Here is a 71,804-nt window from a genome sequence, read left to right on the forward strand (position 1 = left end):
AAGGTCATTGTTCTTGTACCGGCTGGCCCTACACCAGGGACATTTATCCAATGACTTGAACGTTTCACCACGAAAAAGTATACAGTGGTTGGGACATGCATGTATTTTTTCAATCCCCCATTGTCAATGGACTTATGATCTTCTTCGCTTGGTATGTGTTGGCGGGAACTGAGTTTGGTTGTGGCAGCACCCATGATAGGAGATGCAATAGATCATTGAAACTACAGTCTGACCTAGCCGTACTTAGCCTTAGGATGAGCAGCTCAAGCACGAAACGTAGCAATGTCCAATGTGTCGGACAACCCTTTTCAACACCATACACAGTCTCCTTCGATGCTTTTGTCACTCTTTCCAAATTTTCTAGACCTTTCGGGCTATTTAGTAAAATCTCTGGTCCAAGGGTTCGAATCATGTCATCTAAATTATCTTCAACTCTGACACGTGCTCCACCATCATTATTGGCACCACCTTCATCGTTACCATCCTAACCACCGGCATCACCACCTTGTTCATTGCTAAACTCGAAATCCATTTGTGCATCAAGCTCGGCTGAATATTGGGACTAGGGATTCTATAGGTTTCATCGTCGTATTCCTTCCTCATCCTCGTCGTTAACAATAACCAGTTTCACCATGATGAATCCACACTGTGTAGTCCTCAACAAATACTCGTATAATCAAATGTGATCTGATGATAGTCACATCTGTCCATACCATACGGTTCTTGCAATCTTTACAGGGGCAAATAATTGTATCCTTATTCTCTTTCAATGTCGTTGCATGCTTCGTTGCGGCTTCAATAAATTTATCCACCTCTTCACGAAAACCTGCCTTGAACCTTAACGAACCATACATCCAAGAGTTCCTGTACTCCATCTTTTACAACAACAACAAAATAAACATTAAAGAACTACTTATTCAGATATATATAAAAAAATTAATCAAAGTAATAATTATTTGAGAATAATTGTATATACCTCAGATATATATGAATATAAATCTAATATAATTACATGAAGCATACAAACACACCATGGTAGAGGAAAATTAATTAATGGCCCATTTATCCATAAATAATTAAAATACATATTTATTGATTACAATAAATAATTTCAAAGATAACAATTAGCAATAATTATACTTTACACAATATCTTTCGTAAAACCCTAGTTCAATTTTATCAAACATAAATTTACAAAAACAAAATTAATAAAAAAACCAAACCCTAGATCTAGATCACATACACATGAAACATCCATAAAAGTAACTAATGGTTCACTAAAATCAAGAAACATGGACCAAATAAGGGTATGATCTTGTTCCCCTCCCTAATTTACCCTAGTACATTTAAAAGTTGGGTCTAATTTGCTCATAAATAGAGAGAAAAACAAAACTCTAATTATTCACTAATCAACCATTAAAATTTCAAAAAAAAGTGTGGAATAGCATTTTCTTACCTTCTACAATCTCTCCACCAAAGGATTTGAGACCAAAACCTTCCCCCCTTAGTAGAGCAATTTTTGGGAGGTGCCCAAGCCCTCCCCAACTTTCTTTCACGGGTTGGAGTGAATGACCCGAGGAGGAAGAAGGTGTTGCTTCAGTTTTATATGGGGGTCATTTGTAGGGGCGGCTGATGATTGAGCCGCCCCTATAAATAGAAGCTATAAATATGGGCTATTTTTAGGGGCGGCTCAATCACCAGCCGCCTCTACAAATACTATTTCTAGAGGCGGCTGGTGATTGAGCCGTCCCCTAAAAATCATACTCCATTTGTAGGGGCGGCTCGTATCACCAGCCGCCCCTGCTGTTCCATTTGTAGGGGCGGCTGGTGTCTGGGCACCCGAGCACGCCACTATAGGGGCGGCTCCATCATCAGCCGCTCCTACAAAAAAATTGAACCGTTGCTACAAATCGTTTTCTACGTAGTGATGGTCGCCGTCGTCGTCCCCGTGTCCGTGCTCCTAGCCTGCTTCCTCGCGTGCTTCCTGTGGATCCGAAAGCGGAGGAGGAGAGGTAATCAAGTTACTTGTGCTTATTATTACAAGTACTTGAGTTGTTATTAGCTAGCATAATCAAAACTCCAAACTACTGTCGTCACTAACGGCGCGCGTGCATTGCTTAATGTGTCAGTGATCAAAATGTCAGGGAGGGTGAGCGTTCCCACCATGTCCATGGAGATGAAGCAGGTGCTCAAGCTCTGGTGGGTCGAGGAGAGCGACTCTGAGTTCTCCTATTTTTTTTTAATTTTAACACTTTTTTAAACCAATTTTAAATTTAACATAGTCGTTTTTTTAACTAACACTTTTGGCCACGCCTATTGTACTGGCGCGGTCAAATACCTGTGCCGCGCTATGCATGGTGGCGCGGCAGCGGGCTGACGTGGCAGGGCAGTGCCGCGCCACCGATCTTGGCGTGGTACTGTCGTGCCCTGATCCGTGGCGCGGCAGAGCCGAATAAAACCCCCGCGGCCAGTCCCGCTGCCCGAGCAGCAAGGCCGCCTGGTCGCCGTGCCCGCGTCTGCCCTGCGCCAGCCCACCCCCCGCATGGCCCTCCATTGCCGTCCTCCCTCCCTTCCCTTTCCATTCCCCGGCCGCCTCCCTCCCTCCTCGTCTTCGTTTAAGGTAATGACGCATATTTTATTTTCGTTTGAATGGTGGATATGATATTATGAATGAGAGTTAAGGTTAGAAGGAAAATTATGTTTGGGAATTATGGTCTACGGTTTAAAGGAAGATATTAGTTTGATTTTGTCAATGTTAAGGTTAATTATTTAGTTAGAAGTATGTTTACCATGTTTTTTTGTTGCTATAATTGTCGGTTATATTATTTTAGTTGCATTGCAAATGATTATATTTTACATTAATTTGCGTTGTTTTGATTGATGTTTAATTTAAACCGTTTTATTAGATGGAAGACATGTTTCGGGAGCAGTTATGGCGAAAACGAGGTCGTCCTAGAGAATTGTACCCCGACGAGTCTAGCAAAGATGCCCCTGTCCCTCCTGAACTTCCTGTCCCTAACTGTGACTGTGGTCGTCCGGCCGACGTGTTTCAATCGAGACATCCAAATACAACGGCTCGTTGCTTCTACACATGCAGCCATTTTAATGTAAGTAATTATTTCCTGTATATTTTTTTCTTCATTTGTATTACTAGGTTACTAATATTTTGTTGGAATTTTATTGTGTAGGCCCATGAGAGGTGCTTTTTTCAGTGGATCGACGGTGCAGATAAGTTTGACCCTAGGTACCTCCTTTTCAACGTTTGGTGGAGAGGACGACATCCACGAGAGCACTTTGAGCGGTGGGTTCTACCTCCCCCTAACCCCCTCCAATGACGGCTAAGGAGAAGCACTTAGCCACAGTTAGACGACTCGAGGAACCTCCTCTATGCCATTGTGGAGATCGAGCCGTGATAAACCCTGACAATATGTTGAAGTTTGTGTGTCCAAACAAGCATGAAGTAAGTGCAAAGTGTATGTGTTGAAATGTTGAGCTATGTGTCATGTACTAATATGACATTATTTAGGTGTATTCAATGGAGAAGTGTCATTTCAAGGAGTGGTTGTATGGTCCTAAGAACAAATAGCCCGAAGAACCTCCAAAAACAAAGCAAAAGAAGATAAAAGGTTAATTTACAAAGCACCGTCAGTCAAGTGCGAATATGGTGTTAAATCCAACTACGGTCTAGTCCATTCAGGAGCTTGGAATAGGCCATTATTGTGGCCATATGATTGTCTATGATGAGGTTAGGTTATTTTTGTGGTAACCTTGAAATCGTATTTTATTTCTTTTGCTAAGACATATATGATATAATTTATCGTTTGAACAGAGCATTAGGAAATGCAGGTGGAAATGTTATGATGGTCAAGATAAGTTCTTGGCTTGAAGGGGAAGCAAGTAATTGCATGAAAGAGGGGATATGGACCTGACTACGTCACCCTTTTCGTTAAACATCACAAAGACAAGATACGTGAGTTTGCTAGACAGCGCGGTATTTATAACCCGATCGACAGTTGGGCTTGTCAAATGGGGATCGGAGACACGAATGACATTAGAGGAGGAGAGGGCAGGGAAGGAGGTAAGGGAGGAGACAAGAGTACAGATGCAGGTCTTGAACGAGCATGTTGTTTCATTATATGCCAGTGAGTGCTTGTAAACCTTTTTTCATTGCCTGATTTTAAATATAATATAGTCGTGTTGCTAACTGATTGTATTTTATACATGAATGGATTGGATACAGCGAGGACCATGTTGCAGAGGTGGCTCATGTAGGGTACGAGGAAAAGAAGTTAGATGAGCACAGAAAGCGAGCTGGTCACACTGTTGAATCACCGATTGTGTTGTCTGATGAGGGGGACGAGGATGGGGACAACACTGCTAGACTCAGCGAGCTCATCGCTCTAGTAGAGGCAGGCTTGCAGGCGGAGGAGGCTGAGGACGACACTAGTAGACTGATCAAGCTCATCACTCTAGCAGAGGTGGGCTTGTAGGTAGAGGAGGATGATGACGCGTTCTTCACTCAGGCCGCAAAGGCCACAGATGAAGCGGAGGCCGCTTACTACAGGCGAAAAGGAAGATCAGGGCAATGCAGGTGAGCCTAGCCATAGCAACAGAGTTGTGGTTGAGGATTGGTACTCGAACGACGAGTTGCTTACTCAATATGTTTCTGACTGAGGGTTTTTGATTGCGCCGTCTGTTAGTTCCATGCTTTATTAATGATCAAAGTAGCTATGTAGTAGAAATTCCATTGCGTTGTCTTATATTCCATTTGAACTACTGATGTATTGTATCCATGTATCATGTACTCGGATTACCTATGATCGATCTTAAGTGATCACATCTGTCTATATCATGCGTTCAAAATTTCTAAAACGAATGTAATCGGGTGAAATTATCTCGAATACAACGCCTTAGCCCACTGGTTCTACCGCGCCATAGCCCAGGTTCTATCCGCGCTAGAGTCCACGGTGCTGTTAGTGACGCGCCACGGCCAGGCAACATCCAGCTTCAATTGAGTTATTGTCGGTGTTGTACAAGTGCTGCCACGATCGTGCGCAAGTTGAAACTGAACATGAAGCAAATAAATAGACGATAAGTTGCCACATAACATTTTCATTGGTTTATGAGTCTGTAAGTTTTCGATAACAATATTCGTTCGACATAAGTTCGACATAATGAACTAAGTCCCAGGAATGTAAGGATCCCTCGAACGCCTCTTGGAAACCTCGTCGTCCGGTGGAAGAAGGGGGTCGTCGTACTCCACCTCAAGAAGGGGGTACAGCTGGTGCGGCATGGGAGAGGCCATCCTGTTACAAATTGATAAACAAAGGGTTTGAGTATTCAAATTAATAATATTAGATTAACATTATGTAGCATTGCAAAATTTGAACTACTTGTTATGCAATACGAACACAATATGAAATCACCTGTTGCCCTCGTCTTCTATGTCGGCTAGCCTTGTGACTAGATTGTTTGCAAACGGAGCAAAGATTCCTGCCACGGGTCTCATTGAAGTCTCCCCTATTGTACATGTCTTTGCCGTACCCTCTCATAGCGTCCATGTCCCCCTTGAGTCGCTTCTTTTTCCTCCTACCCTTCCCTACCTTTATTAAATCTAGATGCGGCACGTAGTCATAACCATTATAAGGTGGCCACTGTGTCAGGTCAAGATATGGCTCGAAGCTCATCTCCCAAATACTAACGGTGTTCGAACGGAGATACAAGGGTGACATATATGGTAGATCCTCATAGTTGTACCCGCGAACCCTGCAGGTCGTGATCATATAAGAGCAAGGGGCATGCATGATCTGAGGGATGTTGCAACTGCACTCTACCTTTTCAAGATCAACTCGGTAGTTTCGTCCACCATAACGTTCGCTGCCCAAGCTTGTGCCACCCTTGCCCCGTACACTAAAGATATGGCGGTGGGGTCCATATGGCTCGATGGTGTGCTGCTTGGCCAATTCCTTGACCTCTTTCAAATGTTCAGCTCCGGCCTTTCCAAAACGCCCCTGCTCAGCTATATTCCTCTACGCAAGTTTCCACCTCTTCACAAAATATTCGTTGCACTTATGAATACACGGTTGAAGGACTCTGAGGAGTTAGTGGTCATGATGCCATACCTAAAACCCCCCTCGTTATATGCTAACGCCCACTGAGCCTTCTGTTCCATCTGTGCCTCTAACCAGACCTTTCCCGCTGCATTTACTATCTTGTCTAGCTCTCTCTTTGTCTCATTGAACTAGTGCTCTATATATACACAACATAGAGCCTTTACCTTGTCACATACCTCCTGCTTCCGCTGACGCTGCCAAAAATTAACGGCAAAGTGTCTCATACACCATCTATGTACTAGAGGCGGGAACCCATCTATATGCTCAGCTACAGTATTAAGAAGCCCTGCGTGACGGTCCGAGATCAAACATATAGTGCGAGTTGGGCCAAGCACTTGCACACGTAGAAGCCGCATGAACCATGACCATGATTCATTGTTCTCTCCCTCTGCCAAAGCAAAAGCCATGGGTACTATCTGGTCCTCGGGATCAATAGCAACAACCATCATTGAGGTGCCCCTGTACTTTCCTGTTAGGAAAGTTCCATCAACAAGTACGACTGGCCGACAAAACTGGAATGCATGTTCCATTTACGCGAACGACCATAACATACGATAGAGGACATGCCTCAATGGGTCCCAAAAAAACATCCCTTCGGTGTCCACAAACCATTTCAAGCCAGGGTTGTAGTAATGCATTGCACATAAGATGTGGGGTACCCTGTTGTATGCTTCCTCCCAAGTACCCCATCGAATCGCCTGAGCAATAGGCTTAGCATGCCAAGCCTTTTCGTACATCACATCGTACTTAATGAATCCTAGATATGGACTGTTGTAAAGAAGACACCGAGATGTCGTTATTGTCATCAACGAGCCCAAATATACGACGGGCAAGGTAACGTGCAGTGAGTTGCTAATGATTTTCCTTTCCCCTATTGTCTAGGCAAGTGTGGCGTTCGACAACTTTAGTTATCCTCCACTTGCCATCACTCTATCTCTTTCGTGCATTTAACCTCCATATACAACCGTTTTTGCATATCACTGTGGTACCTCAACTCCTGGTCCGAATGAGTGATGGTGTATGGCCTATGGTGGTACACAAGCATAGTCCTGAAGGAAGAGTTTTATCTCTGACATTATGTTGAATATCATCCCCTTCCTAAGGGTTTCTTTCTCATGGTTGTACAATAAATTCCTACACATCTGGAGACCGGTGTCACAAACTGTCATATCCATCATGCTGACATCCCTATAGTTCGGAACGCCCCTGAAAGGTACGTTCTTAGACCTTAGTTGCTCAAGCTCAGTCGTTGTGTAAGGTGGTGGTGGAACATACTTCTGCGCTTCGCTAATTCTGGCCCATGAATCATAGGGGGTATCATCTACAGCCAAGTCTGTGACTAGTCTACCCTGAGCCTGGACACCATGCAAAACCTCAGTTGGTACTGGTAATGGCATAGTATGAACCGGTACTGGCATGGCATCAGCTGGTGTTGGCATATCATCTGTACCTCCTTGGTCATCATTAGAATCGTCTAAATCACTGCTAACTACATCACCGATTCTGTCCTCCTCCTCCTGCTCCTCCTCTTCCCATTCGAAATCATTCACATCGAAGTCATTTCTTATACAACCTACTACGGTTGAATGAAACTGCTCCTGCATCAACTGACCGTCCAAATTCATGTTATCCTGAGTTGCTTCCCCTTCGACCCCTAATTCTTGGTCATTGCCTCCAAAACCATCAATGGACGGGCCGTCCTAAACACCCTATATACTATACCCATTCTTCACCACCACCTCAGCCATGGGCACATTGAAATCTTGAAGAACCCTAGTGTAGCGGGACTAGTGAGCAGGGTCGCGTAAGGGCATGAGGACATATGTGCCATAGTTTTCCCAGTATCAAATCTCCCATTCAGTGTGAAATCACCGTCAAACTTTGCATTCAAACGGACACAAAGGTCATTGAAGCTAGGAGGTTCATCAAACCATTCCAATTCTTCTTCCATATCCTCAAACATACCATCTTCTCTCCTAACACTTTCTCCATACAAAACTCTAACACAACAATCCATCTGCAAAAGTAATGTCCATAGTAATATTAATACATATTCTAACTATATCTATACTAACTAATCTAATATTAACATCTATACAAGGCAAACTACAACGACTAATTAGACTAAATCCAATGTATAACTAGACTCAATAACTGTACTAACTAAACTACCTAACTTTACTACCTATACTAACTTACTATATTACCTATACTAACTAAACTAACTATCTTTACTAACTATACTAACTATACTTTCATAATTTTACTAACTTTATTAACTATACTAACTATATCAGGGGAGTACCTCGCTGCAGCGCGCTAGATCGGGCCAGGAGGCGCGGGCGCAGGCCTCGGCAGGCAGCCACTGTGCATGGCCGGAGGGGGTGGCGCACCGGCGTGCGGGCACGGTGGCCGTGCCGTGCTCGACGGCGGGCTGGCTGGCGCGGGCGGACGCGGGTGTGGTGGCCAGGCGGCCTTGCTGCGCTGCTCGGGCAACGGCGGCTGCTCGACCACTAGCGAACACGGGACGCGGCAGGGATTTTATTCGGCTCTGCCGCGCCACAGATCAGGGCGTGGCAGTGCCACGTCAAGATCGGTGGCACGACAGACCCCTTGCCACGTCACCGGTCAGCAATTTCGGTCGCAGCCACACCGGCTCGCTGCCGCGGCATAGGCATTTGGCCATGCCAGGGCAATAGGTGCGGCTAAAAGTGTTAGTTTTAAAAAAATGACCGTATTAGAATTAAAATTAGTTTCGAAAAGTGTTAAAATTAAAAAAAAATCTTCTCCATTTTCGACTTCGACCAGATCGCCGACGCCACCGACAACTTCTCCGACGACCACAAGCTAGGCCAGGGTGGCTTCGAACCCATGTACAAGGTACTTGGAGTACTGTCAGAAATGTCTAGTTTATCATCTCATCATGCAGAATGACAATCAATCAATTGGCATACTCATGCATCTTTTGTGCGACGTATACATGCATTGTGTCCGTATGCATCATCATCATTATATCATCCAGGGTGAGCTGCCCGGCGACCTAGAGATCGCGATCAAGCGGCTATTGTCGAAGTCGGTGCAGGGTCTGATGGAGTTCAAGACGGAGATCCAGCTGATCGCCAAGCTGCAGCACACCAACCTGGTGCGCCTGCTGGGGTGCTGCATGCACGCCGATGAGAAGATGCTCGTCTACGAGTATATGCACAACAAGAGCCTCGACTTCTTCATCTTCGGTAAGGCAACTCATCTCCTCGATAATTAACGCTCTACTTACTGCTCGATCCATTCCGTTCGTTTCTGTCAGTATTTATTAGCTAGTTTGCTGATCGATGTACGTAATGCTACCACCGGCTTATGCGTGCAGACAGCGAGAAAGGGAAGGCCTTGACCTGGGAGCGGCGGTTCTGGATCATCGACGGCGTCGCGTAGGGCTTGCTCTACTTGCACAAGCACTCACGGCTGCGGGTCATCCACCGGGACCTCAAGGCCAGCAACGTCCTCCTGGACCGCGACATGAACCCCAAGATCTCCGACTTCGGCATGGCCAGGATCTTCTGCTCCAACGTCACCGAGGCCAACACCACCAGGGTCGTCGGCACGCAGTGAGTTCTCTACTGACCATTTGCAGTAGCAGCAGCAGGCTGCTGAATAATCACTACTGGCCACTGATCAAATTTAGGAATGGTCTTTAATTAATTTGTTCGTCCTGCTCATTTAGTGGCTACATCGCTCCGGAATACGCTTCCGAGGGTCTCTTCTCCATCAAATCCGACGTTTTCAGCTTCGGGGTTCTCCATCTTCGACTTCGACCAGATCGCCGACGCCACCGACAACTTCTCCGACGACCACAAGCTCGGCCAGGGCGGCTTCGGACCCGTCTACAAGGTACTGGGAGTACTATATAGTACTATACTGTCAGAAATCCCCTGTTTGCCTGTTTCTCATCTCATCATGCAGACCATCCAGCAATCGATTGGCACGCATACTCATCTTTTGTGCCACGTACTTACATTGTCATTGTCTGTGCATCATCATCCAGGGTGAGCTGCCGGGCGGCCTGGAGATCGCCATCAAGCGGCTGTCGTCGGTGTCGGTGCAGGGTCTGATGGAGTTCAAGACGGAGATCCAGCTGATCGCCAAGCTGCAGCACACCAACCTGGTGCGCCTGCAGGGGTGCTGCGTGCAGGCCGACGAGAAGATGCTCGTCTACGAGTACATGCACAACAAGAGCCTCGACTTCTTCATCTTCGACGGCGACAAAGGGAAGGCCCTGACCTGGGAGCAGCGGTTCCGGATCATCGACGGCGTCGCGCAGGGCTTGCTCTACCTGCACAAGCACTCGCGGCTGCGGGTCATCCACCGGGACCTCAAGGCCAGCAACATCCTCCTGGACCGCGACATGAACCCCAAGATCTCCGACTTCGGCATGGCCAGGATCTTCTGCTCCAACGTCACCGAGGCAAGCACCACAAGGGTCATTGGCACGCAGTGAGTTCTAACTGTTAGTATCGAGGTGTACCTTTCTGTGTAACCGTGGATCCGGGTAAGGCTCCTCGCCTTAGCGTAGTTGGGCCGCAGCAACATAGACGCCAAGTTCGCCCTAGATGCCGCCTTGTGGACGCCGGTGCTTGGCACGGTGGTAAGGAGGAGAGGTGGCGATCCAGTGGACCGGTGGAGACCCTGCAGAGGCGACGGCGGTGTGGTGGGGCATCCCGTTGCTGGCAGCACACTGTAGATCGGATTAGGGTTTCTATCGGTGGGATCATTGCGGCTCAAACCAACCTCGTGACTCGAGCCGTGATCCCCAACTATCTTTATATGTGTTGTGCGACAGGGGGCCACAAACCTATTAGGGTTGGGCGCCCTCGAGGGTTGGGCGCCCCCGATCAGGGCACAGAGGCAAGGGCCCAATAGGCTGTTGGGCCTATTGGTGAAGATCAACTAACATTCTCCCCCTTGGTCTCATTCTATCTTTCAATTTCATATCATTTACTTTTGTTCATTCCATTACAGATTAGCGCATAGAGCATGTCTCATCGTCACGGTCCATTGCCGATAGATTTAACAGCTACAACACACTACTCTATTCTGAAATAGATACTTATCTTTGGGCCTTCTTTTGTCTAGGAATTTTAGCCTTTTCCTTAAACCCATGCTAGCTACATGTTCTTTGAACACCATGTTCTCTGAACACGTTGGATGGTAAGCCTTTTGTAAGCGGATCTGCGAGCATCTTTTCTGTACTTATATGCTCAAGACTTATGACTTGATACCGGACTTTATCTATCACAACATAATACTCTATGTCAATGTGTTTGGCAGCACCACTTGACTTATGTTGTGAGCATACTGTACTGCCAGATTATAATCGCAGTATAACTTAAGTGGTCTATAGATATCGTCAACCACCTTTAAACCGGGTATAAACTTCTTTAGTCAGTTCACCTACCCCGTTGCCTCATATTACGCTACAAACTGTCATACATTGTGGACGATGTAGTGATGGTTTGCATTTGAGCTTTTTCATAAAATAGCTTCCCTTTTCGAGAGTGAATACTATCCCGTCGTGGATTTTCTATCATCTCTCGTATAATCAGAATCTGAATTTCCTACTATGTGGAGTGAATCAGATCTTCTATACGTCACCATGAGGCCTTTCATTCCTTGCAAACAATTCAAGACTTTCTTTACTAATTTTATTGTTCTATTCCAAAATTACTCTAGAATCTGCCAAGTAACCCAGTAACAAATGCTAAGTCAGGGTGCGTACATACTTAAGCATATTGTAAGCTTCCGATAGCTGAAGCATATGGAACCACTTTCATTTGATTGAGCTCATATTGGTTCCTAGGGCATTGAAAATCCCCATATTTGTTACCCTTGACTATAGGAGCAGGTGAGGGACTATATTTGTGCATACTGAATTTCTTTAAGATTCTTTCTATGTATGTCTTTTGTGATAGTCCTAATACCTCTTTTTTTCTATCTCGGTGAATCTCGATCCCTAGAACGAACGAGACTTCACCAAAATCTTTCATATCAAGTTTTGAGGACAAAACTTCTTTGTCTCCTGTAGTAGACTGACATCACTACTAGCAAGTAAGATATCATCCACATACAGGACAAGGAAGATAAACTTCCCATTCTTAAACTTTGCATAGACACAATTGTCCTCTACATTCTCTTTAAAACCCAAAATCCTTTATTGTCTGATCAAACTTCAAGTACCACTGTCTTGAAGCTTGTTTTAATCCATAAATGAATTTCTTTAGGCGGCATGCCATTCGTCCTTTTCCTTCCATGACAAAATCTTTCGGTTGTGCCACGTAAACATTTTCCTCTAAGTTTCCATTGAGAAATATCGTCTTTACATTCATCTGATGTAATTCTAAATCGTAATGTGCCATTAATGCCATTATGATTCTGAAGGAAACTTTATATGAGACTGGAGAAAAGGTCTTATTATAATCAATTCCTTCTCTTTGCATAAAGCCTTTTGCCACAAGTCGTGCTTTATATCTCTCTATATTCCCTTGAGAGTCAAGTTTTTGTTCTGTCGACCCATTTACAACCTACTATTTTGGCTCCTTTAGAAATTATTTCAAAGTCCCAAACTTTATTGGCATTCATTGATTTCATTTCATCTTCCATGGCCTCAAGCCACTTTGATGAATGATCACTTCTCATGGCTTCTTCAAATGAGGTGGGATCATCCTCCATTTGAAATTTCTCAGTGTTGTACACTTCATAATCAGTAGGAATAGCTGATTTTCTAACTCTTTGAGACCTTCTAGGGGCCTTTACATTTGGCACATCTTCTGTTTGAGGCTTGTTGTTTCTCCCCTCATGTGTGGCAATAGGTTCTATAGTATCTTGAAGAACATGTTCCTCATTGTCATTCATTGTTGCCACAGGTGGGATAACAACAAGGTGCGGGCACCATAGTATCTTGCACTGTCGGTGCAGCGACAGCAGGTAGTGAGAAAATTAGGCCCATGAATCATTGAAGTGGGCGCATGCACCCGCTTCTCTTTAATGTCAATTTCTCGAGCTACCATGCTCCCCCTCATCAATTCATCCTCTAGGAAGACAGTGTGTCTCGTTTCCATAAACTTTGTATGTCTCTTTAGACAGTAGAAACGAAAAACTTTTGACTTTTCTGGGTAGCCAATGAAATGACAACTTACTGTTTTAGGGATCTAGCTTCCCAATGTTTAGGTTAAATCCTTTAGCCTCAGCAGGGCTCCCCCGCACACATAAGTCTTTAGTGAGGGTACACTTCCTATCCACAACTCATATGGCATTTTCGGCATCGACTTTCTTGATACTCTATTGAGAATATGAATGGCGGTTTTAAATGCCTCCATCCACAGGCTCAACTGTAAGGTGGAGTAACTTATTATACTGCCCATCATATCCATCAGGGTACGATTGATTCTTTTAGCTACTCTATTCTGCTGAGATTCTCCTGGTGTAGAATACTAGGCTACTATGTCATTCTTTTAGGGTATGTCGACCGTAGTACTCCCCCACGGTCAGATCTGACTATCTTAATCTTTAATATCTTAAATTTATCCAATGCTTCTGTTCTTTCTTTGATTGGATAAATGTAGCCATAATGGGAGTAATCATTTGTGAATGTTATGAACGAATCATAACCATCCACACTCTTTACAGAAAAATGACCACGGATGTCTGTGTGAATAATCTATAAAATTCATGCTGCTTCATTTGTCTTCTTTCTTTACATACTTTCCTTTTATGCATTCTGAGAGCTCTAATGGAGGAAGAATATTATTCTTAACTAGTCTTTCTATTCTCCTCCTCGAAATATGGCCTAAACAACAGTGCCATAATTTCGATGACTGCATCGTGAGCTCTCTTATGCCATCATTATCAGAGTAACACTCTGCCACCAGCTGTTTTATCAGCTAGGTAGCATATGTCTTTGAAGAGCCAGTGAACTGACTCTTTATTCTATCGAGGTACTCGGTGACCGTATCACACTCTGTGATTGAGCCCACAATTATAGACTCAATCCTATTCTTTATCACAGCTAAATATTTTTTGTTGGCAGTGACACACTTCCTATGCTCAAGGGTATATTATATCTTTCAGGATTCAAAATTCCCTCTCTTTAGTTGTCCAAACGGCATCAATCTCGTTTGTCTCCCTCACCGGTGCCACAGACTCAGTGGAACATGGTGAGATGACTACCCAGTTCACCTTAGACAATATGAAAACCAGGATAAACCTTTTCTTAACATAAAAATAATACCATTTGCATGCCTTGATTCCAACGTTGGTCAAAATCGAAACATACAACTGTTCGTATACACTAATTCTACATCACCGTTGGGCAGAAATATAATTAATGCATAAATCATTAACTTTTATAACTATTCTTATACACTAATTCTACATCACCATTAGGCAGAAGTAAAATTAATGCATAAATCTTTAAAATTATGATATTGTTATTAACAACGTTGATCAGAAAATAACAACATCATAATCATGTCAAATCTCTTTTTCTTCAATTAAATACCATATTAGTTCAAAATAACTGGAGAATAAATAATTTCTTTAGCAGCGGAAAATAATTCAATTCAATGAATTTTTCCCACAGGACAAATCTCTTTTCTATTTTCTTTAAGCCATTAATCAATTTTTAGGAAATAAACATTTACTAGAAAAAGGAAAAGCATGGAAAAATTCATTATCTATTTTTCAGAAGCTTTTCTGGTTCATATCTACTTTCTGGAAAAATAACACGTTGGTGTAATCCCACCAGAAATTTTAAACCATTGAAATTCATCAAAATTCATTCAAATCAGCTTCTGAAATTAAATAAAACCTTTCTATACTCTTCTATTCATTTTGGCCCGGTCTGTAGGAACAGTAATCGGCCGATCAACAATAGTGTATGGCCTAGCCTGCTACAGCAGCCCACGCTCGCACGCTGCCCGCACCCTAGGCCGCAACCTGGGCCTGGGCCAGCAAAGCGGCCTCCCGCTCGCACCCGCCTAGGGCTGAAAGCCAGCCCGACGAAATCTCGATGTCGGATCGAATCGGACGGCCGAGCGGCCGTTTGGGCCGGTCAAAAACAGCGTCGCGGCCGGTGCCCAGGAAAACCCTAGTTCATTCGCCCCTTTGCTCTCTCTCTTCGCCGCTCTCTCTTCGCGTCTCTTGTCTTCCTTTCTCTCTCAACCGCAACCAGCAGCAACCAAGAGCGAGCGAAGGCAGTGGAGCGAGGCAGCTATGGCGCCGTCGCCGGCCCCCTCGCCGGCGCACGTGCTCCCCAACGGGTGAGCACGCCGTCGTCGAGCTGCCTAGGTCGCGGCGCCCCCTTGTCCAAGCCCGGCGAGCAGCTGCCCCCCGGCTCGGCCATTCTTCTCCCGCGCCGGCGAAGGGCCATCCCGACGCACGGCGAGGTAGGTTCGTTCCCCCTTTCCCCTTCTCCGATCTGGATCTGCTTTTCTCTTATCCGAACCAGTGTTGGGGATTAGGGTTTAGCTCTAGGGTTAGGGTTTCATTTCTGATTCGATTCGACCGATTCGGTTTTCTCTTCTTTTGATTTCTTTTCTTTTCGGAGTTCATCCGAATCGGGATCTAGGGTTAGGGTTCGGTTGAACCCTATTCGTGTTTTCTTTTGGTTTGATTCGAGATCACCGATTCGGGTTTTCTTTTGGTTTGATTCGAGATCTACGAGATTATCCCCTTCCCCTCTTCCCCTTCTTTTCTTTTGAATCTGCTTCTTTCTACGGATTCAACCGATTGGGGTACTAGGGTTAGGGTTTCGGGATTTGCACTTTTCTTTTGATTTCTTTTGTTTTTGGAGTTCATCCGAATCGCTTCCCTTCCCCTTCTTCATGCGAGTTAGGGTTAGGGTTCGGTTGAACCTTTTCTTTTGATTTCTTTTCACGGTTTTGATTCCGATTGGGATGAGGATAGGCTAGTTCATCCGAATCGGGTTCACTGTTGTTCTTTCCCTTCACCCAGTTAGGGTTAGGGTTGGGGAACCACTGTTCTTCTTTCCTTCTACTCCTTTTCTCAGATCCGAACTGGATCTGTTCTGTTCTTGCCATGCACCGGTAAGAACGGCGGTGCGGCATCTTTTTCCCACGTGGTGGCGGTGGTGACCGGGGTTCCAGAGACGTCCGCCACCCCCGGTCCCTTTTCTCTTTGCTTTTACCCGGTTAGGGTCAGGGTTACACACTGGCAAACTTGCTCTGGTACCATTGTTAGTATCGAGGTGTATCTTTCTGTGTAACCGTGGATCCGGGTAAGGCTCCTCGCCTTAGCGTAATTGGGCCGCAGCAACGTAGACGCCAAGTTCTCCCTAGATGCCGCCTCGCGGACGCCGGTGCTCGGCACGGTGGTGAGGAGGCGAGGTGGTGATCCAGTGGACCGGTGGAGACCCTGCAGAGGCAACGGCGGTGTGGTGGGGCATCCCGTCGCTGGCAGCACACTGTAGATCGGATTAGGGTTTCTATCGGTGGGATCATTGTGGCTCAGACCAACCTCGTGACTCAAGCCGTGATCCCCACCTATTTTTATATGTGTTGTGTGACAGGGGCCCACCAACCTATTAGGGTTGGGCGCCCCCGATCAGAGCGCAGAGGCAAGGGCTCAATAGACCGTTGGACCTATTGGTGGAGATCAACTAACACGGACTACTACTGAGTACGTGCTAGCAAGGTCTTTGTTTCAAGTCTCGCTAGCTCATATATAGCTTGTTTGTTCCTTGTGATCGATCAGTGGCTACATCGCTCCCGAATACGCTTCCGAGGGTCTCTTCTCCATCAAATCCGACGTTTTCAGCTTCCGGGTCTTGCTCCTCGAGATCATAAGCGGGAAGAGGACCGCCGGCTTCTACCAGTACGGCAAATTCTTCAATCTCACAGGATATGTAAGTACGGTTCAGCAGCTTACGATCGACCTTCAATGCATGAGAATTCAGAGTTGACCGATTAGACTGACAGAGCACTTGAATGAACATACAATACAGGCGTACCAGCTGTGGCAGGACGGGAAATGGCACGAGCTGGTGGACCCGGCGCTGGGCGACGACCTGCCGTTGAGCGAGGTGACGAGGTGCGTGCAGGTGGCGCTGCTGTGCGTGCAGGACAGCGCCGACGACCGGCCCAACATGTCGGAGGTGGTGGCCATGCTGGGGAGCGAGGGGGTCACCATGCCGGAGCCCCGCCAGCCGGCATACTACAACGTCCGGATCACCAGCCTCGCCGTGTTGTCCGACTCGTTCGGCGAGTCCTCCTGCAGGATCACCAGCATCACCCTCACGGATCACGAGGAAGGCAGGTAGCTAGCTAGTGGCGGACTGGCGGCTACTGTAGGTCGGTAACTGTACAGGACAGGATGGTCGTCATATGATCAGAATACAGAGACACGGAAAGAGACAGAAAGGATCAGGATAGGTTAACATGGTGCAAGATATGCCCATGCCCATGAACGAACGCTTTTAGTTTCTTCTTGATTAGCTCCAGCAATTTTTGGTCCATATAGTTGACTTCACTGGTCTGCTGATCTGTAAACTTCTGGTATATTTGTATGTGAGCACTTTAGTATGCGAGCGACTGTAGTTGTACACATATGTATGTGCTTACGGTGTTATATATTTTAGTATGGAACTACTAGTAATATTCTGAACAAGGCGACCTGCTCTAGTCAGGCACCACTTGCTTTACAGTTACAGGTCGCTGTGGAGTTCTGGTCGTATCACTCCGGCCGCACACTGATCAGGTTGGGGAGAGCGAACAGCGGGAGCTTATCGATCTCGGCATCTCGCTTGCCGCCGTCACCCTGCAGGACTCCAGGATACGGAGCGCAGGTCCTGCAGTGGTTTCAGGTGGTGGAGGCCCGAGTTGGACACCCGGGAGTTGGACACTTTCAACGACACCAGCGTGGTCAGGCCTGTCAACAGATGCAACTATTGAAACGAGAATAATGTCCTGATAAATGCACATGGAGAGAACAACGAAATTGTACCCGAGATCAGCTCTAGGGTTTTGTCCGTGAGGTTTCCATTTTGAGATAGGTTGAGTAACGTCAGGGCTTTCAAAGTCCCTGATGTTCTTCACACCGGCATCTGTAATCAACCCACCGCAGACCTCCAGGGACTGAAGATTCTTGAAAACTGAAACAGCGGTGCAATGTTTAAAATGCAGTGAGATTCCTTGTTTACAAATGGAAAGAAATCCACTGACATAAATAAGGCAATGCTCCTACATCAAGGTAGTATGCACCAAGAGAAGCTGCTGCATTTTTTTTAGAGCTAACATGGTAGTCTTCTTGGATAGGATAGTCTTTTGAGTATGCATACTTACATCTGAAGCAGTTCATGCCAGAATCAACTATGAGAGCTCCAAATAGGTCAAGGTGTGTCAATCCAGTGAGTTAAGTACTACAGTTAATAAGTATAGCTTTGGCACTTAATAAACTACCGGCCCCGGCCGATGCCTATTAGTATAGACAAGGTGCACCTAGTTTTTGTGCCACTCTCACACGACACCAGCAGCGCGATCCCCCAGCGTGTCCTCTCTCGGCACCTAGCTAGCTACCATGCTTGTCCTCTTGCTCCTCCTCCTCCTCGCCGTGGCCTCTTCTCCGGCGACGGCGTCGGGCGACGGCGGCGCTGCCGTTCCAGTGGGGACTACCGTCTTGTCCTCCTTCTGCAGCCCCACCAACTCGAGCGTCCTGCAGACGTACCAGCCCAACAGCACGTTCGCGGCCAACCTACAGAAGCTCGTCGCCGAGCTCCCGAGGAACGCCTCGGCGTCGGGCTTCTCGGCGGGGAGGTTCGGCGCCGCGGGCCCTGGCGCGGCGTACGGGATCGTGCTCTGCCGCGGCGACTACCTCGGCCAGCAGTGCGTGGACTGCCTCGCCGAGGGGTTCGTGCAGGCGGCCAGCAGGTGCCCCAGCAGCGTGGACGCGACCATGTACTACGACCAGTGCCAGCTCCGGTTCTCCGACCAGGACTTCCTCGCCGGAGCCGGAGCGGGCGCCGCCAACATGCCGGAGAGCGCCGCCTCGAACATGAACAAGGTGTCCGCCGGGAACACCGCCGCGTTCGACGCCCTGGTCACGCGGCTCGTGGACGCGGTGTCCGACGCCGCCAGCAACAGGAGCGCCCGCTACGCCACGGGCCAGGCCGGGTTCCCGCCGGAGAACATGAACGTGTACGCGCTCGTGCAGTGCACGCAGGATCTGACGACGGGGCAGTGCCGGGAGTGTCTGACCGGCCTCAGAGACCAGATGGCCAGTTTGTTCGCCGGGAAAGTGGGTGGGAGGATTCTCGGCGTGCGCTGCCACATCAGGTACGAGAAGGATGTCTTCTTCGCGCAGACCCAAGATATGCTGACGCTCACGCCGCTGCTAGGTTCGACCAAAGGTTAGTCCCAGTTCATGATTTTTTTTGTCCTCTCATTAATTTTGTAGAAAACTAGAATCCCGTTTTACAAATTCGATGCAAAATTCACACTGAGGAATTCATTCATAGTTCTCACTCTCTCTCACCTTAATCAGTAGAATTATATTAGTGTGTTTTGTTTTCCCCTAAATAGTTAGTCTTGGGAGTGCCCATAGGGACGACGACGTGATGATAAATAATTTTATTACTGGGTCGTCACAACTGTTTGATTGCTAAAATGCATGCCATATATCACCTTTCCATACCCATTCTTGTTAACTAGATGTAGTAGCTGATTTTATTGAATAACTTCAGCCTTTCCCCTGGCATTCCATGGTTTATTTGCATCCCATATTTTATTATTTCTACTCAACCATTCCAGAAAAATTTGATGTTCTAGGATTCAGAAACTATGTTAGAAAACTTGGCGTTTTATATAGTTCTTGGACAATAGATTGAGCCCATATCCGTTTGAGATTGCGGTCTACATACCTCCAAGCATTCATTTTAATGAGGGGCATAATCCTTAATTAGCATGATTCACTTTCAATAAATAGAGGTACATGAGTAATTTCGAGCACAATCTATCTATCCTCAAATTTCTAGAACACCAACTTTTGGTGTTTGGTGTTTGGGACGACTGAAGTATATATACATATTTTTATATGTTTGAAGACTTATTTTTCGAACTTGCTATATATGTGATTCGAAAGTTTCAGACTACCAATTTATCCCTGGGATTTACTAACTAATCTGCACATTGGGAATGGGACTATGTAAAAGTACCCGTCTTTTTTTGTTCCTAAACCAAATCATGTCCCAATTCTATTTTTGCATGTTTTGGTTCCGAATAAGCTACCTCAAATGTTGATAAATCTTCACAAGTCACCGGATGAAAATTTCATTTGAATAATCGACAACTAGGATAATGGAGTTTGGCATAGGTTTTTTTCTGATACATTTAAAATAAAATAAAATTTTAGTTGGGTGATCTAGTCCTCTACTAGTCTATATTAACAACAATAACAACAACAACAACAACAATAACTTGATAAAAGACACACAGAGCAAAAATAGATACTCATTCAGAAGGTATAATCGATATTTTTACAATGCTGCAGTGGTTTTTTAAAGCTAGAAGTTACGAGATACATGGTTAGTTAAGGAAACTTCCAAGCAGGCTGTGAGATATAGTAACTAGAGAAGTGGCAACAAAACAAGTCTAGTTTTTCAATGCATGGTCTAGCTACATATTCAGATAATGTTAGTCAAAACCCAAGATCCCAACAAGGAAAAATATGCTGTACAAAACTTGCTTACGAATGCTACAACTTTTGTAGCTGTGGGCTGTAGCTTACACATATGTGCATCTATGTAAATGAAAAATACACACTCCACAGCTTTGGGCCCCTGTAGAACCGAGAGAGCACGTCAGCCTGCTAGCTAAGGAAAATGCTCGGGCAGCGAATGATATGATTCGCCGTGCGCCAGGAACAGGACCGGAGCGTGACTTTTATCGATCGGTCCGGCCGGCTTGGCTTGGTGTGTGCCGAGCGAGGTCTTTTGTTGATGTTTTTTGCGTTTCGAATCCGCGACCAAGTCAGCTGATCCACACACATTTCCCCCAATCCAAACTCCTTTATTACTCGTGTTTCGGGATTACGAAAAAGGATACTACATAGGTAAGGGCCCTCCGATCGCTGTGGACAAATGTTAATAATCTGCTGCCAAGCTCACCATGTGAAGGAATCAACCAACAGAGATAGTGGTAGAAAAATTGGTGATCTCATCCGTCCCCATCTGGACCATCATGTGTGACGGTGACTTTGGTTTTGACTGGATAGGCGGCCGCTGGCACGAGTAGCACGAGTAGCACGCAGCACTAACTAGCTTGCTAGCTGCCGATAGGCCCCTGCTAGTAGACTCTCCCCACCCACGGCGACCTGCTACTCTCCGGGCCTCGGTTTCCCTTCCGGTCTCTCCGGTCATCCTTGGTGGCTCTGGGGGTCTGGCCGGTAGCGAGAGATGCACACGGGCCTGCCTGACCTCCAGAGTCCAGACAGCAGGCTTGAGGACTGACGTTCCGTTCCGTTCCATCGTGCGATCGAATTTGGTAGATCCCTCAAACCTCATGCTATGGCAACCCCGTGGGCCATGGTGTTGGCATATGCCTCATCACGTACTCACCAGAATCCGTCGCTGCCCATCAGCATGTTCGCGAATCTGTCTTATTATAAGTCAGGGTTTATCAGTCAATGAACAATATTTTTTTCTCACACCAAATTAGTCAACAGTACTTTCAATCATGGCTTATAAGCCAAACCAGCCCAAACGAACAGGGCCCATACCATTCTTCTTCCCTTCTCACTGCGGTGCAGTGCAGACTATGCGCACGGCGTGCGTGACTAAACTTTCCTCATCAGCACATCAAATGTTTGATACTAATTAGGAGCAGTAAATATACACTAATTTCATAAGTCATGACTAATTCTAGAGACGAATCTATTAATTCTAATTAGTTCATGATTAGTGAATGTGGTGCTACAGTAAACATATGCTAATCATGGCTTGATTAGGCTTAATAAATTCGTCACGGCTAGCTTATGCAATTAGTTTTAAATTTATCTCATGTTTAGTCCTCCTAACCGACACAAAACATTAGATGTGACAGAGACTAAACTTTAGCCCCTATCTTAGGGCCACTTTGGTAGAGCAATACATGAGCCTACCTTAGGTTCACTTAGGTTGAGCTTTACTTCCTGATTCCCCCCAAAAAATGATTCTCATGGGAGAACAAGGTGGTGAGAATCAATTCTGAAGGGAAGCAATAGGATTCCGTGAAAAAGCATGGTTTTTTCTGCTACACGTCTCCTATAATAAAAAAAACGAGAATCGCTCCTTTGGATTCCTATGTGAAGCTCGGTGATTTTGCCCGTTTGGTAGGGCTCCACGCTGAAGTAGAGCGTGAAGGTGGAGCTGGGAGCGGTGCCAAAGGGCCCTGATGCCAAATAGCTTCGGAACAGTAACAGATCGTGCAGATATTCACATCTGCCTAGTGCTAGCTCCATAGTCGACCTTGACTTGGGAGATCGGGGCCGTTGCAAAGGCATGGCCTGCTGGTGCTGCCCAACCATGCATGCCAAATTGCCAATTCCACTTCCATGCTGTTGCTTTCAAGAGAGATTGAGACACTATACAACGTGTTCAATGTTAACATAGAACAGATCGATGCTTCAGATGTTAACACCACTGTAGCGCGCCTAACTACTTCTACTGCAGTGCCTAATTTTCTTGCACCACCTTATATCAATCATGCTGATGCTGCCTGCTGCTTACTGCGCTAATTAACCCCCCGCGCCATGTGTTCATCATCGTCAGGTAGCAGCACGACGCTATGGATGGTCGCCGTCGTCGTCCCCGTGTCCGTGCTCCTGGCCTGCTTCCTCGCATGCTTCCTGTGGATCCGAAAGCGGAGGAGGAGAGGTAATCAAGTTACTTGTGCTTATTATTACAAGTACTTGAGTTGTTATTAGCTAGCGTAATCAAAACTCCAAACTACTGTCGTCACTAACGGCGCGCGTGCATTGCTTAATGTGTCAGTGATCGAAATGTCAGGGAGGGTGAGCGTGCCCACCATGTCCATGGAGATGGAGCAGGTCGCCGACTCCGAGTTCTCCATCTTCGACTTCGACCAGATCGCCGACGCCACCGGCAACTTCTCCGACGACCACAAGCTAGGCCAGGGCGGCTTCGGACCCGTGTACAAGGTACTAGGAGTACTGTCAGAAATGTCCTGTTTCTTATTTCATCATGCAGAATGACCATCAATCAATTGGCATACTCATGCATCTTTTGTGCCACGTATACATGCATTGTGTCCGTATTCATCATCATCATTATATCATCCAGGGTGAGCTGCCCGGCGGCCTGGAGATCGCGATCAAGCGGCTGTCGTCGGTGTCGGTGCAGGGTCTGATGGAGTTCAAGACGGAGATCCAGCTGATCGCCAAGCTGCAGCACACCAACCTGGTGCGCCTGCTGGGGTGCTGCGTGCAGGCCGACGAGAAGATGCTCGTCTACGAGTATATGCACAACAAGAGCCTCGACTTCTTCATCTTCGGTAGGCAACTCGTCTCCTCGATAATTAACGCTCTACTTACTGCTCGATCCATTCCGTTCGTTTCTGTCAGTATTTATTAGCTTGTTTGCTGATCGATGTACGTAATGCTACCACCGGCTTGTGCGTGCAGACAGCGAGAAAGGGAAGGCCCTGACCTGGGAGCGGCGGTTCCGGATCATCGACGGCGTCGCGCAGGGCTTGCTCTACCTGCACAAGCACTCGCGGCTGCGGGTCATCCACCGGGACCTCAAGGCCAGCAACATCCTCCTGGACCGCGACATGAACCCCAAGATCTCCGACTTCGGCATGGCCAGGATCTTCTGCTCCAACGTCACCGAGGCCAACACCACCAGGGTCGTCGGCACGCAGTGAGTTCTCTACTGACCATTTGCAGTAGCAGCAGCAGGCTGCTGAATAATCACTACTGGCCACTGATCAAATTTAGGAATGGTCTTTAATTAATTTGTTCGTCCTGCTCATTTAGTGGCTACATCGCTCCGGAATACGCTTCCGAGGGTCTCTTCTCCATCAAATCCGACGTTTTCAGCTTCGGGGTCTTGCTCCTCGAGATGATAAGCGGGAAGAGGACCGCCGGCTTCTACCAGTACGGCAAGTTCTTCAATCTCACAGGATATGTAAGTACGGCTATCCAGATTACCTGCAATGCGTGAAATTCAGAGTTGCGCGATTAGCCTGACAGAGCACTTACAATACAGGCGTACCAGCTGTGGCAGGACGGGAAATGGCACGAGCTGGTGGACCCGGCGCTGGGCGACGACCTGCCGTTGAGCGAGGTGACGAGGTGCGTGCAGGTGGCGCTGCTGTGCGTGCAGGACAGCGCCGACGACCGGCCCAACATGTCGGAGGTGGTGGCCATGCTGGGGAGCGAGGGGGTCACCATGCCGGAGCCCCGCCAGCCGGCATACTACAACGTCCGGATCACCAGCCTCGCCGTGTCGTCCGACTCGTTCGGCGAGTCCTCCTGCAGGATCACCAGCATCACCCTCACGGATCACGAGGAAGGCAGGTAGCTAGCTAGTGGCGGCTACTGTAGGTCGGTAACCGTACAGGACAGGATGGTCGTCATATGATCAGAATACAGAGACACGGAAAGAGAGACAGAAAGGATCAGGACAGGTTAACATGGTGCAAGATATGCCCATGCCCATGAACGAACGCTTTTAGTTTCTTCTAGATTAGCTCCAGCAATTTTTGGTCCATATAGTTGACTTCACTGGCCGTCTGCTGATCTGTAAACTTCTGTATATTTGTATGTGCGCACTTTAATATGCGAGCGACTGTAGTTGTACACATGTATGTGCTTACGGTTTTATATATTTTAGTATGGAACTACTAGTAATATTCTGAACAAGGCGACCTGCTCTAGTCAGGCACCACTTGCTTTACAGTTACAGGTCGCTGTGGAGTTCTGGTCGTATCACTCCGGCCGCACACTGATCAGGTTGGGGAGAGCGAACAGCGGGAGCTTATCGATCTCGGCATCTCGCTTGCCGCCGTCACCCTGCAGGACTTCAGGATACGGAGCGCAGGTCCTGCAGTGGTTTCAGGTGGTGGAGGCCCGAGTTGGACACCCGGGAGTTGGACACTTTCAACGACACCAGCGTGGTCAGGCCTGTCAACAGATGCAACTATTGAAACGAGAACAATGTCCTGATAAATGCACATGGAGAGAACAACGAAATTGTACCCGAGTCCCAAGATCAGCTCTAGGGTTTTGTCCGTGAGGTTTCCATTTTGAGATGGGTTGAGTAACGTCAGGGCTTTCAAAGTCCTTGATGTTCTTCACACCGGCATCTGTAATCAACCCACCGCAGACCTCCAGGCCTAGTTATTAGGATCGGACCGGACCAGCGGTTCAATCGCTAAAAGACCGAACCAGAGCCTAGATCGGTCCGATTCACTTAAAAGACTGTTTGTGCAATCGAACCATTAAAAACCAATTGAACCGGCCGATTTTTTACAGAACCGGTGAACCGTCCATTTCCATACGAACCGGCGAGTTTTTGAGTTTTTTCAAAATTACCCCTCTGTGCACACCGGACGACCTTATCTAGTTAGGGGTATTATTGGAAATTGGCTCCAAATGCCTCTTTAGGGTTGTTTTGCCCTGGGAGTGGCCGAGTGGGAGGGAAAAATTGCTTTTTCGTGTTCTAGGCGGCAGCGCGGCGCTTTCTACTCCGTGCAGCGTCTAACAGGCGGCAGCAAGAGCATCAGCAAGCAGCTACGGGCGAGTCGGCGTGCGGCTGGCGGCAGGAAACGGGTGGTCGCAGTGGCCGCGGCGGGCAACGGGCCGGCCGCGGCGGGTCGAGCTCACGTCGTCCGCAACCGGCAGCGGCGTGCGGCTGCAGCCTTGCTGTCTGCTACTCTGCTCTAGGCTACACCGCTCCAGGTCTCCAGGCGCTTCCCTGCTGTTTTCCAGTTCCAGACGACCATGCCTGAACTTCGCGACATGGCTAATGGTGAGCCTGGGTTAAGATTAAATTAGGCATCTATGATTTGTCAATGTGAAGATTCATAAATATATGAAGCTCGTGTTCGTGTTAGAGTATATTAGTTATTAGTAGGGATGAAAGTAGTAACAGATGAGCTGCATTTCTTATCAGTTATCATGCACTTTTGTTTTGAATCTAAAAACTTGTGCAATTAAATTTGTGTTGTTTATTTATCATCTGTCAATTATTATATATATATATATATATATATATATATATATATATATATATATATATATATATATATATATATATATATATATATATATATATAGGGAGAGGCTATTCAGCAGCCGGCTACAAAATAAGTTATTCTGTAGCCACCTCTATTTACCATAATTTTATATACTAATTTACCATAATGTCAATACATATTTACGATAGTTGGGTTACTATAACACATGGGAATATTTACCATAACGTTATAGTAAACTACTTAGTAAGGAGTTACTGTAAATCTCGTAAATTAACATAGTAATTATCGTAACTCAAAGTGGCTACAGAATAAGTTATTCTGCAGCCAGCTATAGGATAGTAGTTATATATATATATATATATATATATATATATATATATATATATATATATATATATATAGGGAGAGGCTATTCAGTAGCCGGCTACAAAATAAGTTATTCTGTAGCCACCTCCATTTACTATAATTTTATATACTAATTTATCATAATGTCAATACATATTTACGATAGTTGGGTTACTATAATACATGAGGATATTTACCATAACGTTATATTAAACCACTTAGTAAGGAGTTACTATAATCTCGTAAATTAACATAGTAATTATCATAACTCAAAGTGGCTATAGAATAAGTTATTCTGTAGCCAGCTACATGATAGTAGTTCTATATATATATATATATATATATATATATATATATATATATATATATATATATATATATATATATATATATATATATATATATATATATACACCGGTTCAAAGTAACTGTGGCCGGTTCAATTTGTTCGATCCAAAACAATTGAACCGGCGGTTCAACCGGTTCTAAACGGTTGGACCAGTGAACCGATGGCCTCGCCGGTTCAATCTCCGGTCTGGAACTAATAACTTTGCCTCCAGGGACTGAAGATTCTTGAAAACTGAAACAGCGGTGCAATGTTTAAAATGCAGTGAGATTCCTTATTTACAAATGGAAAGAAATCCACGGACATAAATAAGGCAATGCTCCTACATCAAGGTAGTATGCACCAAGAGAAGCTGCTGCATTTTTTTAGAGCTAACATGGTAGTCTTCTTGGATAGGATAGTCTTTTGAGTAATGCATACTTACATCTGAAGCAGTTCATGCCAGAATCAACTATGAGAGCTCCAAATAGGTCAAGGTGTGTCAATCCAGTGAGACCTGCACTGACCAAATGATCTAAATTAATGCCATGATATAACTTACTGTGCAAAATATTGCCTATTGACACCGGAAAACCCTGCTACAATACAATTTTAAGTGATAATATGCTTGTGTTTAAACAAAAACAGTCATAAGTGATACCATTTAAGTGAAACAAAACACCAGAAGTGACAATAAGCTAACCAGAGAAATGACGCAAACATTACAGTATATAAGTGATAATATGCTTGTGTTTAAACAAAAACAGTCACAATATATCCAACTAATATGAAAAGCATACTGTGGGGGTATTAACCCCTATACCCTTACGGCTAGGTTTGGGCCGGCCCGGACCAGGGGGTCCGGCCCACCAGAAGACGACGCGCGGCCCAACCGATCTGCTCGGAGTCCCGCGCATGGAATCAAGGCAGACTTGGAGATCAAGCAAGATTCTGGTCGGTTAGAATAGGAATCCTTATCCGGCCACCTATGGCAATTGTAACTGGTTGGGATTAGTTTCAAGATCCGTAACCCTGCCCCCCAGACTATATAAGACGGACAGGGGACCCCTCTCAAAAATCATCTCATTTACATACAGCAATAAAATCAGACGCATGACGTAGGTATTACGCCCTCACGGCGGCCGAACCTAGATAAAACCTCGTGTCTGTCTTGCGTCACCATCTCGTTCGTAGCTTGCGCACTTGTCTGCCGATAATCTACTACCTTGGGCATACCCCTAGGTAGACTGCCGATCATATTTTGTCGACAGTGGCGCGCCAGGTAGGGGGTGTGCGTACTGCTCCCCAGACGAACAAGATGGTCATCATCCCTGGTTCCATGGCTACGCCGAACGACCTCACGTTCACCATCGGCCAGATCACCTGGACCACTGGCTCCGACAACTTCATCGCCATGACCACGGAGGAGGCGCAGATCCAATCTACGTCGACCACTGCTTCACCAGCATCAGCTACGGCTCCGACCACGTTAGATCTGGCTCCGGCCACACCAGCATCGTCTTCAGCCACGTCGACAACCCGTCGTTCGCTTCCTCGCTACAAAGGGAGGCAGATCGACAACACCGACCTGCTGGACTCCATCGATCAGGTCGGCACCAAGCTTGCTGAAACCCTAGCTCTGATAGATTCGATTCAAAATCAACCTACCGAGCAGGTAACCACTACCCACAACAGATCTACCCGACCAGCTCGGGCCAGTCGTCCTGCACGACTCGGTACGGATCTCGTGGTCACGTCTATTCCTGAAGGGCGCTCCGTTCGTCGCCGACCAGCCCCCGCAATGGGTCTCCGGCTCTCCGAGTGCGAAGCCTTGATGGAGAATTACCAGGCTCAGCCCTACGGCCTGCCAAACACTGCTTCCAACTACGCGTACAATATACAACGCTGCTCGGATCTATGTTTTATACATCGACCTCGGCCAAAGCCACGCAACTTCATCAACATGGTTCGAATTGAGGAGTATCAAGAAGGATCGGTCCACACAGTTCAAGAGGGCGGCTCAAGCTCCCCGTCCAGCATCGCATCTAATGGCTCCGTCCACACTGGGCTTCAGCATCGTGACAATGAAGAAGTTGAATACGATCTGGATATCCCAGACCACTCCCCGGGGTTCCCACGATTCCCATCCTTCCCAGGCGAGGAGACTTGATCAATGTCGTCAGTAATGACGAACCACCGGCAGTTGGCGAAACAGAACAAGGAAGGCTAGCACGCGAAACACGCAATATTGACCGGTTTAATCGCAGACAAGCCGAAGCCGAGGCAGAAGAGGAGGCACGACGCATAAGGTTCCAGCCACACAATCTCAACAATGCCTTTGATAGGGTAGGGGAAAAGCAGGTCTTCAGGACTCCAAGCGCCAACGTAGCCGTTGCTATGGCGACAATGCAACGACTATCCAATATCCCGAAAATCCAGGCAATTCGTGATGATGTACAAGCCTACCTGACGGCTGCTATAGCCCAGACCGCAGAGATTGCAAACCAAGCCCGAGCTCCGTCCGTCTCAGTCGAATCAAGCCGCAGTCGCCAGCACTCAAGTCGCCCACAGCCACCCAACCAACGTGGCTCACGCAACAACGACCCATCAGACAACCTTCAAGGCGGAAACAGTGGTCATGACAGTGGTCGGCACGACAACCGCCGCAAGAACCATGATAACCGCGGTTGCGGGGTCAACCAGGGTGGCAATCGGGATCGCCGTGACGGCAATAACGATCTCCGCCATTCCCTCGAAGAACGCGATCTGCGTGATCGCATTAACCAAAGAGCCAACGATCGTGCATCCCACGAAAGCTATCGCCGTATGGAATATGATACTATCCACGGCCCATAAATGCACATGGAGAGAACAACGAAATTGTACCCGAGATCAGCTCTAGGGTTTTGTCCGTGAGGTTTCCATTTTGAGATAGGTTGAGTAACGTCAGGGCTTTCAAAGTCCCTGATGTTCTTCACACCGGCATCTGTAATCAACCCACCGCAGACCTCCAGGGACTGAAGATTCTTGAAAACTGAAACAGCGGTGCAATGTTTAAAATGCAGTGAGATTCCTTGTTTACAAATGGAAAGAAATCCACTGACATAAATAAGGCAATGCTCCTACATCAAGGTAGTATGCACCAAGAGAAGCTGCTGCATTTTTTTTAGAGCTAACATGGTAGTCTTCTTGGATAGGATAGTCTTTTGAGTATGCATACTTACATCTGAAGCAGTTCATGCCAGAATCAACTATGAGAGCTCCAAATAGGTCAAGGTGTGTCAATCCAGTGAGTTAAGTACTACAGTTAATAAGTATAGCTTTGGCACTTAATAAACTACCGGCCCCGGCCGATGCCTATTAGTATAGACAAGGTGCACCTAGTTTTTGTGCCACTCTCACACGACACCAGCAGCGCGATCCCCCAGCGTGTCCTCTCTCGGCACCTAGCTAGCTACCATGCTTGTCCTCTTGCTCCTCCTCCTCCTCGCCGTGGCCTCTTCTCCGGCGACGGCGTCGGGCGACGGCGGCGCTGCCGTTCCAGTGGGGACTACCGTCTTGTCCTCCTTCTGCAGCCCCACCAACTCGAGCGTCCTGCAGACGTACCAGCCCAACAGCACGTTCGCGGCCAACCTACAGAAGCTCGTCGCCGAGCTCCCGAGGAACGCCTCGGCGTCGGGCTTCTCGGCGGGGAGGTTCGGCGCCGCGGGCCCTGGCGCGGCGTACGGGATCGTGCTCTGCCGCGGCGACTACCTCGGCCAGCAGTGCGTGGACTGCCTCGCCGAGGGGTTCGTGCAGGCGGCCAGCAGGTGCCCCAGCAGCGTGGACGCGACCATGTACTACGACCAGTGCCAGCTCCGGTTCTCCGACCAGGACTTCCTCGCCGGAGCCGGAGCGGGCGCCGCCAACATGCCGGAGAGCGCCGCCTCGAACATGAACAAGGTGTCCGCCGGGAACACCGCCGCGTTCGACGCCCTGGTCACGCGGCTCGTGGACGCGGTGTCCGACGCCGCCAGCAACAGGAGCGCCCGCTACGCCACGGGCCAGGCCGGGTTCCCGCCGGAGAACATGAACGTGTACGCGCTCGTGCAGTGCACGCAGGATCTGACGACGGGGCAGTGCCGGGAGTGTCTGACCGGCCTCAGAGACCAGATGGCCAGTTTGTTCGCCGGGAAAGTGGGTGGGAGGATTCTCGGCGTGCGCTGCCACATCAGGTACGAGAAGGATGTCTTCTTCGCGCAGACCCAAGATATGCTGACGCTCACGCCGCTGCTAGGTTCGACCAAAGGTTAGTCCCAGTTCATGATTTTTTTTGTCCTCTCATTAATTTTGTAGAAAACTAGAATCCCGTTTTACAAATTCGATGCAAAATTCACACTGAGGAATTCATTCATAGTTCTCACTCTCTCTCACCTTAATCAGTAGAATTATATTAGTGTGTTTTGTTTTCCCCTAAATAGTTAGTCTTGGGAGTGCCCATAGGGACGACGACGTGATGATAAATAATTTTATTACTGGGTCGTCACAACTGTTTGATTGCTAAAATGCATGCCATATATCACCTTTCCATACCCATTCTTGTTAACTAGATGTAGTAGCTGATTTTATTGAATAACTTCAGCCTTTCCCCTGGCATTCCATGGTTTATTTGCATCCCATATTTTATTATTTCTACTCAACCATTCCAGAAAAATTTGATGTTCTAGGATTCAGAAACTATGTTAGAAAACTTGGCGTTTTATATAGTTCTTGGACAATAGATTGAGCCCATATCCGTTTGAGATTGCGGTCTACATACCTCCAAGCATTCATTTTAATGAGGGGCATAATCCTTAATTAGCATGATTCACTTTCAATAAATAGAGGTACATGAGTAATTTCGAGCACAATCTATCTATCCTCAAATTTCTAGAACACCAACTTTTGGTGTTTGGTGTTTGGGACGACTGAAGTATATATACATATTTTTATATGTTTGAAGACTTATTTTTCGAACTTGCTATATATGTGATTCGAAAGTTTCAGACTACCAATTTATCCCTGGGATTTACTAACTAATCTGCACATTGGGAATGGGACTATGTAAAAGTACCCGTCTTTTTTTGTTCCTAAACCAAATCATGTCCCAATTCTATTTTTGCATGTTTTGGTTCCGAATAAGCTACCTCAAATGTTGATAAATCTTCACAAGTCACCGGATGAAAATTTCATTTGAATAATCGACAACTAGGATAATGGAGTTTGGCATAGGTTTTTTTCTGATACATTTAAAATAAAATAAAATTTTAGTTGGGTGATCTAGTCCTCTACTAGTCTATATTAACAACAATAACAACAACAACAACAACAATAACTTGATAAAAGACACACAGAGCAAAAATAGATACTCATTCAGAAGGTATAATCGATATTTTTACAATGCTGCAGTGGTTTTTTAAAGCTAGAAGTTACGAGATACATGGTTAGTTAAGGAAACTTCCAAGCAGGCTGTGAGATATAGTAACTAGAGAAGTGGCAACAAAACAAGTCTAGTTTTTCAATGCATGGTCTAGCTACATATTCAGATAATGTTAGTCAAAACCCAAGATCCCAACAAGGAAAAATATGCTGTACAAAACTTGCTTACGAATGCTACAACTTTTGTAGCTGTGGGCTGTAGCTTACACATATGTGCATCTATGTAAATGAAAAATACACACTCCACAGCTTTGGGCCCCTGTAGAACCGAGAGAGCACGTCAGCCTGCTAGCTAAGGAAAATGCTCGGGCAGCGAATGATATGATTCGCCGTGCGCCAGGAACAGGACCGGAGCGTGACTTTTATCGATCGGTCCGGCCGGCTTGGCTTGGTGTGTGCCGAGCGAGGTCTTTTGTTGATGTTTTTTGCGTTTCGAATCCGCGACCAAGTCAGCTGATCCACACACATTTCCCCCAATCCAAACTCCTTTATTACTCGTGTTTCGGGATTACGAAAAAGGATACTACATAGGTAAGGGCCCTCCGATCGCTGTGGACAAATGTTAATAATCTGCTGCCAAGCTCACCATGTGAAGGAATCAACCAACAGAGATAGTGGTAGAAAAATTGGTGATCTCATCCGTCCCCATCTGGACCATCATGTGTGACGGTGACTTTGGTTTTGACTGGATAGGCGGCCGCTGGCACGAGTAGCACGAGTAGCACGCAGCACTAACTAGCTTGCTAGCTGCCGATAGGCCCCTGCTAGTAGACTCTCCCCACCCACGGCGACCTGCTACTCTCCGGGCCTCGGTTTCCCTTCCGGTCTCTCCGGTCATCCTTGGTGGCTCTGGGGGTCTGGCCGGTAGCGAGAGATGCACACGGGCCTGCCTGACCTCCAGAGTCCAGACAGCAGGCTTGAGGACTGACGTTCCGTTCCGTTCCATCGTGCGATCGAATTTGGTAGATCCCTCAAACCTCATGCTATGGCAACCCCGTGGGCCATGGTGTTGGCATATGCCTCATCACGTACTCACCAGAATCCGTCGCTGCCCATCAGCATGTTCGCGAATCTGTCTTATTATAAGTCAGGGTTTATCAGTCAATGAACAATATTTTTTTCTCACACCAAATTAGTCAACAGTACTTTCAATCATGGCTTATAAGCCAAACCAGCCCAAACGAACAGGGCCCATACCATTCTTCTTCCCTTCTCACTGCGGTGCAGTGCAGACTATGCGCACGGCGTGCGTGACTAAACTTTCCTCATCAGCACATCAAATGTTTGATACTAATTAGGAGCAGTAAATATACACTAATTTCATAAGTCATGACTAATTCTAGAGACGAATCTATTAATTCTAATTAGTTCATGATTAGTGAATGTGGTGCTACAGTAAACATATGCTAATCATGGCTTGATTAGGCTTAATAAATTCGTCACGGCTAGCTTATGCAATTAGTTTTAAATTTATCTCATGTTTAGTCCTCCTAACCGACACAAAACATTAGATGTGACAGAGACTAAACTTTAGCCCCTATCTTAGGGCCACTTTGGTAGAGCAATACATGAGCCTACCTTAGGTTCACTTAGGTTGAGCTTTACTTCCTGATTCCCCCCAAAAAATGATTCTCATGGGAGAACAAGGTGGTGAGAATCAATTCTGAAGGGAAGCAATAGGATTCCGTGAAAAAGCATGGTTTTTTCTGCTACACGTCTCCTATAATAAAAAAAACGAGAATCGCTCCTTTGGATTCCTATGTGAAGCTCGGTGATTTTGCCCGTTTGGTAGGGCTCCACGCTGAAGTAGAGCGTGAAGGTGGAGCTGGGAGCGGTGCCAAAGGGCCCTGATGCCAAATAGCTTCGGAACAGTAACAGATCGTGCAGATATTCACATCTGCCTAGTGCTAGCTCCATAGTCGACCTTGACTTGGGAGATCGGGGCCGTTGCAAAGGCATGGCCTGCTGGTGCTGCCCAACCATGCATGCCAAATTGCCAATTCCACTTCCATGCTGTTGCTTTCAAGAGAGATTGAGACACTATACAACGTGTTCAATGTTAACATAGAACAGATCGATGCTTCAGATGTTAACACCACTGTAGCGCGCCTAACTACTTCTACTGCAGTGCCTAATTTTCTTGCACCACCTTATATCAATCATGCTGATGCTGCCTGCTGCTTACTGCGCTAATTAACCCCCCGCGCCATGTGTTCATCATCGTCAGGTAGCAGCACGACGCTATGGATGGTCGCCGTCGTCGTCCCCGTGTCCGTGCTCCTGGCCTGCTTCCTCGCATGCTTCCTGTGGATCCGAAAGCGGAGGAGGAGAGGTAATCAAGTTACTTGTGCTTATTATTACAAGTACTTGAGTTGTTATTAGCTAGCGTAATCAAAACTCCAAACTACTGTCGTCACTAACGGCGCGCGTGCATTGCTTAATGTGTCAGTGATCGAAATGTCAGGGAGGGTGAGCGTGCCCACCATGTCCATGGAGATGGAGCAGGTCGCCGACTCCGAGTTCTCCATCTTCGACTTCGACCAGATCGCCGACGCCACCGGCAACTTCTCCGACGACCACAAGCTAGGCCAGGGCGGCTTCGGACCCGTGTACAAGGTACTAGGAGTACTGTCAGAAATGTCCTGTTTCTTATTTCATCATGCAGAATGACCATCAATCAATTGGCATACTCATGCATCTTTTGTGCCACGTATACATGCATTGTGTCCGTATTCATCATCATCATTATATCATCCAGGGTGAGCTGCCCGGCGGCCTGGAGATCGCGATCAAGCGGCTGTCGTCGGTGTCGGTGCAGGGTCTGATGGAGTTCAAGACGGAGATCCAGCTGATCGCCAAGCTGCAGCACACCAACCTGGTGCGCCTGCTGGGGTGCTGCGTGCAGGCCGACGAGAAGATGCTCGTCTACGAGTATATGCACAACAAGAGCCTCGACTTCTTCATCTTCGGTAGGCAACTCGTCTCCTCGATAATTAACGCTCTACTTACTGCTCGATCCATTCCGTTCGTTTCTGTCAGTATTTATTAGCTTGTTTGCTGATCGATGTACGTAATGCTACCACCGGCTTGTGCGTGCAGACAGCGAGAAAGGGAAGGCCCTGACCTGGGAGCGGCGGTTCCGGATCATCGACGGCGTCGCGCAGGGCTTGCTCTACCTGCACAAGCACTCGCGGCTGCGGGTCATCCACCGGGACCTCAAGGCCAGCAACATCCTCCTGGACCGCGACATGAACCCCAAGATCTCCGACTTCGGCATGGCCAGGATCTTCTGCTCCAACGTCACCGAGGCCAACACCACCAGGGTCGTCGGCACGCAGTGAGTTCTCTACTGACCATTTGCAGTAGCAGCAGCAGGCTGCTGAATAATCACTACTGGCCACTGATCAAATTTAGGAATGGTCTTTAATTAATTTGTTCGTCCTGCTCATTTAGTGGCTACATCGCTCCGGAATACGCTTCCGAGGGTCTCTTCTCCATCAAATCCGACGTTTTCAGCTTCGGGGTCTTGCTCCTCGAGATGATAAGCGGGAAGAGGACCGCCGGCTTCTACCAGTACGGCAAGTTCTTCAATCTCACAGGATATGTAAGTACGGCTATCCAGATTACCTGCAATGCGTGAAATTCAGAGTTGCGCGATTAGCCTGACAGAGCACTTACAATACAGGCGTACCAGCTGTGGCAGGACGGGAAATGGCACGAGCTGGTGGACCCGGCGCTGGGCGACGACCTGCCGTTGAGCGAGGTGACGAGGTGCGTGCAGGTGGCGCTGCTGTGCGTGCAGGACAGCGCCGACGACCGGCCCAACATGTCGGAGGTGGTGGCCATGCTGGGGAGCGAGGGGGTCACCATGCCGGAGCCCCGCCAGCCGGCATACTACAACGTCCGGATCACCAGCCTCGCCGTGTCGTCCGACTCGTTCGGCGAGTCCTCCTGCAGGATCACCAGCATCACCCTCACGGATCACGAGGAAGGCAGGTAGCTAGCTAGTGGCGGCTACTGTAGGTCGGTAACCGTACAGGACAGGATGGTCGTCATATGATCAGAATACAGAGACACGGAAAGAGAGACAGAAAGGATCAGGACAGGTTAACATGGTGCAAGATATGCCCATGCCCATGAACGAACGCTTTTAGTTTCTTCTAGATTAGCTCCAGCAATTTTTGGTCCATATAGTTGACTTCACTGGCCGTCTGCTGATCTGTAAACTTCTGTATATTTGTATGTGCGCACTTTAATATGCGAGCGACTGTAGTTGTACACATGTATGTGCTTACGGTTTTATATATTTTAGTATGGAACTACTAGTAATATTCTGAACAAGGCGACCTGCTCTAGTCAGGCACCACTTGCTTTACAGTTACAGGTCGCTGTGGAGTTCTGGTCGTATCACTCCGGCCGCACACTGATCAGGTTGGGGAGAGCGAACAGCGGGAGCTTATCGATCTCGGCATCTCGCTTGCCGCCGTCACCCTGCAGGACTTCAGGATACGGAGCGCAGGTCCTGCAGTGGTTTCAGGTGGTGGAGGCCCGAGTTGGACACCCGGGAGTTGGACACTTTCAACGACACCAGCGTGGTCAGGCCTGTCAACAGATGCAACTATTGAAACGAGAACAATGTCCTGATAAATGCACATGGAGAGAACAACGAAATTGTACCCGAGTCCCAAGATCAGCTCTAGGGTTTTGTCCGTGAGGTTTCCATTTTGAGATGGGTTGAGTAACGTCAGGGCTTTCAAAGTCCTTGATGTTCTTCACACCGGCATCTGTAATCAACCCACCGCAGACCTCCAGGCCTAGTTATTAGGATCGGACCGGACCAGCGGTTCAATCGCTAAAAGACCGAACCAGAGCCTAGATCGGTCCGATTCACTTAAAAGACTGTTTGTGCAATCGAACCATTAAAAACCAATTGAACCGGCCGATTTTTTACAGAACCGGTGAACCGTCCATTTCCATACGAACCGGCGAGTTTTTGAGTTTTTTCAAAATTACCCCTCTGTGCACACCGGACGACCTTATCTAGTTAGGGGTATTATTGGAAATTGGCTCCAAATGCCTCTTTAGGGTTGTTTTGCCCTGGGAGTGGCCGAGTGGGAGGGAAAAATTGCTTTTTCGTGTTCTAGGCGGCAGCGCGGCGCTTTCTACTCCGTGCAGCGTCTAACAGGCGGCAGCAAGAGCATCAGCAAGCAGCTACGGGCGAGTCGGCGTGCGGCTGGCGGCAGGAAACGGGTGGTCGCAGTGGCCGCGGCGGGCAACGGGCCGGCCGCGGCGGGTCGAGCTCACGTCGTCCGCAACCGGCAGCGGCGTGCGGCTGCAGCCTTGCTGTCTGCTACTCTGCTCTAGGCTACACCGCTCCAGGTCTCCAGGCGCTTCCCTGCTGTTTTCCAGTTCCAGACGACCATGCCTGAACTTCGCGACATGGCTAATGGTGAGCCTGGGTTAAGATTAAATTAGGCATCTATGATTTGTCAATGTGAAGATTCATAAATATATGAAGCTCGTGTTCGTGTTAGAGTATATTAGTTATTAGTAGGGATGAAAGTAGTAACAGATGAGCTGCATTTCTTATCAGTTATCATGCACTTTTGTTTTGAATCTAAAAACTTGTGCAATTAAATTTGTGTTGTTTATTTATCATCTGTCAATTATTATATATATATATATATATATATATATATATATATATATATATATATATATATATATATATATATATATATATATATATATATATAGGGAGAGGCTATTCAGCAGCCGGCTACAAAATAAGTTATTCTGTAGCCACCTCTATTTACCATAATTTTATATACTAATTTACCATAATGTCAATACATATTTACGATAGTTGGGTTACTATAACACATGGGAATATTTACCATAACGTTATAGTAAACTACTTAGTAAGGAGTTACTGTAAATCTCGTAAATTAACATAGTAATTATCGTAACTCAAAGTGGCTACAGAATAAGTTATTCTGCAGCCAGCTATAGGATAGTAGTTATATATATATATATATATATATATATATATATATATATATATATATATATATATATAGGGAGAGGCTATTCAGTAGCCGGCTACAAAATAAGTTATTCTGTAGCCACCTCCATTTACTATAATTTTATATACTAATTTATCATAATGTCAATACATATTTACGATAGTTGGGTTACTATAATACATGAGGATATTTACCATAACGTTATATTAAACCACTTAGTAAGGAGTTACTATAATCTCGTAAATTAACATAGTAATTATCATAACTCAAAGTGGCTATAGAATAAGTTATTCTGTAGCCAGCTACATGATAGTAGTTCTATATATATATATATATATATATATATATATATATATATATATATATATATATATATATATATATATATATATATATATATATATATATACACCGGTTCAAAGTAACTGTGGCCGGTTCAATTTGTTCGATCCAAAACAATTGAACCGGCGGTTCAACCGGTTCTAAACGGTTGGACCAGTGAACCGATGGCCTCGCCGGTTCAATCTCCGGTCTGGAACTAATAACTTTGCCTCCAGGGACTGAAGATTCTTGAAAACTGAAACAGCGGTGCAATGTTTAAAATGCAGTGAGATTCCTTATTTACAAATGGAAAGAAATCCACGGACATAAATAAGGCAATGCTCCTACATCAAGGTAGTATGCACCAAGAGAAGCTGCTGCATTTTTTTAGAGCTAACATGGTAGTCTTCTTGGATAGGATAGTCTTTTGAGTAATGCATACTTACATCTGAAGCAGTTCATGCCAGAATCAACTATGAGAGCTCCAAATAGGTCAAGGTGTGTCAATCCAGTGAGACCTGCACTGACCAAATGATCTAAATTAATGCCATGATATAACTTACTGTGCAAAATATTGCCTATTGACACCGGAAAACCCTGCTACAATACAATTTTAAGTGATAATATGCTTGTGTTTAAACAAAAACAGTCATAAGTGATACCATTTAAGTGAAACAAAACACCAGAAGTGACAATAAGCTAACCAGAGAAATGACGCAAACATTACAGTATATAAGTGATAATATGCTTGTGTTTAAACAAAAACAGTCACAATATATCCAACTAATATGAAAAGCATACTGTGGGGGTATTAACCCCTATACCCTTACGGCTAGGTTTGGGCCGGCCCGGACCAGGGGGTCCGGCCCACCAGAAGACGACGCGCGGCCCAACCGATCTGCTCGGAGTCCCGCGCATGGAATCAAGGCAGACTTGGAGATCAAGCAAGATTCTGGTCGGTTAGAATAGGAATCCTTATCCGGCCACCTATGGCAATTGTAACTGGTTGGGATTAGTTTCAAGATCCGTAACCCTGCCCCCCAGACTATATAAGACGGACAGGGGACCCCTCTCAAAAATCATCTCATTTACATACAGCAATAAAATCAGACGCATGACGTAGGTATTACGCCCTCACGGCGGCCGAACCTAGATAAAACCTCGTGTCTGTCTTGCGTCACCATCTCGTTCGTAGCTTGCGCACTTGTCTGCCGATAATCTACTACCTTGGGCATACCCCTAGGTAGACTGCCGATCATATTTTGTCGACAGTGGCGCGCCAGGTAGGGGGTGTGCGTACTGCTCCCCAGACGAACAAGATGGTCATCATCCCTGGTTCCATGGCTACGCCGAACGACCTCACGTTCACCATCGGCCAGATCACCTGGACCACTGGCTCCGACAACTTCATCGCCATGACCACGGAGGAGGCGCAGATCCAATCTACGTCGACCACTGCTTCACCAGCATCAGCTACGGCTCCGACCACGTTAGATCTGGCTCCGGCCACACCAGCATCGTCTTCAGCCACGTCGACAACCCGTCGTTCGCTTCCTCGCTACAAAGGGAGGCAGATCGACAACACCGACCTGCTGGACTCCATCGATCAGGTCGGCACCAAGCTTGCTGAAACCCTAGCTCTGATAGATTCGATTCAAAATCAACCTACCGAGCAGGTAACCACTACCCACAACAGATCTACCCGACCAGCTCGGGCCAGTCGTCCTGCACGACTCGGTACGGATCTCGTGGTCACGTCTATTCCTGAAGGGCGCTCCGTTCGTCGCCGACCAGCCCCCGCAATGGGTCTCCGGCTCTCCGAGTGCGAAGCCTTGATGGAGAATTACCAGGCTCAGCCCTACGGCCTGCCAAACACTGCTTCCAACTACGCGTACAATATACAACGCTGCTCGGATCTATGTTTTATACATCGACCTCGGCCAAAGCCACGCAACTTCATCAACATGGTTCGAATTGAGGAGTATCAAGAAGGATCGGTCCACACAGTTCAAGAGGGCGGCTCAAGCTCCCCGTCCAGCATCGCATCTAATGGCTCCGTCCACACTGGGCTTCAGCATCGTGACAATGAAGAAGTTGAATACGATCTGGATATCCCAGACCACTCCCCGGGGTTCCCACGATTCCCATCCTTCCCAGGCGAGGAGACTTGATCAATGTCGTCAGTAATGACGAACCACCGGCAGTTGGCGAAACAGAACAAGGAAGGCTAGCACGCGAAACACGCAATATTGACCGGTTTAATCGCAGACAAGCCGAAGCCGAGGCAGAAGAGGAGGCACGACGCATAAGGTTCCAGCCACACAATCTCAACAATGCCTTTGATAGGGTAGGGGAAAAGCAGGTCTTCAGGACTCCAAGCGCCAACGTAGCCGTTGCTATGGCGACAATGCAACGACTATCCAATATCCCGAAAATCCAGGCAATTCGTGATGATGTACAAGCCTACCTGACGGCTGCTATAGCCCAGACCGCAGAGATTGCAAACCAAGCCCGAGCTCCGTCCGTCTCAGTCGAATCAAGCCGCAGTCGCCAGCACTCAAGTCGCCCACAGCCACCCAACCAACGTGGCTCACGCAACAACGACCCATCAGACAACCTTCAAGGCGGAAACAGTGGTCATGACAGTGGTCGGCACGACAACCGCCGCAAGAACCATGATAACCGCGGTTGCGGGGTCAACCAGGGTGGCAATCGGGATCGCCGTGACGGCAATAACGATCTCCGCCATTCCCTCGAAGAACGCGATCTGCGTGATCGCATTAACCAAAGAGCCAACGATCGTGCATCCCACGAAAGCTATCGCCGTATGGAATATGATACTATCCACGGCCCTCCGGGTTTGAAGCAGTTTACTCCTCACCTTCGCCAAGTCGTGTGGCCAAAAAACTTCGCTCGAAAAACTCCAGAAGTACGACGGCAAAGAGAACCCCGAGTTATGGGTCATGCTCTACAAAACCGCGTGCAGACCAGACATGGCTGACGATCACGTCATGTCTAATTACTTCCCAGTCGCCGTCGGCCATGCAGGCCACCAATGGCTGGTCAGCTTACCAGCAAACTACTTTGATTCTTGGCAAGAGCTCAAGCAAGCATTCATCGACAACTTCATTGCTACTTGCGAACAACCCAGCAATAAATATGATCTACAGCGGATTCGAGATCACAAAGATGAGCCACTACGCGAGTACGTCCGACGCTTCTCGGAGATGCGCATCAAGGTCCCATCAATCTCCGACAACGAGGCAATCGAAGCTTTCCATCACTGGTCTCCGCTTCCACGATGCCCTAAGGGACAAGCTCCTCCGCAAAAGACCTAAATTGGTCACAACGCTCCTAGCTATTGCTAAAAAATATGCGGACGCCGATGATGCTAAAAAGATAATCATCGAAGAAGCAGCAAGGGTTCCACGCTCCGACCACCCCCACACCGCGACGACTACCGCGGCAACCGTGGTCGGAACGACAATTTTGATCGTCGCAACCAGCTCAACGATTTTCGCGACCACCACGACCAGCGTAATTAGCGGCGTAATCGCCGTGACGATTACAGGGGTAAGCGTGCTCGGGAAGATGACAGCAAAGTCAACATCGTTAGAAAAGGTGGCGGACGTCGCAATTACGAAGAAGACTACGCCAAAGCATTGAAAGGACCCTGCCAGCTCCATCCCAAGTCAAATCATACCAAGGAGAATTGTCGTGTTCTCAAATCCATCTATACGCGCCAACAGGCTCCGGATAAATCCGACAATTCTAACGATGCAGGGGAGCAACGTAACGAGGACAACGATGATGAAGACACAGATCCCCGTCACAAGTACGTCAAGCCAACCGACCGCGCCCACACCATCATTGGGGGCAAAGTGTCCATCGAGACCAAACGAGAGCGCAAGCTGCTCGCCCGCGCTTGCTTGAACGTGCCCAATGCCGACAACCTCATCGTCGATCCGCGGCTCCCTCCTTGGTCTCACCACGAGATCTCCTTCAGCAGAAAGGACCAATGGGCTACAATACCTGAGCCAGGGCGTTTTCCTCTGGTTCTCGATCCTTGTATCAACAAGGTTCAGTTCGATAGAGTGCTGATTGATGACGGCAGTTCCATCGATATACTGTTCAAAAACAGTTTGCCAGCCTTGAAGATAACCCAGGCTGATCTCAAGCCATATGAGGCACAGTTTTGGGGTGTTCTCACCGGACAAAGCTCCACACCTCTCGGGCAGATCACGCTACCTATGTAATTTGGTACCCCGGACCACTTCCGCACCGACTACGTCAACTTCATGGTCACCGACTTCGAAGGCACCTACCATGCTATCCTTGGCCAACCAGCGCTCACCAAGTTCATGGCCATACCTCACTACAGGTATTTGGTGCTCAAGATGCCTACCGAGAAGGGGGTTCTAACTCTCAGGGGCAACGTATACACAGCTTACACCTGCGAGGATGACAGCTTCAAAATAGCAGAGGCTCACGACCTCTCTATTCGCATGGCCAAGACCATGCTCGACGCCAAGCAGACCCCAGCCGACCACCTAGAGATCCCAGAGCTCGAGGCCCCACGCAAGAACATCAAGTCCAAAGAGCACAAAGAGATCCAGCTGGTCGACGGTGATCCCAGCAAAACGGCCCTTATCGGGGGCCAACCTGGATCCTAAATAGGAAGACGCGCTCGTCAGGTTCTTGAGGAGCAACGTGAGTGTGTTCGCATGGAAACCCGCTGACATGCCCGGTGTACCTCGGAACTTGATCGAGCACTCCTTAAATGTCAATGGCAAGGCCAAACCCATCAAGCAGAAGCTACGGCGGTTCGCTCGTGACAAAAAGGAGGCTATTAGGGGAGAAGTTACACGGCTTTTAGCAGCCAGGTTTATCAAAGAAATGTATCATCCGGAGTGGTTAGCCAACCCGGTTCTTGTACGCAAAAAGAATAAGGAATGAAGAATGTGCGTTGATTACACTGATCTCAACAAACACTGCCCTAAAGACCCCTTCGACTTACCTCGCATAGACGAGGTCGTAGATTCAACTGCCGGTTGCGAGCTGTTTTCCTTTCTCGATTGCTACTCTGGTTATCACCAGATCGCTCTCAAAAAGGACGACCAGATCAAGACATCCTTCATCACGCCCTTCGGCGCCTACTGCTACACGACCATGTCGTTCGGGCTCAAGAACGCTGGGGCTACCTACCAACGCGCCATACAGGCCTGCCTCAAAGACAAGATAAAAGACGACCTCGTCGATGCTTATGTTGATGATGTAGTTGTTAAAACCAAGGAAGCATACACCCTTGTCGACAACTTAGAACGTACCTTTGCAGCCCTTAACACATTCCAATGAAAATTAAACCCAAAGTGTATTTTTTGTGTTCCATCTGGTATACTGCTCGGCAACGTCGTCAGTCACGACGGCATACGCCCTAGCCCAGAGAAAGTAAAAGCTGTCTTGGACATGAAGCCGCCCAAAAAGGTGAAGGATGTTCAGAAGCTTACCGGATGCATGGCTACCCTCAGTCGTTTCATATCCAGATTAGGCGAAAAAGGACTACCGTTTTTCCAGCTGCTCAAAGCATCTGAGAAGTTTGAGTGATCGGAGGAAGCAGACGCTGCCTTTACACAGCTGAAACAATTCCTTACATCACCTCCGGTCCTCACTGCTCCCATAGAAGACGAAACCCTCCTGCTTTACATTGCGGCAACTAATCGAGTGGTCTCCACTGCCGTGGTGGTCGAGCGCGACGTGCCCGACCACGTCTATAAGGTTCAGTGACCAATTTATTTCATCAGTGAGGTGCTCAGCGAATCCAAGACCAGGTACCCACAGATTCAGAAACTGATCTACGCTATACTAATTACATCCCAAAAGTTGAAACACTACTTCGACGGATATCGTGTGGTGGTCATGACCGAGTACCCTCTGGGAGACATCATTCGCAACAAGGATGCAAACGGCGCATCGTCAAATGGGCAATAGAGCTATGCCCTTTCTCCTTGGAATTTACAAGCCGTACTACAATCAAGTCTCAGGCACTTGTCGATTTCATCGTCGAGTGGACAGACTTAAGCACACCTGCCTCTCAGGGGCCCGCCGAGTATTGGAAGATGTACTTCGACGGCTCTCTCAACATCGACGACGCAGGAGCAGGAGTCCTTTTCATATCACCATCCAAGGAGCAGCTCCGATACGTCCTCAGGATTTATTTCCCGGCGTCTAATAACGCCGCCGAGTACGAAGCATGCCTACATGGTCTGCGCATTGCGGTCGAGCTCGGTGTCAAGCGTCTCTATGTCTACGGAGACTTGGCACCGGTCATCAACCAGCCAACAAGGACTAGGATACGACCAGCGAAAAGATGGACGCATACTGCAAAGCGATCAGAAAGCTGGAAGACAAGTTCTATGGCATCGAGTACACACATGTGGTCTAGGACAAAAATCAAGCAGCAGATGCGCTGTCAAAGTTAGGATCATCCCGAGCCAAAGTCCCACATGACGTATTTGTTCAAGACCTGCTCACGCCCTCCATCAAAGAAGATCCCGCGGTCGACAAGCCTCCAGACCAGCCATTGGTGGCTACGGTTTCCGGCGTCAAACACCACCAAACCACCTCCGACCACCAAGAAGCCTGACTGGAGGAAGTACCTTTCATCAAGACCTGACAATGTAGACGGTTACAACGATCGAACAGAGAACGACGCCTTGATGTTCGCAGAGCAGTATCTGATCGCGATGTCAAATTGTGGCGCAAGAACGCGAAGGAGAAATATTGAAGAAGTGTATAACCCAGGAGCGATAGTGAACATCTCCTATGACAAACCACCTGGCTCTACGCAACCACCGGCATCAGAACGCTGGTCGGTAAGGCTTTCGAGCAGGTTCTATTGGCCGGCGCGTAGCGTGTAGAGAGCTAGTTCGCCATTGTGAAGGTTTCAAGTTTTTACCAAGAGAATCCTCAAAAGTTACAAGCACAGAAGATTCAGACTATACAGGCCTCTTGCCCTTCGCATGCTGAGCGACTGGATAGATCGGGCCTTTCAAACCGACCCCTGAAAAATTACATGACGTCTTTGTATGATCGACAAATTCTCAAGTGGAATTAGAGTACATGCCCCTGGTCAGCATCTTGAAAGAAACGGCGTCGCGTTACTCGACCAGGTTCACCACTCGGCATACCCAAACATCACACTATCTGGGTACTCATCACGGGACTTTTTGAGACTTCCGAGAAGAGAGTGTAAAATACGTCGGGCACACCCTAGAGCTAAGGACAGGTCACGGGCAAGTATGATCCTGAGCACTAAGAAAGAGTACAAGAACAAGCTCCTAGAGATGGAGACCACCGTGTCTCTAGACCCGCCCATCGTATACGGGTATCCCATACTTTAGTTATTGAGCAGCTCCCAACAATATACCTTCAGATCAGCACGGATAGAGAACTTCGCCGCAGCAAGGCTAATGAGTGCGGGAGCTTAGAAGTGAATAGTGCAGAAGAGAAGCGGCTCGATTCTTGCGTACGTACAGCCAAATACCTTGCTGTTTTGCGCAGGTATTACAACAAGAACGTCAAGGAGTGGTTCTTCGTGGTCCGGGACCTGATCCTAAAGTGGAAGACGAATCAGGCTGGTGTCCACAAACTCGCAACTCTATGGGAAGGACCCTTCATGATCAAGGAGGTTACACGCCCTACATCTTACAGGTTAGCTCGCTTAGACGGCACAGACGTACCCAATTCCAGGCACATCGACAAGCTTAGGCGTTTCTATGCTTAGCTACTAAGATATGTACCCCTCTTGTACTTTTGATTTATTTCAATAAAGCTATTATGATTTCTTCGACCACTCTAATGTGTCACTTCGGAAGTCTATTGTTATTTTAACTCTACCAGTTAAAACCGACCACCATTCCTTCTCGGGTTCTCGGAGCAGGCCCTGTCTCCGGTTCCTCCCAACGCGTGCATAGAATCCGCTCTCTACGCTACGGGTGATCGATAGGTGCTCTCTAGTTTGACTTGTGTGTTTCTACGTGTGCACAAGCTACGCACCTCACACTCCGACCACAAGACAAACCAGGGCCATACAAACCTTTTAGGATGACATGTCGACTAAACTGGTACAACTAAACAGAACGCCAACACGTTCTAACTTAGTTACACCAACATGATATCCGAGCTTAAACACGTTTTCTACAAAACAAACAAGCTTATGTTGATATACAGTTACGTTATTACAAGCTTGCCTGAAAAGGTCCAAGTTTACAATAACCCAACTAGATCTTCTTCTATAGCTATAGCCTACACTATTGGCTGGTCGGGGCACGCGGAGCCTGCTGCTCGCTGGGCCTGACTTCGTGCTCGGGTCTCGAGGACTCTGGCATTGATCGAGCTGAAGAAGATGGCCCCGCCGATGCCTGGCTGGTCGAGACCGCAGGCTTCACCGGTTGGCTTGAAGATGACGGCGTTCCTTGTACGGGTGGTGTCGCACCTCCACACAGGTTAATATCGCCAATTATTTTCGCCGACAAGTCCAGCTGGATCATCCGTAGCTCCTCAGCCTTGTCTAGATCTACCTCCTTCGGGTATCCAACCTTCAGGCGCTTGAGGTCGATCAGGGGGTAGTGAGCACGTACCATGCTTAGCACATGTGCGCCTACGTACTCTCCCGCCTCCTTCACGAACTCCTGAAACCATCCCCATGCCCTTTGGCATCTCTCGATCAATCCCAGCTGCGACGTCCTTGGCACATCTTCTGCTAGCGCCGGATCGATGAATACCGGTGCCTCCCATCAGCCACACCTGGCACTGTGATCACCCTTCTTGCTTTTCCTTGTACATCTACAGCAACTATCTGATGTTGATCTGAGTCCCCAACTATGAAATGCGGGAAGCCATTAACAAAGGCACACTCAGGGTCTCTACGCAATACTATGCCCCGATGATGCCATTCTGCCAATTGTCCTTGATTTTCTTGAGAGTCAATTTGGTTGTGACTCCAGGTCCCAGTTTCAGATGAGTAAACATGCAGCAACACCAATATCTCATCCGGCACAGATATCTGGAACTGGACCAAGTGGAAGTGAGAGGATATAGCCTGATCGAAAGCCAAATAAACTCAGGTTGTCAGATCCAGGGAGCCACAAGTGGGCACGGCTTGCCATCTCTTTGTGGTCGGGTTGCACACGACATAGCCCAATGTGTCAGAGGACGGCGGCTCCTGGTGGTTCTTGAAGAGGATAAGACCGTTGCAGGAATCCTTTATGCCGAGGTTCTGGAACTCAGGCAGTTCTGTCATGAAGGAGAAGGCAGGGTCGATGCCTAGAGGCACGGATCTCGCTGTCAGATCGATGAAACTGAAACTGACATTGAAACGGTCCACTGGCGCCATGAAGATGAGTCCTTGCATAGCTTGGGGCAGCTTCTTCCGGTGGTGAGGGTTGGCAATGAGGTCGCGCCAGGCCTTGGAGACGCACTTGAACCGGCAGACGGACTTGGCAGGGACGCGGGAGAGGATCTCCTCCAGGGGGTCGTCGGGGAGGGCGGCCACCGCGCCCTCGTTCTTGGAGCAGTCCATGCCACCGAGAGTGATCTGCGGAGTGGGGATCGAGATGGAAATGTCAGTGAATGCGCGCGTGAGAGAGAGAACAGCGGCAACGGAGAGGAGAAGGGAGCTTTACCAGCCGCCGGAGATGGCCAGGACCGACGGCGCCGACGCGGGGCGGTGTGGAGGAAGCCAAAATCGAGTGAGGAATTGGGGAAATTTCTGAACCCTAGAGAACGACAGGAGCGCTGTGGAGTATGGATGTGGACAGTGAGCGGAGACCGTGGCATGTGCATTTGTGAAAATCGATTTTGGGCTGGCCCTTGCGTCTGTGCAAATGGGCCACCAAACTTTCCACAGTAAAAATTCAGGCCCAATATGGCTCTATATCGACACTATCTCAGTACAATTTCGAAAATCTCTTGTAAACTGTGGTTTTCTAATTGTGCATACGAATACTAGAACTTTCAAATGTGAGGGCATGTTCGCTTGAACTTATCAGTTAGCTTATCAGTTAGAATCTATAGTATTTTTCTCTCATAACAAAACAGCTTCAGACGACTTATCAACTGGCTTTAATACCAGCCGAACAGACCTATGTCTAAAAAATAACGCGACAACAGTTGAAACCAACTTATGCAGTAATTCCACTATTAGCCATTATGTTTTGTCGTTTCTACTTTCTAATATGTGTTGTGTTTTCCACTTACTTCTATATATATGGCCAAATGGGCCACCCGGCTTGGCCTGTCCCGGCCGAAGCACAGTTTGATAGGGGTCGGGCCGGCACGACCCACTCAACCCTTCGCATCGTGTCGTGCCAGCCCATGGATTACACCTACGGCCCAAGCACTACCCTTTAAGGGTCAGGCCATGTCATCCCAGGCCGATTAGCCTAACGGGCTATACTTACCCAATGCCCTGGCAAGCAGGACGGCGGCCGCGTCACTGCCACATCTGAGCACACGTTGGAGAAGTGTCGCGTGCTCTGTCCATGTGGGAAGCATCATCGCATTCGCGCACATGCTTAGGCCATACGACATCGTGTCTGCGCACTGGCCGAGGGGACACACGTCACCTCTCGTGCTGCCGAGGGGGTTGCGCCGCCGTACCTGCGTGCTAGCCGGGGGACGTAGGCTCCTCAGCTGCTCGGAATCTGCATTGAGGAAGGGAAGAGGAGTGGGAGGGGTGTCACACCCGCCCAGTTTGAAGGCCCATGTGCATGTTTGACATTTTGTGGAGGGTTTAATCTCACCTTGGTTGTTAAGTGTGTGTTAGATCAATATATAGGGCTTCTAGAGTCCATCCCACCATCCCTGAATTAATCCTTTTACGCAAAACGAGAATAAAAGCGTAAGTAGGATAGTGGTATGTGTCATTCACTCAACGTGTAGACTGGATCTGATTCGTTTGGACTCTAGGCCGTTTAAAGGGGTGATACACGAAGGCAAGACAACCAGGTGAAGGATGTTAAGGTTTAGAGTCAGCACTTATATATAGATAGGTACCGGGCTGATGATAACCCAAGCATGGCCCTTCCATCAGGTTGGGCCAGGCCAAAAATAACAGGTCATGTGGTCATCTATATTTACTCCCTACGGTCCCTTTTTTAAGGGTTGTTCTTATCTCCCGAAAAATTAAACATACTTGCTTTTGATCAAATATATATATAAAATATTAATGTTTAGGGTTCATAATTAATATAACTAGAAGGAGCCCTCGTGCAGTTGCGCGGGCCAGCGAGCTATAACATATATAAGTGTATTAACGAGAACAGTAGAACACGGTAAAAATATTAGAATTCGTATAGACTGGCATTGCAACAAAGGGACCAACTCCACTAAAACATGGTACAAAACGTAATGGTTTCAGGTGGAAATCGGTTTTTAATTTCTTCAAATAGTGGATCAGTCACATACTGTACAATCGATCACTATCTTGAGTCAACGAGTAATTTGCTTCCTCAAACAAACAATAAATATATGGCCCAAGACTACCGGGCCATAATTTATGTAGGACTCTCTGCTCAGCCTCGTGACTCTCTTTCAGACTTGGCCCTAGCGACAACCATCGCCGGCGCTGTAGAGTCGAGATGACGGACTAGAGAAGGTGAATAGTCCTTTCTAAAACTTAATTACACCGGCTAACCGATACAAGTGCGGAATTAAAACTACCGGTGTATCCAAGACTATACCCCTATATCAAAGTTATCAAGCACCTTGAAAAGATCCTAAACAAGCAACCAAGGTGTCGGGCTAGCTAAAGCTCACCTAACCAATCTAGCTTGCAAGGTCACATAAACCTATACAACTAGTACTTCACATAATCGAGTGAGCTCCTACACAATCTAATAAACAAAAACACAAAGCCGCCTAAGCTTATTAGCAATGCTCATATAATAAGGCTACACAATCCAAATTAGAGAGCGCAAAATACTTAGATACATAAACTAAGCAATGTGACTAACAAGGTTACTAAAACTAAATTAGCCACTCAAGGGGGCTACTTCTATGCTACACAAGCAAGAATATAATTAGCAAGCTATATAAGCTAACTAATTACAAGAGCAACTACACAAACACAATGAATGTGAAAATGATTACAAGCTTGTGTAACGGAATTGCAAACCAACAGAAAGACAAGGATGACACGATGATTTAATCCCGAGGTTTACTTGGTTGCCACCAAGCTAGTCCCTGTTGAGACAAGCTCCAAGGTTACCGCCGGTCCTCTTGCTAGTGGTGACCCGCAAGTCACACTCTCCCACGTGGAGTGCTTACCACGAGCTCTAGCACTTGACCCGGCCAGACCACTTGTCGCTCTTCGTATCTCGCTCTACTAGAGTTGCTCTTCACGGCTCCCGCGGGGTGAGCACAACCCCCTCACAATCACTTCTTCGGAGCATCGCACAATCTTTTTTGCATGCTTCGACGGAGACCAACGCCAAGTCATCTAAGAGGTGGCAACCTCCAAGAGTAATAAGCACCACCGGCTTGCAACTCGATCACCTAGTGCCACTCGATGCAATCTCACAATGCAACGCACTAGAATCGCTCACTCGCAATGGATTCACACTTCTCGCAAGCACAAGTGAGTTAAAGGCTTATCAAACCAAGCACACACAAGGGCAACACATCGCCAAGGTGCTCAACCAGCCAAATGCCCGAGCTCCACCTCTATTATAGCCCCCAAACCAAATAGAGCCGTTGAAGCAAAGTTGTACTTTCTACGAGGGCACTGGACACGACGGTGCGGTCGTCGGACATGGGGTGGCGGTGTCCCCAATGGTTGAATTCCAATGGCTATTTCAACTAGTCATTGTAGACCTGGCACCGGACAGGCAGGAGCGGTGCACCGCCCAGGGGTGGCGGTGCCCCTGAGGGTGCTTGTGTCCATTTTCCTCCCTCTCTAGATTAATAGGGTGGTGCACCGGACATAGGGCGGCGGTGCCCATGGCGGTGACCCCCTTAGCTCAGCACCAAAAATGCCAGCCTCAAGAAAAACACGATGGTGGCACCGGACAGCACCCGATGGTGCACCGTCCATGCCATGGCGGTGTACACAGTCACATGCGGTGACCACCCTGACTCTAGTTGTGCTCTGCCAAGTCTAGGTGGGCACTACCCTAGGGGTGGCGGTGCCACCAGACAAGGCATGGCGGTGCTAGCCCCCAACACTCTACTCTCGGCCTCGGCCAGCTAGGCACCACCATAGGGGGGGCGGTGCACCGGACAGGGGGTGGCGGTGCCCCTAGGGCACCACTCCGAGCTTGGTTTTGCCTCCTTTTCTTCATCAACTTCTTCACCTTTGCAAATATGCTAACACCACCAAGTGATCACCACCTTGTGCACGTGTGTTAGCTTTTCACAAATATTTTTTCAAAGGATTAGCACTCAATTCACCACGCCACTTGATCCGAACACGTATGCAAAGTTAGATTGCTCAAGTGGCACTAGATAACTAATATGCAAATAAGTTTGCCCCTCTTAATAGTATGACCATCTATCCTAAACCCGGTCATCAACTTCTCTACACGCCTATGACCGGTGAAATAAAATGCCATAGGTTATACCTTTGCCTTACGCATTCTATTCCATCTGCTCCAATGTCAATGCAACACATGCACCAACATGATCAACAATGATATGATCCACTTCATATTATCACGTGATTGTATTGGTTCATCGATCTTGACTTCACTTGTTCTTCACCGTTGCTTCGGTCCATCGGAGCCAAGTCATCACTCAACTTGCCCTTCACACTTGCAACCGGTTCGTCGAGCCAAGTCATATCTTGATCTTTCTCCACCTTGATCACATGACTCAATGCCATGTCTCATGTGCAATGAGCTCCTTCATCATCACACGTGTGAACTTTGCAACATCTCCAAGCAATTTTCACCTCCATAGCATATGTTGCTCACACACATATATCTATAGACTAATCACCTATGTATCTTACTCAAACACATATTAGTCCATCTAAGGTTGTCACTCAGTTACCAAAACCTAACAAGGACCTTTCAATCTTCCCTTTTTGGTAATTGATGACAACTCTATAAAAATATGGAGATTAAGCTCTTTTGGATTCATGTTGCTTGCCCAAGCAATTTTACCATGTGTAAATGATTTTGAATAAGTACCACAAACCCAAGTTGGTAGTATTAGCTCCCCCTACATATGTGCTATAGTGTTTGGTTCTAAGCTTGCACATATGCATAGATTTGAATTGTGGGAGAGTAATTACTACCAAATGATGCTAAGGTTTAAAGAATTAACCTTTGAAGCATGATACCAATCGAAGTTGTACTTTTAACACCATCCTTAGCACCATGAGTAGCTAGACAACAAAAATACTAGAAACCCCGTGAGATCAACGTTATAAGCAAGGTTCTAGTACTACATGTGGAAATATAAGTCTAGTTACCATGCTATGCATGCTAGTTATCATAACATTAATCAAGTTCTACAACTAGCATACACCACACAAGCATGCATATTAAATGTAAAAACTTATGCAATGCAAGCAAGCACATGAATATGCACATATCAAATGCAATCAATCAAAAATTTATGAGCTTGCTCCCCCTATTTGTGTGCTTTTCTTGTCCAAGAATTTTGATCCTTCTTAATTTCTCAATGTTGCTCCCTCTTCTCTATCCATATCCATGTCCAAACCCAACTTTCCATGATATCTTTGTACTAATCTCTCCCCCTTTGTCATCAATTTCCATAAAAAGTGTGCATCTCTTGATACAAAGTGTTGCATTGAGGTAGATGGTTGGCACTTGAATCTTGCATTTTTATGGATACCACTACATGTGTTGGAATGACACCACTTGTATAGTTCTTGAGATACCACACTGTCGATGCGGGACCCACAGGATACCCTGCAAGGGAGAGAGAATATCTAGTCCAACCAGGACTCTCCCCATGTAATCTTAGTAGTATAGCTATTAAGTAATCCTACTAGGAAATCTCATTGTAAACGGACTAGGACTCTGGCCTCCTGACTATATAAAGGAGGTCAGGACTCCTGAGACAGCAGACACGACCATTGTACAACACAACACTTGACAATCAATCCAACGCAAAGGCTAACGCCGACTGGACGTAAGGTTATTACTCGATCTACGATCGAGGGCCTGAACCAGGATAAATCGACTGTGTCTTGCGTTAACCATCGAGTTCGGCATACGCCGAAGCCCAAACATACTGCCCCGGGTACCCCCGTGGCAGGCTATCGGTGGTAAAACATCGATAGCTGGCGCGCCAGGTAGGGGATTTCGGCGACTTTGCATCCGAGAACTCGATGGACCTCGACAACATAATCTTCCTGACGAGATCAACTTTCATCTTCGGCTCGTGGATCTGCGAGGCGGACAACAATGGCAAGCTTCAGGGCCATCTCCTCAAAGATCCAGATCATCATAAAGAATTTCATATTTCACCAACTACAATGGATCAGCTCACCAGAAGATTCGCACAGCTCACAGTATCCGATTCAAATCAGATCTCACGACCACTCATATCCGATTCGAATTCAAACATCAAGGCGAAGTTTTATCCGAGTGCTTTCAAAAAACTGAGTTCTTTTTTGGCAAGATTCCAGAGCACAACCCAAAACAACTCGGATTACCCTCAGAGTTCTTCCAAGAAGTCGAGTTCTTTTCCATTTGGGCTCGACAACATGGCACAATCCTATCAGGGACGGTTCGAAAGATCTTTCAATCCAAGATGCGGGATACCACTGACAGGAGCTCAAGAGGGTCTCGTGCTAACAATAACATCCCAAGACTGCATCATCCACTGGCCAGGTTCTGTTCCTGAGGACAGCGGTACCCAACTAGTTGGCACGACGACGACAGCAATTCTACCCTACCAAGAAGGAGACTCGATCTATGACACCGAGGCATCCACTAAAGTTATTAGCAACTCCGACAGCATGAAAACTAACGCCAATAACAGAACGACTCATGCGCAAGAAGTGCTCATGGTTCGACGACCGCGGTCACCATTAAATCCCCCAGAAGTACCCGATGTCAGATCATCAGATGAATCAGAATCCAACATATCACCTTTTGCCCAAGGCTACGACGGAGAAACAGATAGTCAGAAACAAGCTAGAGAAAGAAAAAACAAGTTGAAGCAAGGGCGTCAACACCGTGCTAGGCAGCGCAGGGAAGCTTGGATCAGATACGAGTCAGAATTGGCAGAGTACGACAAAAGAAAATTGCAACGAGAAGTCGAGGAGAGACGCACGGCGAATACACCTTATGATAAGATTCGAGAAGCATTAGAAGAACTCGGAAAAACTTCACATCCCAGTGAGAAGTATGAACAGCTCCAGGACTTGCTCCGACCGACGATCCCGAAAATGCATGAAGAGAGAGCTCAATCAAGACTACCCGCCAGATCAACAACCCACAGGCAAGAAGATCAAAATCAAAGGAAATCCGCTTTCGAAAGACTTAGGCCGGGTGGAAGCCATGACAAAGGAAGTAGGAAGGAACATAATCAAGGCCACCGATTTGAACAACCAAAGAAGACTAGGAGTAGGGTACCTACCTAGACAATCTCGCAAGATTATTCCCGTCAGAATGACAGTTGGCCAGAAGAAGGTGCCGAATCCGAATTCAAAGAAACCAAGACGCATGACAGATTCCCCTGTTTCGCGAACAGGCTTGCATTGGTACGATTACCTCACAAATTCAAACCGTCTAACCACTCCAAGTATGATGGCAAAACTGAACCAAGGCAATGGCTCAGAATATATTCACAATCAATTGAACTAGCCGGAGGAGACGATGATATCAAAACCCTATTCTTTCCCATGGCACTGGAAGCCATGCCTCTCCAATGGTTCGACAAACTGAACCCAGGATCTATCAAAAATTGGGAGGATTTGCAAAGAGCTTTTTGTGAGAATTTTGCAGGAATCATTACACATCCAATCACCCATGCAGAATTAAAAGGACTCAAGCAAAAGGGAGGTGAAAGTCTCAAAAATTACTATCGACGATTCGGCGAACTACGAGCTCAAGTGCATGACATAACCGAACGAGAAGTAATTGAAGCTTTCTCTCATGGAATCATGGCTAGGTGGCAATTTCAAGACTTTTGCAAAGAAAATCCGAGAAACAATGAAGAATTTAGACGAACAGTAGAAAAGATGATTACTGCAGAAGAAAAAACACGAGAAAGGTTCCCGGACAGAAACAACCAGGACAACTTGGACAAGCAAAATCATCGAAACAGCAGACATCAAGAAAGAAAACGTAGACCAGACAATACTGTGGCAATGGCCGACAAATCAAAGAAGTTTACCAAACCCAGAAGATATGATGACATTGAAAACATACGTTGCCCATTACACCCTAGTGGGAGGCACACCATCAGAAATTGCTATACTTTGAAAGATCGATACACAAGAAAAGATAGTAAGGAAGACACTAAAGAGGACAATCAGAAAAGAGAAGAAGACAACCACGAGGACAAAGGATTCCAAAAACCTAGGGGAACGGTAGTAGTGATTTTCTCAGGAGCTCCGGATTGCAGAAGCAAACATCAAGAAAAACTAGCACTGCGGACCATTATGACCGCAGAACCGGCTACACCAAGATACCTCAATTGGTCACAGTATCCTATCCAATTCATCAGAGAAGACCAATGGACTAGCGTGGAAAACGCGGGCCATTATCCATTGGTTCTGGATCCGACTATAGCTGGTATGACCGTCACCAAAGTACTAATCGATGGAGGAGCTGGGCTTAACATCATCTTTTCAGAAACTCTAAGGAAAATGGGACTACAACTCGCCGAGATGATTACACCAACAAGCACACCTTTTTACGGAATAGTACCCGGCAAAGCAGCCATGCCACTCGGACAAATTACTTTACCTGTTACCTTTGGAACTCCTTCAAACTACCGAACAGAGTTTATCAAATTCGAAGTCGCCGACTTCGATTCATCATATCATGCAATCCTAGGATGTCCAGCACTGGCCAAATTCATGGCAATACCACATTATCCATACTTACTGCTTAAGATGCCAGGACCCCACGGTATCCTTTCTCTTTGAAGCGATTTAAAGCGCGCTTTTGACTGCGACGTTTAGGCGATCCAAATTGCAGCTAAAGCACAAGCTGACAATGGAAGAAAAGAAATAGCCGCAATCGCTGCAGAAACAAGCCAAGAAGAATTAGAAATACCGGCTAAAAAACCCAGTATCATCGCACCACCAAAAGAAGCCGACGTCAAGCAAATCGACTTAGGCACAGGCGACACCTCCAAGACAGCAACTATCAGTGCCCACCTCTCGGCAAAATAGGAACTCGCGCTCACCAACTTTCTTCGGGACAACAAAGATATCTTCGCCTGGAAGCCAGCCGACATGCCAGGAGTCCCAAGGGAGTTGGCTGAGCACAGAATTGATGTTAACGAAGGCTCCAAACCTGTAAAACAACGGTTACGATGATTCTCACCCGACAAGAAGGCAGCAATTAAAAAGGAAATAACAAAACTGATGGCAGCCGGATTCATCAAGGAAATCCTTCATCCAGATTGGCTAGCCAACCTAGTCCTTGTATAGAAGAAAAACACGGACGAGTGGCGTATGTGCGTCGATTACATAGATCTCAATAAACATTGCCCAAAAGATCCGTTCGGGCTACCACGCATTGACCAGATAGTTGACTCAACAGCAGGATCTGCGTTATTATCTTTTCTCGATTGCTATTTAGGGTATCACCAAATCGCACTAAAAGAAGAAGACCAGAGCAAGACATCTTTCATCACCCCGTTTGGCGCCTACTGCTACAAGACCATGTCGTTTGGACTAAAGAACGCCGGCGCCACGTACCAAAGAGCTATCCAGACTTACCTTGGGAATCAAATAGGTGAAAATGTGGAAGCATACGTGGACGATGTGGTGGTGAAAACAAAGAACCCAGACACTCTAATTGAAGATTTAAAGCAAACCTTCGAAAACTTGAAGAAATGGAGATGGAAATTGAACCCAAATAAATGTGTATTTGGAGTTCCCTCAGGACAACTACTCGGATTTTGGGTTAGTCAGCGCAGGATCGAAGCCAGCACCAAGCAAATTCGAGCTATAACAGAAATGGGCCCACCTAGGAGTGTCAAAGATGTGCAGAAACTAACAGGATGCATGGCGGCCCTCAACCGTTTCATATCAAGACTCGGCGAAAAGGGGTTACCTTTCTTTAAACTACTAAAGAAGACAGACAAGTTTGAGTGGACAATAGAAGCCAACGAAGCTTTCAAAAAACTTAAAGAATACCTCACTTCATCGCCCATCCTGACACCTCCAAAGAAAGATGAAGATATGATGCTATATATTGCGGCAACTCCCACCGTAATCAGTACAGCAATAGTCATAGAAAGAGAAGAACAAGGGCGCGTGTATAAAGTGCAACGTCCAGTATACTACATCAGCGAAGTACTGTCAGAATCCAAAATCCGGTACCCACACGTACAAAAACTACTCTATGCTCTACTCATTACCTCACGGAAGCTTCGCCACTATTTCGAAAGCCACAAGATTACCGTAGTGACAGATTTTCCACTCGGAGACATCCTACACAATAAAGACGCCACAGGGCGCATATCCAAATGGGCAGTTGAAATTGGAGCTCTTGATATCAATTTCACCCCACGGAAAGCAATCAAATCTCAAGCCCTCGCCGATTTTGTGGCCGAATGGACAGAGATTCAACAGCCTTTATCAGATACAATCCTCGACCACTGGAAAATGTACTTTGATGGATCACTCAAACTAGGCGGGGCCGGTGCAGGCGTTCTCCTCATTTCTCCAGAAGGAAAATAACTCAAGTACGTCCTTCAGATATTATGGCAAGCTACAAATAACGAAGCAGAATACGAAGCCCTCATCCACGGGCTACGAGTCGCAATTACCCTCGGAATAAAAAGATTACTCGTATACGGCGATTCAACAGTGGTCATCAACCAAGTCAACAAAGATTGGGACTGCACCAAAGAAAACATGGGTGCTTATTGTGCTGAAATATGGAAACTTGAAAAACACTTCCAAGGATTAGAAATTTTACACGTCCTACGCGATTCTAACATTGTAGCAGATGTCCTTGCCAAGCTCGAATCAGACAGAGCAAAGGTTCCACCCGGCGTATTCATAGAAGAGCTATCAGTTCCCTCTATCAAACAACCCGGTGAAACAACACATGAAATTCAGGCTAAAAGCGTTCAGATCTTGACAATCAACACTTCATGGACCCAAGATTTCATTGAATATATCAAAGAAAATAAACTGCCAGCAGATAAAGCAGAGGCCACACAAGTCGTTCGCAGAAGCAAAAACTACGTTTTAGTAGGGAATAAACTCTACAGAAGAGCAGCATCATCAGGAGTATTACTAAAATGTGTCTCATTTGAAGAAGGCAAAGAAATCCTAAATGAAATACACTCAGGTTGCTGTGGAAATCATGCCGCCTCAAGGACACTGGTTGGCAAAGCATTTTGCACCAGATTCTACTGGCCAACCGCTTTGAAAGACGCCGAAGAGCTTGTCAGAAAATGCAAAGGTTACCAAATGTTTGCAAGACAAGCCCATATACCAGCTCACAATCTTATCTGCATCCCACCCGCTTGGCCTTTTTCCTGCTGGGGGCTAGATCAAGTAGGACCCTTGAAAAAAGCAAAAGGCGGTTTCGAGTACATCTTCGTAGCAATCGACAAATTCACCAAGTGGATTGAATACAAACCACTCGCGAAGTACAGCGCAACCAAAGCAGTTGAGTTCATCCAAGACATTATGCACCGCTTCGGCATGCCCAATCGAATCATCACAGATCTAGGCTCCCTCTTCACGGCTACGGAATTCAAGAGCTGGGCACAAGACTGTGGTTTCAGTATAGACTATGCGTCCGTTGCACATCCAGAAGCCAATGGACAAGTAGAAAGGGCTAACGGACTCATACTAGCCGGATTAAAACCAAGGTTATACGAAGAACTAGTGGACTATGGGTCCAAATGGATTGAAGAATTACCGAAAGTAGTATGGGGGCTACGAACTCAAATAAGCAGAGCAACAGGCCACTCACCCTTCTTCCTAGTTTATGGGTCAGAGGCCGTACTACCCGCCGACTTGATCTGGACTTCCCCAAAAATAGAACAATATGATGAAGGAGAAGCAGAACACACAAGAAGATTAGAACTCGACAGCTCAGAAGAAGTCAGAATAAACGCTACCCTCCAATCAGCCAGATACCTACAAGGTTTAAGACGGCACTACAACAAGAGTACCCAACCGCGATCACTACAAGTTGGAGACTTAGTACTAAGAAGGATACAAAAGACTGATGGACGACATAAGCTACTCAGTCCATGGGAAGGCCCGTTCATTGTCACAAAAGTCACCAGACTAGGCACATACAAGTTGATGACCGAAGATGAAAAAGAAGTCAGCAATACATGGCACATCAGCCAGCTAAGAAGATTCTACGCGTAAAAACAACTCAAGAAAAAACAGATATGCAAGCCACAAGGGACCTACAATCAACGAAAGACAATACTCTTCAACAACATATGTATTAGTTTATACTCATGATCAATAAAGATGATATTCATCCACAGCATGTCTTGTCATGAACTCCAACGAGTTGTTTTCACGAAAAAGCAAAATGGCTAAAAACATGCCTGAGCATTCTGGCCGAGAGCAAAATAGCTGAAAAGATGCTTGAGCCCGCCGATGAGGGTAGCTAAAAGCTAACACCCGAAACAAAAAGCAAAATGGCTGAAAACATGCCTAAGCATTCCGGCCGAGAGCAAAATAGCTGAAAAGATGCTTGAGCCCGTCGATGAGGGTAGCTAAAAGCTAACACCCGAAACAAAAAGCAAAATGGCTGAAAACATGCCTGAGCATTCCGGCCGAGAGCAAAATAGCTGAAAAAACGCTTGAGCCCGCCGATGAGGGTAGCTAAAAAGCTAACACCCGAAACAAAAAGCAAAATGGCTGAAAACATGCCTGAGCATTCCGGCCGAGAGCAAAATAGCTGAAAAGATGCTTGAGCCCACCGATGAGGGTAGCTAAAAGCTAACACCCGAAACAAAAAGCAAAATAGCTGAAAACATGCCTGTGCATTCCGGTCGAGAGCAAAATAGCTGAAAAGACGCTTGAGCCCGCCAATGAGGGTAGCTAAAAGCTAACACCCGAAACAAAAAGCAAAATGGCTGAAAACATGCCTGAGCATTTCGGCCGAGAGCAAAATAGCTGAAAAGATGCTTGAGCCCGCCGATGAGGGTAGCTAAAAGCTAACACCCGAAACAAAAAGCAAAATGGCTGAAAACATGCTTGAGCATTCCGGCCGAGAGCAAAATAGCTGAAAAAACGCTTGAGCCCGCCAATGAGGGTAGCTAAAAAGCTAACACCCAAAACAAAAAAGCAAAATGGCTGAAAACATGCCTGAGCATCCCAGCCAAGAGCAAAATAGCTGAAAAAACGCTTGAACTCGCCAATGAGGGTAGCTAAAAGCTAACAAAAAGCAAATTAGCTGAGTCGACCGAAATTTAACTTCAAAAGATCCTCCAGCACTTCGTTCCGAAAAGCAAGAGGCTCGGGGGCTACATCCATATAGGAATACTTTTTCCTCACAAAAGCACAAGCACCACTCAAGAAAGCACTCGGACACCGAAGTTTGTCGAGGCAACATTCTATACCGAGTCGTTTTACATAGCGCAGGCGAAAGGTTGTTAACACAAAAATCTACATCTAACAAGTCATAGCACAGACAAAGCACTCGACGTATCACAAAGGAAAGAAGAAAATAAAAGTACTCGACAAATCGAGGGGCCTCGTCAGAATAACACACAGAGTTGTCTTACGGAGCAGAGACAAGAACAAGACAAGGTACTCAGCAAGTCAAGTAACTTCAACCGCACCCATGCAAAGAATACATCAACAAAGATAAAGAATCTTCATTTAAAAAGAAGTGTAATATTACAAGAGGACGCTCAACCAAGTCAGGCGTTGTCATCAGAAAGGGAAATATCAATATTTAGACTATCTACAACCCTACTGGCTAGATCTTCAACCTCGGGTTCCATCCTTTCAACGGCGTCAAGATATTCTTGGCTTTTAGCTTCTTCTGCTATTTTGGAGAGAGGCGCTTCTGGAGCAAGGACCCGGACCTGGGCCAGCACATTCTTGGTACATACTTGGGCACACCTCTTCGCATACTCTTGGAAACAAGTCGGAATCCGGGGAATGAACTGCGCCCAAGATTGCCCGTCATCCGCTGGAGTCCAAAGGACATCGGCCACCGAGCGAAAAGATTTCCACAAGGCATTCCAATTCTCGGTAGCCGTCGCCAGCTTCCCGGACAAGCCTTCAATGGTTTTTTGGGCCTGCACAAGATCTCTATCAGCTCCACACCTAATCAGCCTAGCAAGGGCGAGTTCTTTCTCAGCATGAGTATTTACCTCCTCAGCTCTATTATGACTAGAACGGACAAGGGCCTTCATTTCATCAATACTCTCTGAGAGCTTTTGTTTCTCAACTCGGAGAGCTAGACAGAACACCAAAGAATAAGTCAGCGGAAAAAGAAGTCAAAATACAAGAAGAAACAGGCAGAACCCGCGGCACCTTTGCATTCATTCTTCGCAGACTCCACTGCAGCATCTCTCTGTTTCTCCGTCTCCACTACCCGGGCGCGAAGGGCTTTCTCCTCCTTTTGGTGCAATTGACGCTCCGTCTCCAACTCAACCCAGAGAAGGTCAAGATCGGCTTTCAGAGCGTCCACCTCCGAAGACAACTTCCTCTCATTTTTAGATGAGAAAAAGAAGCCAGAATGATCACGAGAAAAAGACTGAGCAGAAAGAGGCAAAGAGAAACAAGGCGTAAGGATAGAAGAAAAACAAGCATGCAAAAGAGAAGTGGCAGTAAAACTTACCTGGAGCTTTTCACCAAAAGAAGTCGTGAGGGTCGACAAGCTCCCCCAGGCTGCGGTCAGCTCCGATAACCGATGAGTGGCATCGAACTGTTGCACCACGTCATCGGACAGGGAGGGGCCGCCGGAGGCAAAAGAAGGGGAAAGAGAAGCCGGCTGGGGCGAAGCAGGAGCGACCAGAGCAACCTCCAGGGAAGCCGGAGCCAAACCCCTAGAAGAACCCGGCGCGACGGCCACAGTTACCTCCAGAGCGACCAAGTCCGCGACTCCGCCAGGTAGCTCTGAAGCCCCCGCCGCGACTTCATCAACAGAATGTTGTGAGTCTCGAGGCTCAGAACTCGTTGGCACGGCGAGAGGCAGAGAAGAAGTTGATGAAGAAATTAGAGAAGACGAAACACTGAAAAGTGATAAAAGGAAGCACCAATAAGAACCAGAGGAAGGAAGATAAAAGCCAAAAAGATGAAGCAAGAATCTACTCACCCGACTACTTTTTTCTTTGCGAAGCCAAGAGAAGGCCTCGCAGGGGGAACCACGACGGCGAAGACGTCCCCGCCACCCAGCGACGGGAGCGGGACAGTCGACAACGGAGCCGTGGAAGAAGCCGGAGCTAGAGCCGTGGAAGAACTCCGCATCGGAGGAGCAGTACAGCTCGAGGCAGAGGCAACCAAAGAACTCGACCCCGGAGCTTCAGAAGAAGTCGGCGCAAGAGCCTTGGAAGAACTCACACCCGACCTCCGATTACTTTAAAAAAGTTCAAGACTAAAATTAAAAACAAAGAGGAAAAATTCAATGCGACAAGAGTATGAAAAACAACTCACCGCCGCATGATGCGGGGAACTTCATCATCCTCTTCTTCCTCAGCCAGCGAAACCAGAGCACCTGCTGAAAAAGAGATGAAAAGTACTCGGTTCAAGAGAGAAACATGAAAATAAAAGAACAAAGAGTACTAAATGTGCTCACCTAAGAGCATGCTAGCAACAACTGGAGTACCTGAGGGAGTACTTGGTTTGCGAGGCTTCTTGGAGACAGGCAAGCCAGATGAAGACCCGTCCATCCGCCCCCTCTTCGGGACACTGCGAGGACCGCGAGGGACTAGACGAGGAACATACTCTTCATATACATCATCAAATCTGAAAGAAACCCCAGGAAGGGCCGTAAAAGTTTGAGACTTACTAATTGCAGAAGTACCGGCTAGACGATCCCCAGTCTCCGCCATAGCAGGGAGAACATCAAGGGGGATCGGATCAACAAAGTTCCGCCCAAGCTCCTGCGAAAAAAGACAAAACACCAAGACAAGGAAAAGCTAAGCAAGAACGGACGTAGCAAGAGTACATAAAGAACTCAAATAAAAAAAAGGATAGACAACTCACAGCTAGGGGCGGGTTGTTGGCCGAGTACTCAGGGACGGCAGGAGGAATGACGCTCACTCCTTTCAGCATCTTCTGGAGACGCTCGAGTACCTCCTCACCGGTCAGCTCAAGAGCTGGGACCATGCGTGAAGGATCCTCGGCCCCAGAATACTCAAAGCCGAGATGTTCCCGCTCTTTCAAGGGCTGAACCCGGCGACGAAGAAAACTTGAGACAATACCAAAGCCGGTCAAGCCCTGCTGTTTCAGCGTGCTAATCCTATCAAGGAGTGGCTGGATCGCTTGAATCTCAGCAGGAGACTCAAGCTTCTTGTCCCACCGGTCATTCGCCACAGGACCGGATTCGGAGTGAACAACAAGAGAAGGGATCAAATTGGCAGCGTAAAACCACTTGGCGCGCCAATCCTTGACAGAATCGACCAGGTCATAATCAAAAAACTTGATTTTGAGACCCTGGCGAAACTGAATCCCGCAACCGCCGAGGGCACTGGTTTCCTCGCGGCGAGGTTGAGGTTTCAGGCGAAAGAAAAAACGAAAAAGAGATAGAGAAGGAGGGATCCCAAGGAAGGCTTCGTAAAGGTGAACAAAAACAGAAAGATGGAGAACGGCATTAGGGGTTAGATGGTTCAAACTAACCCCAAAATACCCAAGAAACTGATGAAGGAAGACGGAAGCAGGAAGACAAAGACCAGCGCGGACAAAAGAAACAAAAAGGACAATCTCACCAGGACCCGGAGCCAGAACCCGATGCTCGCCTGGAACTCTCCATTCAGCGATGACTTTGCTTTGGATCAAGCCATCACTAACGAGCTCGCGCAGCTGGTCTTCGCTGGTTGTTGGAGCCGGCCAAACCTTCTGAGCTGCCCTCATGGCCACGAACTCCTGGTTTTCAATCAAAGACAGCGATGACTCCTCGTCCACGAAGGTCGCCTGAGATTTGCTTACGGTCTTCTTCTTTCCCATGAACTGGCGGAAGCAACAAAGGCGCTAAGGAGGATGAAGCTAGAATGATGGTGCTCGGGCGATAACGACAATGACGGCGGCGGTTTTCTGAGAACTAGGGTATAAAGGCAAGAGCTGGGTGACAAGGGAAAGGAAGATAAAAGGTCTTTAAATAGATTTCTCAGCGATACAAACAGCCCATAAGGCCCATTAAAGCATAGCGTGGGAATGCAACGGTCCATTTACCGACGCAGCTAAAACGACGGAGGGCACGAATCCACACAACGGTACAAACCAACGGGCAGATTTCAGACTTATCCGCGTAGCACCACAACAGGGTTATCAGATAGCCACAAGAACAACTCGTTGAACCAAGAAAAAAAAGGGCTACCTCACAAGGAACAAAAGAACCCGGTTATGTAAGAAAAAACTCGGTAGTCTCATGAACAACAGGGATCACAACAGAAAAGTCAAAGACAACTCAGAAGACAAGATTCGTTACATTACAAGTGACTTCAAAAATAGAAGATTACAAATCATACAAGACCCAACGAACTCGGCACCATGAAAAGCAAAGTAGCAAAGAGGAACACGGACACGATTAGGCTCTAGAACGACTACGTGTCCCAAATTGCTACTCGGAAGGACAGACCGCCATCAGCTACACTGTTTTCTTCAAAGGACGAACGCAGTGCATCCAAGGCGGAAATCGGCAGCACAGCAAGGCAACATGGAGCAGAGAAGGCCGGCGGGCATCTGTCTACCCAAGACCGATGTGATGCTGGATATGGTGTTGATCTGCACCGGACGGTCTCAAGACAGGCGACGAGGATCAACCCAGAACTGCCGGATGAAGGAACGAAGCCCACATCACAAGACTTCCTCTAACTACCACCACGTACATCCTGGCACAATGCTGTCGCGGGATTAGCCTACCTCTAATCCCTATCACAAGACTTCCTCCTACTACGGCAAAACACACAGAAGCTACAAAACATGCCCGGGGGCTGCTCTACTTCACAAACTACCATGTTCATGACCACCAAGGCTTCAACAGAGTATCCAATGAATGAAAACAAGCACTCCAAGACAGTATTTATAGACCAAAGGATTGGCGCACATGGACTAGGAGTACCAACGAAATAAGCCTAACAAAGGACACAGTGAAAAGACAGGACACAATAATGGACGACTCAGGCGAGAAGAGGCAGTACTCGAAGACGGGCATATTCGGAAGAATATACTAGCATAGTACAACCCGTGAACAAAATGCATTTACACTCAACCACCACCATACAACTACATCTGACAATAGCAGACTATCAAAGAATATGCCAAGACCTCGCATCCGAGTTCTTCACGAACAAAACAACACGGATATACGCTCGGGGCCTCGACCAACATCATAGCTTAATCAACACTAAGCTAGGGAGCTTGGCCTTTCATTTCGACTACCCCCCGGAAGCTCGGAACCAAAGACAAAGGACCAAGAATATAAGAAGCTCAAGACTACAATGACGACAACACATCAAGACTCTTCATCCGACTTCTTTTCTAAAAGAGAAGAACTCGGAGAAAGCAGGATACATAGCCATAGAATTTTTTGAAGACAAGAATCAAGACCCTCCAACTTTTTGTTCCAAATAGCAAGAGGCTCGGGGGCTACACTCAGTGAGTGCACTTTTTCTTCAAAAAAGCGCACGTCACCAAAAGACTTCCTCAACACAGATCACTTCAAGACACTACGACAAAAAGAACCCGGAACGAGCCATATTCGAGTTCTTTTTTCATAAAACTTCAACAAAACAATCAGAGCAACTTCAAGACAAGATCCTCCAGCTCCTTGTTCCAAATAGCGAGAGGCTCGGGGGCTACAACCAGGTGGATGTACTTTTTCTTCAAAAAGCACTCACCACTCGAAGATCCCAAGAAGCGCTACAAGGATTCACTCCAGAAAGTACTCGGATGACATTTTGTTCCTACTCAACAAGACTTGAAGAAGCAAAGCGAGACTTTCAGAGCTCAACCATGAAGTGCTCGGGGGCTTGTCGATGTGGGACCCACAGGATACCCCGCAAGGGAGAGAGAATATCTAGTCCAACCAGGACTCTCCCCATATAATCTTAGTAGTATAGCTATTAAGTAATCCTACTAGGAAATCTCATTATAAACGGACTAGGACTCTGGCCTTCTGACTATATAAAGGAGGTCAGGACTCCTGAGACAGCAGACACGACCATTGTACAACACAACACTTGACAATCAATCCAACGCAAAGGCTAACGCCGACTGGACGTAAGGTTATTACTCGATCTACGATCGAGGGCCTGAACCAGGATAAATCGACTGTGTCTTGCGTTAACCATCGAGTTCGGCATACGCCGAAGCCCGAACATACTGCCCCGGGTACCCCCGTGGCAGGCTATCGGTGGTAAAACATCGACACACACATAGGATCTTTGACCTTGATACCAATCGGTGGGACACCTCCTCCTAAGTCATTGCATGGGTCATCTATTTGCTAAACTTGAGCTCTTGTATGTGAGGGATGCATTCTTCATTTGATGATCACTTAAAGTTGAGGATCACTTATGGAACCACCATCTTGTATGGCTGATACCATGTGTAGAAATGTGATGCCACATGAAAGAATTTACTAGCATGGAAGCACTTGATGTATTTATCAATAAAAACCATTTCTTGAACATTCGCTATCTTCATGAGTATCACTTGTTGGATATCATTTGTTTGTTGATCTATACACCACTTGTGAATACTGCTTGATAGACCAATTGAGTCTAGATACCACTTAAAAAAAGATATCCATTTGCATTGTTGTCTTATGCTTATACTCTTGTTGCTATTATGAGCTTCTAAGTTGACTTGAACTAAATTGATTTGCCTAAGTTTTCAAGTCCAGTTTGAAACAATGACAAGCTTCTTCACACCTCTTGTAAGGGTTATCTTGCCAATGTTGTACTTGTCACTTGTTAGCAATCCAAATTAACTCAAGTACTTGGGTAACCAAATTCACATACTAACCACTAGATCAATTAATCATTAAAGCAATAATGGTAGGCTATGAATTTTAAAGATTTTTATTTGTCATGCATGATCCTAATAAGGATGTACTATATGCACTAACCACATACTAGTAAGGGATGAAATGATCATTCACACTACAATGATACCTTTGCTATGTTGGAGAAGAGGATAGTCACATAGATTCCTATACATTTCTCCAATAGCAATATGAAGTTCAATTCTAAGCTTGATGAAGACCAATATCACTATTTGAAATCCATTCTTCACCCATTTGAAATGAGAACCACTTATGATGAAGTGCACTTTCTTGTTGTGGTTGGCTTGCTTCATCATTTATTGTTGCTTGCATGAGAAAACTATTTGGAATATCATTTGAATTGCCATAACTAGCTCTCTTTTGGTTGTTGCTTGCTTTTCTTGATCAACCCTTTTGATTGCTTCAACTAATCATCTTAAATGTTCTTCGGATCACCACTTCTATGTTAGTCTTCCAAGTACCACATTTGGTTTACCTATATATAGGCGACAAAACCCTACACTAGGTAGAAGTGATCTCTCTCTAAGAATCATTCTTGATACTCTCTTGAATTAACTTTGTTTGATTGATCCAAGTGATGGACTTAACTTGATGAGTAACCATGAAACCTTCTTTAAGTCCTTTTCTTTCTACTTGTTTAAGTTATTTTCTTTCTACCAAATGATCTCCAATAATCTCTAGAACTTAAACTTCATCTTCATCTTAAGTTTGATCTTGATCTTCAATTTGAGTACCAAATATGTGCCAAATACACTACACAATCAAATGGCCTTATACTCTTTGCTTGTCATGCTTCTAGATAAATCCAAAACCAAACTTAGGTCCTCAAACACTTATAAACATGTTTCTAATTTGAGGACCTTTCAATTAAAGTGACTCTTGATCAATCCAATAGATGTCACTTTTCTGGCAGATTTTGTAATAATTGCACTTAGCAAAAGAGGCAAAAAACACTCGACAAAGTTTGGCACTCGGCAAATGAGAAAGAAAACACTCGGCAAAAGATAGGCACTCGGCAGAGATAAGTTTGCCAAGTGCAGACATTTGGCACAGATAATTTTGCCGAGTGCCATGATCTGACACTCAGCAAACTTAGCTTTGTCGAGTGTCCTAGATTCGACACTCGGCAAAGTTGGCATCTTTTAAACTCGCACGGCCGCCGCCCCCTCCCTCCCACTCTCCCTCGTGCCGCCCCTCCCTCTCTCCCTCTCTACCCCAGCATTGCCCCTCCCTCTCTCCCCTCCCTCCCTAAGCACGGCACCCCTCCCTCCCAGATTCGGCCGGTGGCGGCACCCCTCCCTCCCTTCCCTCCCCCCTTGCGTGCTCTCCACCAGTGACCTCTGTATCCCGCAACCAAAAACTACCAAAAAAATTAGAAATACCCAAATCTGTGAGATCTATCAGTATTGAGCGACTTACCAATCCGATTGCGACGGCGGCGGTGGCGGTGCCGAATGGGAGCCCGGGCGCTGTCCCCGCGGTGGTGTCGCCGGGAGCGGTCGGCGTGGCGTAGCCGCTCCCGACCACATCGCTCTACGTGGGTGACCTGGAGGGCTCCGTCTCAGACTCGCAGATGTACGAGCTCTTTAGCCAGGCTGGGCAGGTGGTGTCGGTGCGTGTTTGTAGGGATGTCACCTCGCGCCGCTCGCTCGGATACGCCTACATCAACTTCAGCAACCCTTTGGATGGTATGGTTGCGATCTCCTCATGGGGCATTTCCTTTCTATCTTGTTGATTTAGGGCGGGTGGATTCATCATCATGCTGGGCGTTGTTGGATTGGGGTCTAATCAGATTGGGCTTGGTTTGGGTTTCCTATGACACGATAATTCTGATGGCATCTGTAAACTGCACGTTAAAAGTGATCCCCTCAGTTGGTACTTGGTAGATGGTGGATTGATTGTGCTTGTTAATTTTGGTAATGTTGAATGGTTCATTCTATCAGAAGTGGATGTCTTGCCTGGTGCAATGTCCCTAGGATTTGTTATTTTGGGTATATCCGTAAGGATTTGTTTTTTTATATCCTAGACTAGAGGCTTGTGCTGGTATACTCTATAATCTATAGACTGGTGGTGGCCTGGTGGCGGCGGCGATGGGGCGAGTTGCGGGCGGGCGTGGTGGGTTTTGTTTATATTTTTTGAAATATTTTTTGCCGAGTGTCGGGTTTAGCATTCGGCAATGTCTTTGCCGAGTGCTCGACAAAAACACTCAGCAAAGATAGCTTTGTTGAGTCTATGTTTGTCGAGTGCCGTTTGCCGAGTACAACACTCGGGAAATGCTTTGCCGAGTGTTTTTTTTTTGCCTTCGCCGTGTGCCGTGGGCATACGACAAACCTGTGCATTCTGGTAGTGTTAGTTACATAATACTAAGCAATCCTACCTTTGTGAATATTTTCCTGACTCTCATAAGTCATTGGTAGTGTATTTATTTTAAAATAAATATATGTCTTGCATGTTTAAATGGAGGAACACTTTCTTTAGCCTTCTTTGTAACAAGAGTACCTCCGAACTTTGCACTTGTGTCTCCTTCAATATTTCTTGTGATCCTGGGTGTATATCAATAATACTGAATGGAATTGTTTAAAAATTAGAAGACTGCATAAAGTTGCGTTTATGCAACTCAGCACTATGTTATTTTTGTTGGTCAGGAAGCTGTCTTGGTCTGTTTTGTTGTGTGCTGGTCTTTTTTCAATTAGTTGCACAGGCATATCTATATCTATATATATACCTAATACTTAAACGGCAAAATTTCAGCCAAATTTTTTGTTTGGACAAATTTTTCATCTAGCCTCTCCCTACTTCCGTAATAATCTCCACTCTAAAAAACTGGATTTCCTCCGGTCCCCCAAAGGAAAGACTAGGAGAGATGAGAGAACCGAATCAAGACATTACGATTAGAGTACAATACGGTCCCAGGAAGAAAGACTAGGAGAGATCAGAGAACCGAATCAAGACTTTTTGAGTGTTGGACAAGGCTCCGATGCCCTAGCACAATAAAACTTTTAGAGTTTGTTTTTTTTAAAACGAAGCATTATTTGAATAGTCATATTAGGATCAAGCTTCAATTTAAGTTAGCGCTTAGTGGTGGATCTATAAACATATGCTAGGAGAGGCACATCTTTCTTATTTTCTACATTTAACCTAAGCTTTAGTCACTATAAATTTGTAGCGAGGAATTAGGAGGGCCTCTATACATCTAGTGGCAGAGGCTCAAGCCTTGGCTGACCCAATGCTACATCCGCCCCGGTTAGTATTGGTCTCTCAAAAAACTATCTTATGGATCCACGATAGATTTATTTGGGATTATAGCCTTTATGCTGTTAATAAAACATTTTTGATAATTTATAATTTTATGGTTGATATAATTATTATTTTTTATTTTTTCCCGTTGCAACGTACGGGCAAAATTTCTAGTATTGGTAAAAATTATGGATCCTATGGTGTTTCTTTCACATTAAAACATATGTTTTTTGTAAGCATTTTCTTATGCGCCTTTTAATATCTCGAAAAAGTAATATTAGCAGTGGGATTTAAGATACACCCTACTTACCTTACATTTTGTAGTTTCAGTTGGGCTG

The 71,804-nt window shown here is 46.7% G+C and overlaps 3 protein-coding genes and 1 pseudogene across 7 annotated transcripts; 3 read left to right on the forward strand and 1 right to left on the reverse strand.

The window, feature by feature from the left end:
- The first annotated feature begins 1,927 nt into the window (after window positions 1–1,927).
- On the forward strand, window positions 1,928–17,439 carry LOC136552469 (receptor-like serine/threonine-protein kinase SD1-6). The gene is made up of 6 exons (XM_066544039.1): window positions 1,928–2,012; window positions 2,145–2,223; window positions 9,902–9,998; window positions 10,153–10,601; window positions 16,875–17,025; window positions 17,125–17,439. The coding sequence occupies exons 1-6, from the start codon at window positions 1,928–1,930 to the stop codon at window positions 17,437–17,439; spliced, it is 1,176 nt and encodes a 391-aa protein (XP_066400136.1).
- Window positions 17,440–18,660: 1,221 nt separating this feature from the next.
- Window positions 18,661–24,830, forward strand: LOC136552472 (cysteine-rich receptor-like protein kinase 25). 3 transcript variants are annotated; one of them, XM_066544042.1, is made up of 7 exons: window positions 18,661–19,524; window positions 22,921–23,025; window positions 23,143–23,309; window positions 23,452–23,662; window positions 23,793–24,030; window positions 24,147–24,297; window positions 24,379–24,830. In XM_066544042.1, the coding sequence occupies exons 1-7, from the start codon at window positions 18,696–18,698 to the stop codon at window positions 24,691–24,693; spliced, it is 2,016 nt and encodes a 671-aa protein (XP_066400139.1). In that variant the 5' UTR covers window positions 18,661–18,695; the 3' UTR covers window positions 24,694–24,830. The 3 variants fall into 3 exon arrangements, with proteins under 3 accessions (XP_066400139.1, XP_066400137.1, XP_066400138.1); XM_066544040.1 differs by having other exon boundaries at window positions 18,696–19,524; window positions 23,158–23,309; XM_066544041.1 differs by lacking the exon at window positions 22,921–23,025 and having other exon boundaries at window positions 18,696–19,524; window positions 23,158–23,309.
- Window positions 24,831–30,465: 5,635 nt separating this feature from the next.
- On the forward strand, window positions 30,466–36,635 carry LOC136552473 (cysteine-rich receptor-like protein kinase 25). Of its 3 annotated transcripts, none has more exons than XM_066544045.1 (7): window positions 30,466–31,329; window positions 34,726–34,830; window positions 34,948–35,114; window positions 35,257–35,467; window positions 35,598–35,835; window positions 35,952–36,102; window positions 36,184–36,635. In XM_066544045.1, the coding sequence occupies exons 1-7, from the start codon at window positions 30,501–30,503 to the stop codon at window positions 36,496–36,498; spliced, it is 2,016 nt and encodes a 671-aa protein (XP_066400142.1). In that variant the 5' UTR covers window positions 30,466–30,500; the 3' UTR covers window positions 36,499–36,635. The 3 variants fall into 3 exon arrangements, with proteins under 3 accessions (XP_066400142.1, XP_066400140.1, XP_066400141.1); XM_066544043.1 differs by having other exon boundaries at window positions 30,501–31,329; window positions 34,963–35,114; XM_066544044.1 differs by lacking the exon at window positions 34,726–34,830 and having other exon boundaries at window positions 30,501–31,329; window positions 34,963–35,114.
- Window positions 36,636–46,983: 10,348 nt separating this feature from the next.
- On the reverse strand, window positions 46,984–48,660 carry LOC136552474 (F-box protein At5g07610-like; annotated as a pseudogene).
- Window positions 48,661–71,804: the final 23,144 nt, after the last annotated feature.

The sequence above is a fragment of the Miscanthus floridulus genome, chromosome 4 (genome assembly GCF_019320115.1).
Source record: "Miscanthus floridulus cultivar M001 chromosome 4, ASM1932011v1, whole genome shotgun sequence".
In the NCBI taxonomy this organism is placed as follows: Eukaryota; Viridiplantae; Streptophyta; class Magnoliopsida; order Poales; family Poaceae; genus Miscanthus; species Miscanthus floridulus.

What these genes read in the sequence shown, in the direction of transcription:
- LOC136552472 (XM_066544042.1), top strand. Translation starts at nt 18,696, where the DNA reads ATGCTTGTCCTCTTGCTCCTCCTCCTCCTCGCCGTGGCCTCTTCTCCG. An exon ending in GCTTCGGACCCGTGTACAAG is followed by an intron (nt 23,310 to 23,451) that starts GTACTAGGAGTA and finishes TATATCATCCAG; the next exon opens with GGTGAGCTGCCCGGCGGCCT. An exon ending in CCTCGACTTCTTCATCTTCG is followed by an intron (nt 23,663 to 23,792) that starts GTAGGCAACTCG and finishes TTGTGCGTGCAG; the next exon opens with ACAGCGAGAAAGGGAAGGCC.
- LOC136552473 (XM_066544045.1), top strand. Translation starts at nt 30,501, where the DNA reads ATGCTTGTCCTCTTGCTCCTCCTCCTCCTCGCCGTGGCCTCTTCTCCG. An exon ending in CCTCGACTTCTTCATCTTCG is followed by an intron (nt 35,468 to 35,597) that starts GTAGGCAACTCG and finishes TTGTGCGTGCAG; the next exon opens with ACAGCGAGAAAGGGAAGGCC. An exon ending in TCTTCAATCTCACAGGATAT is followed by an intron (nt 36,103 to 36,183) that starts GTAAGTACGGCT and finishes CTTACAATACAG; the next exon opens with GCGTACCAGCTGTGGCAGGA.
- LOC136552469 (XM_066544039.1), top strand. Translation starts at nt 1,928, where the DNA reads ATGGTCGCCGTCGTCGTCCCCGTGTCCGTGCTCCTAGCCTGCTTCCTC. An exon ending in ACAAGGGTCATTGGCACGCA is followed by an intron (nt 10,602 to 16,874) that starts GTGAGTTCTAAC and finishes GTGATCGATCAG; the next exon opens with TGGCTACATCGCTCCCGAAT. An exon ending in TCTTCAATCTCACAGGATAT is followed by an intron (nt 17,026 to 17,124) that starts GTAAGTACGGTT and finishes CATACAATACAG; the next exon opens with GCGTACCAGCTGTGGCAGGA.